The 72089-nt window shown below is 44.0% G+C and overlaps 1 long non-coding RNA gene across 1 annotated transcript; it reads right to left on the minus strand.

The window, feature by feature from the left end:
• Positions 1 to 5095: 5095 nt before the first annotated feature.
• On the minus strand, positions 5096 to 37625 carry LOC149865932 (uncharacterized). Its single transcript, XR_016441812.1, has 4 exons — positions 37318 to 37625; positions 30511 to 30554; positions 23691 to 23849; positions 5096 to 5180 (listed from the first exon to the last, which is right to left on the minus strand). It is a non-coding gene; the product is annotated as an uncharacterized LOC149865932 (long non-coding RNA).
• Between the last annotated feature and the right edge of the window lie 34464 nt (positions 37626 to 72089).

Genomic DNA, 72089 nt, shown 5'->3' on the forward strand with positions numbered 1-72089 from the left:
TTACCAGAGGAGATCTTCAGAAGAACTGCAGTTTGCTTCCACAGATGGAATGAAATAGGGAGGCTGCTCTCCTGAGCACCCAATCAGGGGGCCCTACCAGTGGCCAACTGGTTCATTAGCTGAGGTAGGGTTGCCACTCCCAGCCCCAACCAGGTGCATCCAACTAGGCAATTAAGCCTAGGCTGGCTGCTTGTTAGGGCCCCTGACATCTGTAGCATTGACAAAGCTGACCGGCATGTGCTCAGTTGTTGGTCTAGTAAGCCAGTGGGGGCCAATCTTCTTGGTAGGCATGCCACAAATTAGCCCTCTACCCTTCCCAAGTGCCACTCCAGTCCCCGCTTCTTGCACGATGTGCTGCTGTGCTTTCTGCTCCTTGACCCCGTGTTCTCTGCTGTATCTGCTATTATGCTATCCCTCCCCCTCACCGATCTGCTCCATGCCCAGAGCTGGACAGAGGCATGGGTAAACTGGGTGGCCACCCGGGCCCCAGACAGAAAGGGCACCCAAAATGGTTCTTTTTTTTTCCATTGTCCAATTGTTATTATAATTACCTCTGGCAAAGGGGGTCCCAATACTAAAAGTTCACCCAGGGCCACCAAGAGTCTAGGTATGGTGCTGCCCATGCCACACACAGCAGCTACTCATGCCACTTGCAACACCCATGCCTCATATTGGCCACTCCTGTAGTAACCAAATGGCATTGGACAAAATGTTTGCTCTGTTTGTAGTAGGTAAGGGTAAATATCACAAGGATCTTCCTACTCTCCCAGTGGCTGGATTACAGGTGTCTATGGGCATGTTTACATGTGCTCCAGGGTAGGGGAGGGAGACACTTTAATTAGAGGCATCTCTGAGAACCACTTTAATTAAAGCACCTGCAGTTTCATGTGTATTCAGCATCCCGCACTACAAAATGGTGGCAGGGGTGCTTTAACTAAAGCTTGTTCAACAGGATCTAAAGTGCACCACCACTATTTTGAAACACGGGGACACTGAATTCACATGATATGGAAGCTGCTGCAGCACATTAATTAGCATGCTCCAACAGACTCAATTAATTGAGTCTGCTCCAACATGTGCTAATTAGCACACGTCAGAGCAGATATCCAGCACGTGAATAGGTGCCATATGATTTGAGAGAGATGTCAAGCTTCAGCAGTCTGAATTAAGCATATTTTAAAGGAGCTACTCAAACACAACAAAAATCTCTCATTAGAGAAAGCTGTAAAAACTTCTTTAAAGTTAAATCAAGGAATTTCTGCATGCGTGAGATCTGGCAGATCTCAGGATCCAAAAAAAACCCCCAAAACCCAGCCAGTATGTAAATGTGCACAAGTCTATTCAAGGCAACAATGTTTGGCTGTTTATAGCAGGAATATACTTCACCTTTGACAAAGTGATAAAAGTCCATGTAGAGTCTAGTAAAGCCCATGAAGACACACTCCTGTGGCTGAAAGCTCATCAGCTGATGGAATTCACAGCCAGGGGAGCTGAGAGCTCTGATCACTGACAGAGCTCCTGGAGCCCCCAGCTGCGGGAGCCCCCTGAGACTGGGAGGTCCAATGTTTTACCATGTGGCCCCATAGCTGGCAGCTCTGTCAGTTGATTGGGGCTGCCAACCAGGGGAGCTCATTTGGCTCCCCCAGGTGGGAGCCCCGATCAGCTGACCAATGCCCTCAGCCTCTGGAGCACATAGGATTGTGCTTTGGAGGCTGGGAGTACTGGCTGCACATTCAGTCACAGGCATGATGGGAACCAGGGACTAAGTTATTACATGTATTTTGTGCAATAACTTTGCTGCTTACTCCTGGTTTTATCACACTATTAATTTCATAGGCATTGGGCTGGAAGGGACCTCACGAGATCATCTGGTCCAGCCCCCTGCCCAAGAGGCAGGAAGTCAGCTGGGATTGAATGAACATGTGGCCAGGTCACTACATGTAATTTGGGTCTGGTGCTTCAGTGCTGTGCTTCATATCCTGGAGCTTACGTGAGATATGAGAAAATTTGAAGGATGTGGCACCTTGCTAGAACGGCCACAGGGAAAATGTTGCTCTTGCCCTTGAGGAGTGGTCTCTCTCAAAGCACGAAATGAACAGTCACTCCCCTGCCTGTATGTAGAAACTGTTGGCAAATGGGGACCACTAAGTGATGGGGTATCCACAGGGCCAAAACATCTGGAAGTATTCTGCGCATATTCTTTACAGCGCATATAGGCAAACCTTGCCAGAAATGCTAAAATGGCTGCTCTGCCCAGAGAAGTTTTGCATCTATTGACTCCTCTGTGAAATCCTCTGAAATATGAACTTTCATTTCTACCCAGGAGAACTTTTGCAATCTTTTCTCTGATGCCTGATGAAAGGTGATTGTGCCTAAAGGCTTGCAATTAAATATTTTTTTTGCAAAAATCCTGTTGGCCTAATAAAAAATATCACCTCTACCATGAGCCCTGATTGCTCTACTAGCTGAATTCTAAGAATAAATAAAGGAACAGAAAAGAGGGAGAGGGTGAGACCATAATACGAGTACCACACAGGCTTGCATGCAGAATATTTCCACTGTACCATGAGATATCTTTCAAAATGTAAGCCCTCGAGGGCAAGGATTATAACCTGGTCTACATACATACAGCAGACAACATGAAAGGCCCTCAATCTTAGCTGAAGCACTGTTCTAATAAACAAACGACCACTTCAGTGTGTGAAGGCATTTCCATCACCATTACAAGAAATGTGCGCTCTCTGTAATGGTCTAAAAATCAATTGTTAGAAGATTAGAAATATGACATATCTTCCTAAGCAGCCAGCAAAGCAGTAGGTGGAGGAATGAAGGGAGGAACAGCTATTTCTCTCTTTCTGGTTACTTGGAGTGCATCTTCTAGGTGTTTTTAAAAGTTGTGTGTGAACACATGCAGATTTTCTGTAAGCCACCACCAAATACCTGGGTTCTCCATTATGCATTTGTTTTCTGGAGATGAAAGTGTCTGCTGAAACAACTTGTTACTATGGGAGGAAAGCTGTTATAGGGTAAGTAAAATCTGCCAAATACCCACAAGAGTCCAACCCCTCGAAATAGACTGATTTCTTCTCTCTTTTTAATAGCACTTGCTACTTGTGTGAATTCATGCTGTAAAGCCATGAATAATGTTGACATTAAGTACAGATTTCTCCTTTCAGAGACACTTCAGGCTGGGTCTTTCAATTACTCACTATCATACTTGACCAGTTCTTGCAGTCTAATATGTATAATATATGCACTAACATATTCTGGCCCCAATACCATACTCATTGCAGCCCCTGAGTTTAGTTTTAAGGAGAGTTTTTTGCACAGATCACTTTCAGGATGAGACCCAAAATACCGTAAAAAGAGTGCAGAGAGGGGCACAGAACTGGTTTAAATTTTTCTTTCAACTTGACTTGCTTCCCCCCCTCCCCTACCTTGGGATACACTGCTACATATATAACATTTTATGCAGTGCCAGAATCTAAGGGGTACTCTGAAGAGGAGGTGAAAAGTAGGAAGGGAATCTTTCTTGTACATCAAAGAAAATGTATTCGTGTTCAGATTATGGCAGCAGAGAGCATTGCTCAGTCCCAGTTGGCTGTAAAAGACCATTCTCAGAAGTCAGAGGTGCAAGGTCTGCTGTTTTCCCATGGGAATCTGTAGGTTAGGAGCTGTTTTCTGGAGGAACAGGACGGGGAGCAAAAGTAGCAACTGACCAAAAGAGTCCATCATCAGGACATAAACATGGATAGAAATAAGTGCTAGCTTGGGGTTCTGTAAATTCTCATTTTGCAGGGATGAGCAGCCTAGTGCACTGGGGGGCAAAACTGGACACAGTGCTCCCAATGTGGCCTCGCCAGTGTCAAATAGATGGGAGAGCTTCTTCAAGTGGCTTTGACAGTGGGCAGGTTTTGCCTGCTGTCATGGGGCCCCTACCCCATTACGGAAGACTAGTGAGCCAGGAAGCAACCAGCTGGCACCAGGGCCTGGGAGAAACTGGTAGGAGTAGAGAGCTCTTTAAGAAAAAATGGCTGTTTGCCCCAGGTACAGGGAAGCCCAATCAGGCCTGGTGAGGATGTGGTGGGTCAGATGACCCAGGGGAGCATGACTACAAGCCTCCTAAATCCAAGAGCATGACTGAGGTCTCAGATGGACTCTGATCTAGCAGGGCAGAGGAGTGCCAAACCACAGGGGCCTGAAAGGAAACCCAGTGGCAGCAGGCATTAAAGTCAAGTTATTCTGGTTATGTGTTTATTCATTACTATTGTGGTGACACAGACCCAGGCTGGAGAAGTATTTTAGTTTGAAAGCAGTTTTGCTTATACCAGCTGTGTTTAAGTTTAAAACTGGAGGACAGGGTTGTGGCTACGGGGCAGAGAGGAGACCGCTATGGGTGGGGTGCCCACTGGGCACAGAGCCTGGAGATAAGCCCCAGTGAAGAAGTCTGAGGTATCAGATGGTGGACCAAGGCTGAGGGCTCAGCAAGAGAAAAAGAGGGCTAGGGCTGGGATGGCTGAAACCCCAACAGGTGCTTGGAGGCCTGGGGGAGCACTCCCTTAAAGGGGAATCCCACAACTGAAACCCACACCCCAGGCATGAGTGTGGCAAAGAGAGCTGGGAGGTGAAGGAAACTGGGGTAATAATCCCACCCTCAGGAACTACATCATAAATAGACAAACCGTAACACAAAGGCATGGCAGGTGGGAGACTGGGGGTGAGGTGTGACCAGAGAGAGCCAGCTAGTGGGTTGAACCCCCAAGGACACCAGGTGCTGAGGTGGCAGACCCACAAGGCTTATTATACCTGCATGGCAGCCTGATGGTGGGAAGAAGCATAGCGGCAGCACTGAGAAGGGGAAGGGAAGGTGGGGCAGCACAGGCCAGGTCAGAAGCGAACTGACTTCATTAAACCAGTCCCCTGCTCCAAAATGTTGCCAATCTCTGCTCACATGTTCAACCTTTCTGTCATGCATCTTCATAAGTCATAGAAAGATAGGACAGCCAAGGAGTCAGCTGAGGCCAAGGATGACTCAACTCCTGTAGAATCAGAACAGGCTACCTACCCAACATATTGCTAACAAGTCATACTCTTACCTGCGTATCACTTGCCTCTGGGGCTCCAAACATGCTTTCTGTTCAGCAGAGCTGAATTTTGTTTCTTTCTACGCGTCTCTGTTGCTATTTTAAAAAAAAAAATGTTTGTTTAAACATTTATGCCCAACCTAGAGAGACAGGTTTGGATTTGTAGTGTCTAAAGTTCAAGTCAGCCTCATACTGGAGCCAGTGTCATTTGAGTGTTAGGGCTCTTTTTGCACTACAGTGCACACGCCAGCTTTATCAATTAAATTTTTACAAGGCACAAAGGATTGTACATGTGCTCCAAGCTCTGAGGAAACTGACCCACTGTGCAAAAATACAAGCATTAATATTACTCCTGTGGGCACTTTTATCCCATATCAGAGACCCAAAGTGCAAGATTATATTTTGTAACAAGACTACATTCCCTTATCTAGTATTAGGAATTTAAATTGCTTCTTATGAAAAAGAGAAAAAATATAAAGATAGTAACCAATAGAAACTTGAGCCCATGCTCATACTAAGAGTCATCATGCTGTCTGTGCTCCTCCTCACCTAGGCCTCCCCAAGTACTGTTCTCAACAGCCATTTACTTACAAATTCTTGGAGTCTCAGAAACACTTGTGTTTGTTCTGGTATCTATTCCAATAGCACAGATCAGCCCAGTACATTAAGAAGTATTTACAAATGCTACTGCAACTTCACACAATGCCATTCTGGTTGTGTGATCATTTCTTTCTACTATTACTGGTAGATATCGCTTATACCTGCAAGCCAAAGGGAGGTTTCTATAACCAAGCTTCCTTGAATTTGATTGCTGTAGCCAGGCTTCTATTGTGAAATACTAATTCATTCTTATGGCACCACCTTCCTGAGAATGCTTGTTAATATCTTTTTTATTGTAAAGAACAGCAAGTCTAAAGTTATTCATCACATTTGTTCTGTCCTAGGACTGAGAATGGGGCTGTGTGAAATCAACAAATGTTGAATGTTAAGACCCAAAGATTGGGCTTCAAAAGCTGACTTACACAACAGGAAATACAGCATCTATTGTAACAGTATCTATGGCATCCTTTTTAACAGCTGCAAAAAAAATATACACCATAACCTCCCTACCCCACCAAGAAAAAGAATCAATTTCTACCACATTCAACAAGCAGTACTGATTAAATGAAGCCACAGTGTGCTAAATGCATAGTGGGTACATCTATATGCAATGCTTTACTGCACATTAGACTAATTTAATACTCAGCAAAGCATCACCATCTACATGTGTGCAGCAATTATTGTGCATTACATTAGTCTAATGTACCATTTTCTAGTACCTATAGATACAGGAACTAGAAATTGGTGCATTAAACTAATGCGGATGCTGGCCAGGAGCAAATTGCTCCCAGTCAGCCCAGGCAGGGGGCCCCAGGGGGTAGAGAGAGTTGTCCTGGCTTGGTAGCATGCTGCCTCCCAGCCATGTCGAGATCAGGACCCATCCCAATCTCCATGGACAGGGAGAGCTCTCCACAGCAGCCAGGACAGCTCTCCTCTGCCCTGCAGAGATTGGGACAAGGCCTCATGCCCCTGCCATCTTAGGGCTGGCACCTGGAGCTCCCCCCAGCTGCTGCACAGGGGGAAGAGCCAGGCAAGAACAGCTCTAAACTGAACTGTTCCCAGCAGGAGCAAATTTGCTCTTGACAGGCACACATTCAGATGCATGCAGGAGCACAGTTTAATGCACTTGAATTTTCTGCATAAAAAATTCAGGCACATTAATTGCACGTGTAGATACACCCAGAGGGTTCTAGAAGATGCCTGCTCCAGGAATAGACACTTGCTGTTTACTAAGTGTTGCCTGTTAGGGGCAAGAATCTATAAACCAGTGAGTCAAACACCAGTAACCGGCATCATACCAATTTAGTACATGATCCTTAACTATAACCCTGTCAAATTATCTATGCAGAGCATTCTCTAATCAAAGAACCATAGCAGAATAGAAACAAGGCCTAATATCACTTTCTTTCAACACCCAGCTCAAGTGTCTACCAAGAGTTTTCAGTAAAGGTATACCTTATTTTTATTTCAACAGTCGACAGACCAATTTCCAGATGTTCACAATCCATGACCATAAAGATTGTCTTGATATAGATTCGGTTGGCAAGTATCTGAATTCACGGTTGATTTACAGTGCATAGTTAGTGCCCAATTATGTCATTGTGCCATTTGCCAGAGTATAAATAATTTATGAACCTTCATTAATATAACTAGGAACAAGTAGAGTCAAGATCTTGAGTTACAGCTAAATTCATTAAAAGAATGTGAATAGGTGGATCATTCAGGGCTGGAGAAGAAAGGAACAACAATATACTTAATTTAGGCACCTCAGTTATCTAAAACAATTCACAGGTACCCACAGTATAAAGAATAAAAAAGTGCTGAATTAAAGATGGGGTGAATACACAAAGTAGTACCTGCAAAAAGTTGCTGAAACCTGAGCATGTAAGCATGCCATCAGCCTAGTAACTTGATCTTAGCCTATCCATACAGTACCATTACTCAGGCATGAACTCAGGACTTGCATTGGCTGCTTGATCAGGAAGGTGACAGCACATGGAACCTGAATTTATTGCTCACATTGCACCCTCTACTGACCTACTCCTATAATAGCTCTGGGTAAGGTCTTCTGCAGCTGTCAGCCTGCCTTGCTGGCTGACATAAAGGATCATAACATGCACCTGGGAGGAAAGTGGTGCCAGAATAAAGGGAACAACTGATCATGCACTAAGCAACCTACACAAAGAGAAACTGAACTCTAAACATAAACAAGAAAATGATGGGAATGAGAAAGTGTGGCAAATTATTAAGCTATATATAACAGGGCTACCCAACACAGCTAGGAACTTTTTTTTAAAGTAATTTATTCCCAATTTATGTTAGGGGACAATCCTGCAGCAACAGGATTTGACAGCCAGCCTCTCATCCTTGATTTCTGTCATTCCACAAATGCAATCAGGTTATTTCACACCACTGTCCTTAACCAAAGCTGAAGCACAGCCAGCACTATGGATATCCCTGGTTATGACTGATATAAAGGAAAGCAAATGAGAATTCAAAGCCCAGATTGTGACAGCCTTGCTATGGAAGTATATGCTATGGAAGTCAATAACATGCACAGAAGTCAGTGTCAACCTTGGCATTCTTTTGAGAGCTTGAGTCTGGCAGATATTTCAACTAAAGGTGAAAGACCTGCTTAGTGAAGTTTCAGATATTGTTATTCTTCTCTTTCAGAAAGGATTATGCACCAACTTACACAGCAAGTATTATGAAGAATGATGGCTATGGTATTAACTAGTAGAGCTTGTACCCCATAGCATAATTCTTCACATGTAAGGCCAGGTTAGCCCCCAAATTTTGGTTTCAGGACAGAAGAAGCACTGACCTAATATTTAGCTCAATCATCTCATGATTAATGCACTTGCCATGGGCAACCAGGAAGCCCATGTTCTAGGCTCCCCTCCCCCAGATGGGATTTGACTCTGTTTCCTGCTGCCCAGTAAAGTGAACCTATGGGGTAGGGATTGCTTAAGCCCCTCCCCAACCTTCCTTTTCAAGTTGGCCTACTGCACATTATGTTTAATATTCACTATATAAAGCATTGGAAAAGAATCCAGACACCCTCTCATCCAGGGCAGCAACTGTCTTACTGTCACTTGCATACTATGGCTTGCTTCCTTCCTCCCAGGCCCCCAGCGTTTACTTTCTTAGCTGTGCAGTGGGCCAGCTTCAAGAAGAGGGCTAGAGAGGAGTCTAGGTAATGCCTAGCCTATGGCCTGATGTTTATACTTGCTGGGAAGCAGAAGATGAAGAGTCAAATATCATCTGAGTGAGGGAGACCTAGAACCTAATCCCAGGTAACATATCCTATATATAAGGTTGGCTTAAATGTAGAAGAGTCCACCTTGCTTCCAAGCAAAGTATGCACACAGGCCAGTTGTTTCACCACAGACTCCCAAACTGTACATAGGAGCCAAAAATTGCAGGACTGCAATATTGCATTAGACCTCAGCACCAGTATACAAAACCTTCAGTGACTAAGCCTGAGCCATTCACACCATGCCAGGAATGGCCTGGTGTCAGAGAATCAAGCTGGACTTCTATTTTCTGGGTCCTCACAAGGTACAAAAATTAATTACTTTCTCTCTCCAAAATTGCATCACTTAGGTTGTCAGTACAGTAGATCATGGAAGCACAAACTGAGTGTTGTTTCAATAAAGTTACTGGGCCAACAGCAGATGCATAAGTTGGCATCGAATGCAGCAAATTTTGTAAGCAGCAGGGATGAACCTGCTTCACCAAAGATTAAGTCTACACAAAGGAGTTGCATTCAGCATTGGTAAAGAGGCTCATCTATTGTCCCTGGCAAACAGTGCCAAAGATAGAGTACCCTGGAGACAAAATGTGAGAGTAGTTAAAAAATGCATTTGCCAAGCTCAAATGAAAGAGATGCAGCACAATGGTAACTACTGAAGAAACAGCTGGGCCTAGTGGCATCAGACTGTGTCTTTCAGTCCATGTTATCAACACTTGTTCATATAGCAAGTATGTTCTGAAGAAGCACTTGTCAGTTGCCATTTGTTTACAAAGAGATGAATCAGGTCCAATTTCAAATGAGGGTTTTTTTAATTTCTAAGCAAAATTGCAAAGTGAATAGCTAAACGATAACACTAACAGAATACAAGTTTTTACCATAATAAAGCCCTACTGCTGACAGCTGAGGAATACCTAGATGATACAACGGGGGTTTTGAAGTAATAGGCCAAGCTCAAAGTAAAAAAAATAAAATCAGCCTCCCCTCAGACTCTTCCAGCTCTGAATTTGGCATGTTCGAGTGTATCTATAGCACCTGAAGATACAGGTATGGACTAAACTCTTCCAGTTCAAAAAAGAAGGTCCTATGCAAGCTTCATGCCTGAACCTTTCCTTCCAATCTGCAGTGCTTTTCATGATGAGAACTAGCTTTTGCAGCACGTGCTGGATACTTAAAAACTCCTGATGTGCACAACTATATACAAGTTAGGTACAGACCTTGCATTTGAAGCATTTGGTCAAAATGTAGATGCCCATACCTGAAGATATGAGACAGGAATTCCCTTACCTCCCATATCAGGTATCTGAATTCCTCTTGGGCTCCCAAGAGTGTAGCCTTGAGAATCATTATGGAAGATTTAGTTTTGGTTTAAAATAGCTTCTGAAGCAAAATGTAAGAATTTTAAACCTTTTTCTTAACTTTATTTTCCTTACGAGGAAAGCAGGAAAGTGGTTTAAAATTTTAAAATAAAGCACTTTTCTCCACACTGAGGCATTTCACAAAGACAATTTGATTCTGGTGAAGTTTTCTTCTTCTTCTTTTTTTTTTTTAAATAGACAGATTTCCAACTGAAAATTTGTTCCTATTGTTTTAACCCAAACCATGATTTCTCATTGTAGATATGAATAAAAATAGTATCATTCTAAGCTTTACAAAAATAAAATTGCACCTTCCTGGCAGCTCTATCAGAAGAGTGAGCTGTGATGTACTGATTCTTCACTTGGGAAAGTTTGGGCAGTCAGAGACGCTCAGTCTGTGGAAAGCTCTATACTATGGTTTCTTAAGTCATCTCTTTGCAAGTGACCACATCTGCAGGACTGTAACCCATTTTTAGATAAAAATGGAGCAGTGCAATGGCAAAAGGACTGGACTAGTTCCAAAAGACCTAGGATTTAATCACACTTCTGTCACTGGCCCCTGATGTGATCACAGAGAAGTCACTTCATTGCCCTATACCAGTATCTGCTTTCACCTTTGCTCTGTATAGCTTGTAAGCTCTGTCTTATTGTGCATAATCACAGTGCCTAGTGGAACTGTCTCTCAATTGTCAGGTGAAGCCTGCAGGCTCTCCAATAATACAAATAGTGAGTAAACAATATCTGAGATACTAATAAAGAATTTCTGTCAAAAATTCTGGTCATTCTAAGAGAATATGTAAAATGTTGATATCCTTAAGGGATTATAGGGCAATGAGCTGTATACATTTGTGACATTAATGATATGGGTGGGTATTTAATACAGATTCTCCTTCCATATCTTTTAGGTCACTTAGTAATCATTGAAGTACTCACTGGACCCTCATTGGAGTTTTGACCTGTCTTTGAAAATACCCAGAAAACCTGAAGTTAATAGGAGGATTCAGGTGACTTAAGGATCTTAAGGACTTAAGGATCATGTCTTTGCATAAATTGCACGCGACCAGGAAGTTTTAAAACCAGCTAGGTGATTCCACTTTGAAAAGTATTTTGAAGTTCCAAAATTTGGCTGTGTTCTGGTTTGGAACAAAACCTAAAGCTTTCAAGTTTTCAGCCAAGGGAGAAGCCCTGTGATCCCTGACCCAGTCAGTATACCTGGTTCAGCCATGGACCCTGGAATCCCTGCTGGTACCAGCCAGGTGGCTGTCTGCTCGCCTGGCTGCTCTGGAGCCGCTTACTCTCGAAATCTGGGTTGCTGAGGAACTGCAAGCCAGGAAGTCAGTGCTCTTAGGGTACATCTCCACTGCATCCTGCTGTGCTGGAGGCATTCACCTCCCAAGCACCTGCCCACAAGACAAACCCAGAAAGGCAGCAGTAAAGCTGCTAGAGAGGCAGCTCTCACAACTTGTCACCAGGGCCAGACGTAGGCACAGGCGAACTGTGCAGCTGCCTAGAGCCAGACAGAAAGGGAGCCTGAAAATGGTAATTTTTATTATTATTATTATTATTATCATCTCTGGCAAAGTGGGGCCTGAAACTTAAAGTTTGCCCAGCGCTGCCAGGAGTGTAGGTACGGTGCTGGTTGTTGCATACATGTCTGAGACAGAAGTCTCAAGAGCAGCCAAGGCGAAACAGCTGTTTCACTGCTGCATGTCTGGGTTTGGCGCACACGAGCTAAAGCAAGTGGGTAGAGTGTGCTTAGGAGCTGACATCCCTGGTGATGCCAGAGACATGGTATGGACATGCCTTGAAAAGTTCCAGCTGCCTGTAAGCTTACTACCCACCACTAAGGGACAGAGCAAGTAAGTAAACCAAGCTCCTGTCTGCTTTCACCAGACCTTTGCTGTACACTGGGCTCACCTCTGTGGAACATTTTGATTTTGAAGAATTCATGCACTTGAGAGGAAAGGCATTTTTCAATGAATTGCCAGACACCTCTAGTTTTTCTGAGGCAGACCTTGTAACAATCACCCATTCCTACTACCTACGCAATGCACTCTACTTCTTTGAACCATGCAGAAATCTAGATGTAGTAGAAGCAGGTGACTGCTTCTTGAGCCAAAAATCTCAATGAGAATTCATAGTACCAATGTTCTGTGATATACTTGACTTCCTGTGGAGTTAGAGAAGTTTAGACCTGCTGATTTTGATGTTTAGAGCCCTAATAACCGAGGTAAGTCTAATAACCTGAGGCTAGAGACAGACATTACACATAAACCAGTTTAAGTGATAAGAAACTGGTTTAAACGTGTAACAGAACATAAGTTCAGTGCACATAAATCAGTTTCCAAATGGCTGAAACTAGTTTAAGATAAACCTGTTGCATGTATTATCATACGTAATTGATTTGGGTCAAACCAGTTTATAAAATGTCTGTCCCAGACATTTCTGGTTTAAGTTAAACCAGAGTCCCCCAGCATCCCAGTGGTTTTGTAACCCTACAAAGAACAGGCTGGCCCTGCCCCTCTCCTCTCTAGCCAGAGCTCTGGGGGAGACTGCAGGCACAGCAGGGTCTGCCTGGCTTCCCTTACTGCTCAAGCAGGGATTCCCCCTCCCTCCCACCTCCCACAGCAGGAACCCCAGCCCCACGGACCCTAGGCATGAGGTATGCTAGCTAATGCTGAGAGAGGTGTCTATGTGCATGTGTCTCCACTTTCACTAAGACAGGACAAAGGCAGACAGAATGGTATCAACTTAAGGCTTTTTGAAGCTAATCAACACATCAGCTGGTAATGTCCCTCCTTGGAAAAAGCTGTTTAAGAAGAGCTTGAGCTAATGAGATAGACTTTTGTTTTGCTGATGGGCTGTTAAACACTGTGGTTTTACCAGCCCCCCTGGTAGTTTGCAGCCCAGTCAGGTTTGCAGACAGAGAGAGGGAGACTGAAAAGCTCAATATCATCAACCAATGCATGCACTGCACACCTCCTCTCCCCCTCCTCCCCCTGTCCTTTGTCTCAGAGTGCTTCCCTGGGTCTGGGGGTCTGGCGACACTCCCACCCCTTGAGAAGCAAGTAGGGCAGAAGCCCCAAAAGATGCGGGTAAGGTGGAGGTTTACACCCCTACCCCCCAATCAGAGCATCCTGCCTGGGCCTGGCTACTTCCCCCTTGATCTCAGCACTAAACAAGGGAAGGCAGGGCTGCTCTAGTGCCCCCTGGCTTCTAGCTTGAGCCACCGCTGGAATGAAAAGGGAATGTCTATCCATATCCAAATCGGTTCAAACTATGCAGGTTAGACTTACCTGCAAAGATTGAATCAATTCAAGCTCAGGCTTTTTGAATGTCTGTCCCTAGCCTAAGAGAATATCATGCTATGCAACTATATGATGCTACATGGAGGCTTACTTTGGAAGGTGTTCCAGACTGGATCCTCTTTGCAGGGCTTATACTTTGGAATTTGCAAACCAATACTCTTCCATAATTCCATAGTCGGTAGAGTCAGAAGGGACCTGAACAGATCATCAAGTCCGACCCCCTGCCATGGCAGGAAAGAGTACTGGGGTCAAATGACCCCGGCTAGGTGTTCATCCAGCCTCCTCTTAAAGACCCCCAGGATAGGAGCCAACACCACTTCACTTGGAAGTTGGTTCCAGATCCTAGCTGCCCTGACAGTGAAGTAGTGGCTTCTGATATCTAGCCTGAATCTACCCTCTGCCAGCTTGTGACCGTTATTTCTAGTCATTCCTGGTAGTGCTCGGGGGAACAGGGACTCCCCCAGTGCTTGCTGGTCCCCTCTGACTAGTTTGTAAATGATCACCAGATCCCCCCTCAGCCTTCTCTTCTGGAGGCTGAACAGGTTCAGGTCCCTTAGCCTCTCCTTGTAGGGCCTGCCCTGCTGCCCCCTGATCATGCGGCTGGCCCTCCTCGGGACCCTCTCAATGTTGTCCACATCCCTCTTGAGGTGCAACGCCCAGAACTGGACATAGTACTCCAACTGTGGTCTGATCAGTGTCGCATAAAGGGGGAGTATCACCTCCTTGGACCTGCTTGAGATGCATCTGTAGATGCTTGACACGGTATGGTTGACCTTCCTGACTGTGTCCCCACACTGTCACCCCATGTTCATTTTAGCATCAATAATGACTCCAAGAGCCTTTTCTGCTTCTGCACTGACAAGAAGGCAGTTCCCCAGCCTGTAGGTATGCTGCTGGTTCTTCCCCCCCAGGTGCAGTACCTTGCACTTGCCAGTGTTGAAACCCATCCCATTCTCATCCACCCACCCCTGTAACCTGTCTAGGTATGATTGCAGCCTATTCCTCCCTTCTAGCATGCCCACATCCCCCCACATCTTAGTGTTGTCTCTTCGTCCAAGTGGCTGATGAAGATGTTGAACAATGCAGACCCAAGGACCGAACCCTGCAGAACCTGACTGCCCACATCCCTCCAGGTCGATCAGGACCCATCCACCACCACTCTTTGGGTGCAACGCTCCAGCCAGTTAGTGACCCAATTGACTGTGTAGGTGTCAACACCACAATCCCCTAGTTTTTTTTTATGAGAATGGGGTGAGAGACAGTGTTAAAGGCCTTCCTAAAGTCCAGAAATACTACATCCACTGCTATCCCTGCATCTAAGAATTTTGTGACCTGGTCATAGAAGGCCACCAGGTTGGTCTGACAGGACCTGCCTCTAATGAACCCGTGTTGGTTGCCCCTAAGCATAATCTCCCCTGCTGGCCCCTGACAGACATAAGCCATGATAATTCTTTCAAAAAGCTTGCCCAGGACCAAGGTAAGACCAACTGGCCTACAGTTTCCTGGGTCCTCCTTCCTCCTCCCTTTTTGAAAATGGGAACCACATTGGCCCTTTTCCAGTCCTTTGGCACCACACCAAAGCACCACGAGTGCTCGTAAAGCCAGGGGTCCTGCAATGACCTCTGCTAATTCCCTCAGCACTCTGGGGTGGAGATTGTCTGGATCAGCTGATTTAAATACGTCCAGTCTCTCCAGAAGTTCCCTAACTAGATCCTCACTGGATGCCTGGGTGCACCTCCCCTGGGACCTACAGGGGTCCTGGTGGGGGGCTGACCCGGGCCCTGCTTAGAAAAATGGAGGCAAAAAAAACTGTTAAATAGCTTAGCTTTGTCATCTGGTGCGACGACCAGATTTCCTAGCGTGCCTTGCAGAGGCCCCATGTTACCTGGTACCTTCTTTTTACCTCCTATATATTTAAAAAAGGACTTCTTGTTGTCCTTGGTCCGGATAGCTAGTCCCAGTTCCATCTTTGTCTTGGCCTTCCTGACTGCCCCCCTACACCACTGAGCAACCGAGGTATAGTCCTCCCTGGTAATGGCCCCCCGCTTCCATTGTGTGTACGCCTCCTTTTTAGCTAGAAGACATTCCCGGATGCTTTTGGTGAGTCATGGGGGCTTTTGTACCCTCCTGCCCCCTTTGATCCGTGTTGGGATTACCTCCCTTTGGGCTTGGAGGATTGTCTCCTTAAGGAACAACCACTCTCCTTGGACACCTGAATCCTCTCCCCTCCGGGACCTCAGTGCCTCCCCAACTATTCTCCTTACCTCATTGAAGCCCGCCCTCCTGAAGTTCAGGGCTGTTGCCTTGCTGCAGGCCTTTGCCACCTTGCGCTGGATGGTGAATTCCAGCAGGCGATGATCGCTGTCGTCCAGGTGGTTGAGCACCCACAGACCGCTCACCAGGTTGTCGCCCATGGCCAGGACCAGGTCCAACAAGGCGTCTCCCCTGGTGGCGCTGTGCACCTCCTGGGTTAGACGGAGGTCCTGTATCTCAGGTAGGAACCTGCATGAGCGGTCAGACCTGGCTGACTGCTCTTCCCAGCAGATGTCTGGAAAGTTCAGGTCACCCATGATGGCCACATCCTTTGACCTAACTACCTCCGTGAGCTGACCTAAGAATTCCCAGTCTAGCTCTTCCCCTTGGTTGGGTGGCCTGTAGTAGACCCCCACCATTAAGTCCTTTTCCCCTCAACTTCCTTGTACTCTAACCCAGAGCATTTCAGTGTGCCCCCCCAATACCTTTTGCTACTTGTTGAGGATGTGTATTTCTCCTTGACGTAGAGTGCCACACCCCCATCTTTCCTCCCTGTCCTATCCCTCCTGTACAGCCTATATCCCTTGATATTCACCGCCCAGTCATGTGTTAGGTCCCACCACATTTCTGTGAGCCCAAATAAAAGGATGATCTTCAGAGCAGGCTACAAGACTCATTTCTTCTCTTCACACTATTCCCAGATGTTAAAAAATAGAAAACAATTATTGGAAAGAAGATTTCTTTAGTTTTCAGTTTTTTTCTGGTGTGGTCATACTGGAAAGTATTGATCAAGTTCAAAGTATGTTACATTTTCTTCCCTTGGGTCTAGATAGTATAGATTTAAATCTTATAACGGGCACCAAAACTGAATAAGTACATATTCCCTTTCCAATTTCTTTCATATTGTATCATACATATTTGTAAATGTTCCAAGACTGGAAAGATAAATGAGTCTACTTCACTTTTCTGAAGAAACGGTCTTTCTTGTTTTTTCTTTTGGGGGTTTTTTTTTTATATAAAACTCACCCATCCATGACATGTTAATATTTTGATAACCCTGAAGATACATTAGAAAGTGGAGCCTAGGGAAAGTTTGCTTCTAAGAAAAGAAAAGAAAAGACAAACCCATTTTCTCCTTTCAGTAATGGTTAAAACCTTGAAATGTTGATTTTTTTCCTAGTCCCTTCCTGTGTGATTTGGGTATATTTGTCTGATCTGAAAGGGAGTTTTGTAAGTGCCTTTTAAGAGAAATGCCACTAATTACTTCTGCTATGTTGAAGGTCAGGCAGTGTTTTGGGGGGCGTTATTTGGTTTTGGTTTTACTTTTCCAGGGGAGGGATTTTTTGGTTTTGGGTTTTTTTGTTGAATTTTTTTTAAAGAAAAAACAAAAAAAAGGAGTTGCTTTATACCTTGACTTAAGCTATTTTGAGGTTAATAATGAGAGGACAATAGTTTCTACCCTTTAAAAACATTTCTTATAAGTTTTTTTTTAATTATAGAATTACGAAAAAAAAAGACCTTAGCATGTTTTGCATATACTGAAATTGAGTTTTTGGTTTCGAGTAGAGTTCAATGTATGGGTAGATCCCACTGTCCCCCGCCCTCTCCCATGTGGTTTTTCCCCCCAACAAAAATCTAGGGATTTCTGACAAAGAAGTCCCTTTGCAAGTCGAATCACCTCTCCACTACATTTTTAGTTACACAGCTGACTAGCACTTCCCCTTTTTTGATCCAAGTTCTATGACAGCGTAATCAATTTAAATATCCTTCACATGTCACAGTGGTCAAAATGTATTTTCAATACCTGATCTGATTACTGATCACTCACCCAGCACTGTGTGCATCATCAGAAACTTTGCTAACCATGCATCTGACAGAAATGTTGTCTGACATGATAAAAATACTCATAAGACTCATCTTTTTGATAAACCAAAGCATATGTGAGGAAATTGCCTCTAACTTATTGAGAAAAAGTGTAGGATCTTTCCTTCTTTGTTTTCATTTCCAAATACACACATGCTGTCACACCTAGGCCTGAGTGTGAACTTTAGGTACAGAAAAGAATCAAACCACCCTCTTCAATTACCAAAATAATTATGGAAAGGAGAGAAATTTTAAATTAGTAGTGGGATACCTGGGGACAGGAGCAGATCCAAGGGGAATGCAGCGATTGCACCTTGCTTCAGATTCTTGCTCCACACAAAGTTTAAAACCAATTGCCTGGGAAGTACCATGGTATTTCTATTCATACAGCACTGAGGACTTGATGATTCATTATAATTTACTTGGTTCCTGCTAATCTCTTTTCACTTCACACATGTTTTAATGGTCTTGATGTTCCACTTTTCAAACTACCTTTCTTCTGCAATTTAGATGTCTGTTGGCCATTCCTGGAAACATCTCTGATTTCATTGCCTCCCAGATTGCTTTTAGCTCTAACTAAAAACCATACCTCAGGTGTGGTCATATTAATTCAGGTGCAGAAATGACGGACACTGAAGTATTGGAGGCACTGTCAAGACATTCAAGAAGACCAGATATGTTTTACGAATCTGAATAAGAAATGTACATGTAACTACAATGACTACAGGACTCATGAAACCATATCTTTTGACTATTTTTTGCCTAATTTGTGGGATTTTTACTCTTAATATAATCTAGCAGGTTTGTGTACACTCCAGTATTTGTTTTTGTTTTGATCTTAATCTGGATAATGTAGTGCTAGTCCCCTAGCATATTAGAAAGCTTTTAGTTTCTCTTTAACTGGGGAAACTGTGTTGTGCTATATGCAACACTGCTATATGCCACACTGTCTGCAATTCCCCCACCACCACCTTTTCAAAATCCTAGATCCACCCATGCCTGAAGATACAACAGCCCTATCTGGTAGTACAGAACATAACTCCATGACTTCAATGTGAATATGCGACTAAAGAGAGCCAGAACTAGAGATTTCAGTTTGTATCATGCAATGGCTTGAAGCATAGGTCTTTCCTTCTATTTTTGTAAACCAAGGCTTATCGTAGAATCATAGAGAAGTATAGCTGAAAGGGACCTCCAGAGGTCATACAGTCTAACTCTCTACCTGAGGCAGGATTATCCTTATCCAAACCATGTATCCAAACCATAATCTCAATTCTGCATAAGACTACTGTCAACCCTGACATAGCACGTACCTAACGCCTTAACCTGCCACTGGTAAAGCAGGGGAACCACAGCAGCCAATATCTATCCCATGATAGATGAATGTAATGTATGTCAGAAACCTTATATCACAGGCTGGGTGTAAGGTAGTGTTTGAAATTTACTTGAACTATTTCCTTGCAAAGGTCAGGCTTTCTTTTTTCTTTAAGGATTTTCCACACAAATATGTGCATTTAATTTGAGATGCTTAAGTACTTGCAACAGCGGATGTTATTCCCATTGACAGAAAGTTTACTTTACTTCAGAGTATTGCTTTCCTCCCCCTCCCCCCCCCCGACCACTTTATTTTACATTCAAAAACGGCAGGGACAGCACCAAAAGAGAGAAGAGGTATTTTTGCAACATCTTAAAGCAGCTAAATTGAATTGCAAGATTTTACTGGGACTTAAGAATCCCCAGTTGCATGGTAGGAAACAAGATATTTTAGAAAATTCTATTAGACTAGCATATATTGTAAAAATTTGTCCCCACAGTTTGGCAAGATGTGTGTAAATTCAACTTTCTATTTCTAATCACTCCTCTTTTCCTTTTTCTGATCCAGAGACTGGAATTTAATAAACATCACTAAGAGATTTTGCAGTTCACAATGAAAAAGTCAGAAACCTTATCTTCATTTAAGAGACATGAAAATGGAAGCACAGAAGCGAGGTGACTTGCCCAAGGTCATCCATAATTAATCTGCAGCGTCAAGAATAGAACTCCCTTATCCTCGTGTTCAGTGAGCTTCTGCTCTGATATAATGATGCCTCTTTTTCTTCCCCCATGGAAAAAGAATCTGCTGTATTTAACTAGGCCTCATCAAATAAATCAGAGCTCATCTTGCCACCCATTCTGTTCACTGCAGGTCTTCCCTTACCCCTTCAAAGCTACCCTGTATGCAATTTCAAGTCAAATTAGACTGAAGGAAAAAGAAAGTCCCTCTTTGCATATGGCCAAAGTATTATACTTTGCTTCCCTGACAAGGGATGATAAGAAAGGTGGCAATGCAAGGCCAATTTGAAGCTTAGGCCTTATAATTATAGCATTCTATTATTAGAGAAAGGACAATGCTACTACTTCTGCACAAATTCATGGGCAATTGATTAGCAATGTTAAGAAAGGAAAAGAAACAGAAGTAATATGACTATTTAATGAGGTTTCCGGAAATGTATTACATGATTTAAAGTTTGTTCAAGTGCAACAAAGATTTGTTACGTTGCCATCATTTTCCCTGCATGTTACATTTTACAAGTATGACATCTTAGCTTTAGCACTGGATAGATTATACCCTAGATGGTGATTTAAACCTGCTGCCCTGGTAGGCAAGGGTGATGAGAGGCTGTGGACTAGCAGTATTTTCCATAGGAACTGTGCTCAGGACACCAGCAATACCTTCCTACACTAGAGAAAAGTGCAAAATAACATCATTTGCATGCCTTACTCCAGGTTTTTAATGGAACAGCATTTAATACAGCAAAAGAGTTGTTATGCTTTTAGAGAAGAGAACAGTGAAGAAATTCATAGATTCATAGATTCATAGATGCTAGGGTCGGAAGGGACCTCAATGGATCATCGAGTCCGACCCCCTGCATAAGCAGGAAAGAGTGCTGGGCCTACATTACCCCAGCTAGATACACATCCAACCTTCTCTTGAATACCCCCAGGGTAGGGGAGAGCACCACCTCCCTTGGGAGCCCGTTCCAGACCTTGGCCACTCGAACTGTGAAGAAGTTCCTCCTAATATCCAATCTAAATCTGCTCTCTTCTAGCTTGTGGCCATTATTTCTTGTAACCCCCGGGGGCGCCTTGGTGAATAAATACTCACCAATTCCCTTCTGTGCCCCCCTGACGAACTTATAGGCAGCCACCAGGTCGCCTCTCAACCTTCTCTTGCGGAGGCTGAAAAGGTCCAGTTTCTCTAATCTCTCCTCGTAGGGCTTGGCCTGCAGGCCCTTAACCATACGAGTGGCCCTTCTCTGGACCCTCTCCAGGTTATCCGCATCCTTCTTGAAGTGCGGCGCCCAGAATTGCACGCAGTACTCCAGCTGCGGTCTGACCAGCGCCCGATAGAGGGGAAGTATCACCTCCTTGGACCTATGTCATGCATCTGCTGATGCACGATAAAGTGCCATTGGCTTTTCTGATGGTTTCGTCACACTGCCGACTCATGTTCATCTTGGAGTCCGCTAGGACTCCAAGATCCCTTTCCACTTCCGTGCCACCCAGCAGGTCATTTCCTAGGCTGTAGGTGTGCTGGACATTTTTCCTCCCTAGATGCAGCACTTTGCATTTCTCCTTGTTGAACTGCATTCTGTTGTTTTCTGCCCACTTGTCTAACCTGTCCAGGTCTGCTTGCAGCTGTTCCCTGCCCCCCGGCGTGTCCACTTCGCCCCATAGTTTAGTGTCATCTGCAAACTTGGACAGAGTACATTTCACCCCCTCATCCAAGTCGCTGATGAAGACATTAAAGAGTATCGGTCCAAGCACCGAGCCCTGCGGGACCCCACTGCCCACACTCTTCCAGGTCGAAACCGACCCATCCACCACAACTCTCTGGGTGCGACCCTCCAGCCAATTCTCCACCCACCGGACTGTGCAGTAATCCAAGTCACAGCCCCTTAACTTGTTCACCAGTATGGGGTGGGATACCGTGTCAAAGGCCTTCCTGAAGTCCAAGTATACGACATCCACCCCTCCTCCTGCGTCGAGGCGTTTTGTGACCTGGTCATAAAAAGAGACTAGATTGGTCAGGCACGATCTACCTGCCACGAACCCGTGCTGGTTTCCCCTCAGCATAATTTGTCCTGCCGGGCTCTCACAAATGTGAGCCTTGATGATTTTCTCAAAGATTTTGCCAAGGATGGAGGTGAGACTGACTGGCCTATAGTTACCCGGGTCCTCCTTCCTCCCCTTCTTGAAAATGGGAACCACATTGGCCCTTTTCCAGTCCTCCGGGACTTGACCCGTGCGCCACGAGCGTTCAAATATTCCCGCCAGTGGCTCTGCAATGATGTCGGCCAGTGCCTTCAGTACCCTCAGATGGAGCTCATCCGGGCCTGCCGACTTAAAGGCATCCAGTTCCTCCAAGTGACCCTGCACCACCTCAGGGTCCACGCATGGAAGTCTGGTGCCTTGCTGCTGCCTCCCTACACTCCCAGTGAGAGACTTGTCATGCCTCTCGCTTAGGAACACTGAGGCGAAGAACTCGTTGAGGAGTTCAGCCTTGTCCCCTCTGTCCGTCACCAGTTGTTTCTGCCCATTTAGCAGGGGTCCTATTCCTCCCTGGGCCTTCCTTTTACTCCCTATATATCTAAAAAACAATTTCTTATTGTCTTTTACTTGGGTTGCCATCCTCAGCTCCATGGTAGCTTTGGCCTGTCTAACTGCCTCCCTACAAGCACGAGCAGAAGAGGTATATTCCTCTTTGGTGATCTCTCCCTGTTTCCACTTTTTATGTGCTCCCCTTTTGGCCCTTAGTCTGCCCTGGATTTCTCTGGTCAGCCAGGGAAGCCTCCTGGCCCCTTTCCCTCTTTTACCTCGCACGGGGATCGTCTCGCTTTGTGCTCGAAGGATAGCTTCCTTAAGGCACAGCCACCCTTCTTGGGCTCCCATCATTTCAAAACTACTACTCTCCAGTGCATCCTTCACTAATCGCCTGAGTTCACTGAAATCAGCTTTCCTAAAGTCCAGCACGTTCACCCTATTGGTTACCTTACCCACTCGACGCCTTATGTTGAATTGTACTTTTAGGTGATCACTGTCCCCCAGATGGCTACCGATCTGTAGGTCCCCTACTATGTCATCCCCCGTTGCCAATACCAGATCCAGTAAGGCATTCCCCCTAGTGGGACCATGTACCTCCTGCGTCAGGTGGAGGTCCTGTACACAGGTTAGAAACCTGCGTGAGCGGTGGGACTTTGCTGTCTGTGTCTCCCAGCAGATGTCCGGGTAGTTTAGGTCCCCCATGACCACCGCCTCTTTAGCTTTTATGGTCTCTGAGAGTTGCCTCAGGAGCCCCAAATCTATTTCTTCCCCTTGATGTGGGGGTCTGTAGCAGACCCCTACCACCAAATCCTTTTCTCCTTGCCCCCCATGTAGCCTAACCCACAGTCCTTCTACTTCCTCATCCTTTGATTCTGTCTTGATGAGGGTTGATGTATATTGCTCCTTAACATAGAGCGCAACCCCTCCCCCCCTTTTCCCCACTCTGTCCTTTCTGTACAATCTATAGCCCTCAATATGTACCGCCCAGTCGTGGGATGGATCCCACCAGGTTTCCGTCAGCCCCACTAAGTCGTAGTCGTTTAGTGCAACCAGGAGCGCTAGTTCATCCTGCTTGTTCCCCATGCTCCTAGCATTAGTACATAGACACTTGAGCCCTGTGACTGGTGCTTTTGCTACCCCCTCGCTCCAAGTCCTAAAGGGCTTTTTGTCTCTAACCTTCCCGTTCCTTACCTGTGCCGTATTGCTGTCCACCCCCTGTCTTTCACATTCCCAAAGCTCTCTTTCTTCAGGCTGGGCTGTCCTTGTGGGTGCCACCTGGTTTGGTGGTCCACAGCCTCCCCCACCCTCATCTTCCCCTCCCCCCGACGAGCCTAGTTTAAAGCCCGCCGGAGGAGATCCGCCAACCTGGAAGAAAACACACGCTTACCTTTGGGGGACAGGTGAAGCCCATCCCAGCTGAGCATGTCCCTCGTTGTAATGTGTGGGTCATTGTCCAGGAAGCCGAAGCCTGCCTCGAGACACCACTGCCGAAGCCGCCAGTTGGTCTCTTGGATGCAGTTCTCATGCCGTCTTCCGCGTCCGTTCACTGGTAGGATGGAAGAGAATACCACCTGTGCACCAAATTCCCTCAGCATGCCGCCCAGAGCCTGGTAGTCTGCCATCAGGTGATCGGGGGTTCTTCTGGCCGCATCATTAGTATCCACATGGACAAGGACCATGGGGTAGTAATCGGTGGGCTTGATCCTGGCCTGGATTACCTCCGTCACATCCTGAATCTTAGCTCCAGGCAGGCAGTAGACCTCTCGTGCTGAAGGGTCCTGGCGACAAATGGTCCCTTCCGTACCTCTCAGGATGGAATCGCCTATGACGATTCATTGTCCTTAAATTTTTGAATCCCCATAACAGTATCGGGCTACATTTTGAACAGTGAAATATTGCAGAACTAAGCTTAATTTTTGTATGGAAGTGCACACTGTTCCTCCTTTCCTCTCCCCCTCTACTCCCTTCTGTGAACACATTGCTCCCGGTGTTAGTAACTCTGCTTCTGGTGTCACATTGGGCACAATCTTTTCTTTCCTTTACACCCAAAGAGCACACAAAATTACAACATCTCTGAAAGTAACCAAGAATCCAGGCACCAGAGGGTATTTAAAAGGGAATCATTAGCTGGGGTGAGGGCTTACACATAGCAAAGATCTCCTGTCAATTTAGGATCTAGCTCTCTATATAAGGGTTCAGCAGGTATAACATCCACTGGCTGTCACAGATCCATTGCAATTTACACTAACTAATGATTTGTCCCAAAAAAATCATTTATCTAGAAGACGATACATGTTATTGCCCCTGTCACCCTTAGACATCAGCAATGCTGACTGCTTTGGAAACTTCCTTGTCTGGGTCTTAGATTTGATCACCCGTCTGGAAAAAAAGAACAATTTCCAGTTTATTTTTAGGAGGCCTTGTGATAGAGATATCAGAGACAAGACCAAAACCACCTTTTATTGAAAAGCATAAGCAGGGAGTGCTGACAGTGGAAACAAGTCAAGAGAAAAGACTGGGATTTGAATAAGGGGCTGGAGAGTGAATTTTAAACCCCTGTGTAGAAGAGATCCACATGTTTACATTAGGCTTAACACGCCGCAGAGATTTTTCAAGTAGCCTTGAACATATGGTACTATATGCTTTATTTAAAAATAATTTTATTTAAAAATCCTGCCAGAGACTCATTCTCTTTTGGCATACAAAACAGTGCTCGTGAGTGTTCAGCTGCTTGTGATAATATGCATTTAGAGGCCAATGTCAGATCAAAGTTTCGGGCTAATTTTTAGATAGCTTATGAATGATATGCCATGAAGGATTTTTAGAAGAAATAGTGCATTTGTTTAGTTTTAGGGTAGGGGTCAGTACAGAATTTTTGGGGTGGGGGTGGGGAAGATTGTGTACTTCCCTACTATTTGGTAGGGAAAGTACATTCAAACCCATGCCTGTGTACTATTTTGTCTTGTCTCTACCGAAGTATATGCCTTTGCAAAACTGATGCTTCAATGGGATTTCATATATTATGTATACTTTAATATCTCTTCATAGTGTGATCTTAAATATTTCAATACTGTCTCCAGGCTTAAACGATAGATCTCTTCTCCCTATCCCTGGTTCCCACACACTATTATGCCTAGAAGTCTTGTTTTTAACCTTTTCCATACTCCATTTTTCCTCATAATGTATATACAGGATTAATATTTTTGCTGCATATTTTTTCTTCTGTTCTAACGCAGCTGTAGAAGAATAGCAAGTCAAAATTAGAATTGTTATTGTTTGATAAAGAGAAAGTGACATGGAGATTCAAGCTGTTTCCATATAATCCACTTTATGGAGTGGCCCAGAACTAGCTGCGTAAAGGTATAGTTATCTATTGTATTTAAACCATTCTAAAAACACTTAACATGCAAACATTCATATATTAAAGCTCATTAATTCATGCTAAGTGCCTTCTAAACATCTCAAAGTTAGGCCACTTCAGTCAAAGTTTATCACTGAGACATTCTATTTAGCTCTTCTTAGGGTAACTTCAGTCAGCTCCACAGAGATAAAAAGATCGATTTGCAGTCCTTTAGTATCCCAGGATGCACTGCTTCCAGCCTCCCTATCCAGCACCATACCTAGAGTCCTGGGGGCCCCAGGCAAACTTTTAGTATTGGGCCTCACCTCTCCAGAGATAATAATAATAATAATTTTAAAATTACCATTACCCTTTCTATACATTGGGTGAGATATAGTACATTTCTAGAGGTGAAGCTGTAAGATCCAGGAATGCTTATGGCTCTGTTGTGGGGTGTAGTAACTGTGGGGGTGGTGGAAATGTTTTGGCAGGTTTTACATTTCTTGTCATGGCATGGTTTGGATCCATTCGGTGTGATTTTGGGAAGGTTGTTTCTGGTAGGAAGGTTGTTTCTGGTGATGAAGTAAGCGAGGTTTAGTGCTTGTTTGAAGGCTAGGATGGGCAGGTTCTGGGAAGATCTCTTTAAAAATTGGGTCTTCTTTTAGTATGAGTTGCAATTGCTTGAGGACTTTCTGTATAGGTTCCAGGGAGGAGTGATGTCATAACCAAAAGCATGCAATTTGTGGAGGGGTTTCTTCTGTAGTGTAGCAATTCTTCATGTGGTATCTGGGTGACTCTTTCTAAAGTGCAATCTATCTCTCTGGAGGAGTGTCCTTAGGAAACTAGAGGAGACTAGACAGTCACCTTGATGGGATCACCTGACCCCCAGTTATCTTCCCTGCTTGGTGCACGGGGCTGGACCCAATGATCTTCGGAGGTCCTTTCCAGCCTTACAATCTGTGAATCTATGAATTAGGGTCAGAAGAAATAGAATTCTCTTTTCTGGGGTTTACTTCAGGGTGTAACACGAAATATTTCAGACAGGTGAATTACAGAAAATTGAGTTTAACCATGGAGAGAAAAAAAATCTCCCTCCTCTCTGCCCCTAGAGGCCACTGCAAAAGGCCCTAAGCTCTAAGACAGAAGACTTATCATATTAACAATTCAGTGAACAGAAATAGTAAACCATCTTTGGTTTGACACAGTATTGCACCCAATTTTTACAAGTAAACTGAGTAACTGTGATGTGGATTTTTTCACAGTAAGGTGCATGAAAAACTGGCTTATGGGACACACCCAAGGAGTGGTGGTGGATGGGATGGTTTCTCCCTGGAAGGATGTAGGCAGTGGTGTCCCCCCAAGGCTCTGTCCTCCCACCAGTACGGTTTAATATCTTCATCGGCAATTTGGATGAAGGTGTTGAAAGCACTTTGTCCAAATTCACAGATGACACTAAACTATGGGGCATAGTAACACACTAGAGGACATGAGCAAATTCAGGCAGATTTGGACAGACTGGAGAAGTGGCTGGATCAGAATAGGATGCAATTCAACAAAGATAAATGCAAGGTGTTGCACTGCACTTGGGGAGAAAGAATCTCCAACACACCTATAGACTGGGGGATACCATTCTGAGCACCACAACAATAGAAAGAAATCTTGGAGTCCTGATTGACACAAAAATGAACATGAGTCGCCAGTGTGACAAGGTAGTAAGCAAGGCTAACCACACTCTTTCTTGCATCAACAGGAGCATCATGAGCAGGTCTAGGGAAGTGATAATTCTCCTCTATATGGCATTGGTGAGACTGCAGATGAAGTACTGCCTCCAGTTTTGGGTGTCACACTTCATAAGGGATGTAGATAACCTTGAGAGGGTTCAGAGAAGGGCTACTCATATGGTTGAGGGTTTGCAGGTAAGATACTATGAAGTCAGACTGAGGGATCTGAATCTCTGCAGCCTCCACAAGAGAAGGCTGAGGGGCAATCTTGTGGCTGCCTACAAACTCATCGGGGGGGGGGGGGCAGCAGGGAATAGGGGACACTATATGCCAGGGTGCCCCTCGGGTTTACCAGAAATAATGGCCACAAACTGAAGGAGAACAGATTTAGATTGGACATAAGGAAGAAATTCTTTATGGTGAAGGTTGCCAAAATATAGAATGGGCTCCCAAGGGAGGTGGTGCTTTCCCCTACCCTGGAGCCGTTCAAGAGGAAATTAGACAGGCATCTGGCTGGGGTTACCTAACCCTAGTGCTCTTTCTGCCTGAAGCAGGGGGTCAGACCTGATGATCTACCAGATCCCTTCCAATTCTAGAAATCTATTAAATCTATGAAATCTTTGATGCCTTCAGATGCAAAATGGAATCTGCATGAGTTCCTAATAGCAAATTCAGGGATTTGAAGTTGATTTTCTTATTTGAGAGCAGCTGAAAGATGCCTCAACCCCAATGAAACCAGAAATGGTCCTAAATGTTTTTCAGTCACAATGGGGCCCAAAAAGTCCAGATTCATTGCATCCAAAAGGGAAGTAGGTAATGGAAGGCTACCACAAAACAGTGAGTTTCAAGCTGTGCAATATAGATGTCTTGGAAATGGGAAAGAGGGTGACTTGTAGAGCCTTTTCACTTCCTTGCAGTCAGAAAAATCATCCCCCCCACCCACCTCCATCATTTTCCATATATTAACTACTGATGGATAGGCCAGAGATTCCAAGGTCTCCCTTTCAAGAAAATAACAGATCCAATTCCTTCTCTTCAGATTGGTATCTTATCATGTGGAAAATCTATGGCAGCCTTTGTTGGTGAAAAGAGCTGTCTCTAGAGATGTAGAAGCTGCCTCTATAGACTGAATATTTCCTCCACTGTTATGGATAATTTGAGGGTCTCAGGGTTTGTGGGCACCTCCATATCACCTCCCAAGACAAAAGACAAGGCCTAAAATGACGTCTACCTGAATTGACACTATGGTAGTTGAGCAAGCTGATGGAGGAGAAAACGGGCATCAGAACTACAGCTTCTGCCTGAAAGAGAAAAATATGCCCCGAACTCTCCCCCAGGGAGAAAACAAGTCATGACAAACAAGTCAAGTGTGCCATCACATGGATTGCTTATCATAATAGTTAGGTTCCCCCTCTAACAAAAAGGGCCTTAGGTCTTTACACACAAACACTGAATACTGCCACATCACAGTTTATTTATCCATACTGCCATGAGCAGTCATTTATAACAGAAGAGTCCCGGAACAAAAGATTATTTTCTTCATCTTAACATCAATGCAAAAAAAAAAAAAAAAAAAAAATTGGGCAAGTGATAATGAAATGTACATTTTTCAATTTAAATATTGACAGTAATACAAAAGAAAGTAAAAACTTAGAAAGTAGGTAGACAGGGATAAATATAGTTTTTAGAAGAAAAATTAAGAATTTGAGGGAGGAAGAGGGACAAAATACATAAGGCATCAGTTCTTTTGAATTCACAACCATCAGAAAGAGCTTGAACAGTTACAGGCCCCCCATCTGAAAAAATAAGTTTCATAGATTTCATAGGCATTTGGGCTGGAAGGGACCCTGGAGGATCATCGAGTCCAGCCCCCTCCTCCAGGGGCAGGAAGTCAGCAGGGATTATAGGATCCCAGCAAGATAAGCATCCAAATGTGTCTTGAAGGTGTTCAAAGTGGGTGCTTGAACTGCCTCCGGCGCCAGTCTAAGGTATAAGGTGTGCCCGTACGCAAGGGAGAAAGTTATTCATCTAAGGAACTTAACACAATTTCAGTTAAAAGCATATTTGAGGATGTCTATAACTTGATCAAACTGAGAAAATGTTGCCCTGGAATGCATGTCTCTGTACACAGACCCAAGGTAGCTTGGGTACCAGTAGCTGTCTAACTACAGCAGTCTGTGCTTCAAACTGCAGAACTTGGGTGGTACCCAAGGTAAAAAAGTCATTAGTGTGCCCTCTCTGCTTTTCTTCCCTGAGTTTCATAGAACCTGCTCTCTCCAGCCCACAAGCCTCACTGCCTTTGTCCAGTGCCTACCCATTTGTAAATACCTTCAACAAATCTTAGAAACTTTGTGAGAGAATTCACAACCTCCTGAAAGATTTTTAACTAAGCGTTAGCCTCTGAATCCTAATCAATTGCAACCTGACTATAAAAATTGCTCATGACTAAAATCTCCTCAAAGTACAGTCTCAGTTTCACGAGTTCAAGCATAAAGGCTATACAATGTTAGTTTTCACACTGTCACAATTTAGAAGTTTCTAAAGGGTTTTGTTAATTAATTATTAGCATTGTTATCTATATATGAAACCTTGTTTTGAATTCTGCCAACTGTTCAAGTGATTTACGCTGACTACTTCCATTCTTCAGTGTAGTATCCGAAGCATTTGGGGGAGGTAAACAGCCCTGCCTTCTGATATATCTCCTTACCTTCCATAATTTTTATTGCATCTGTAGCTGTGGGCTAATAATGGAGAATGGAAGTGGATTTTGCTTGTCATGGGGCATTTTGTTGGGCTGAAGAAAGATAGGAGGGAAAATCTGCTTTCCTCATTACTGGGATCTGGGAGGAAATCCAGTTTTCCCAAAACTCAGGTAGGTATAATCTCACAGAACTGTTAAGACCGAGTGAATGACTAGGGAAGTCTTGCTTGTAGCAGGGGTGGATGAGTGGAAATCTAGTATTTTTGCCTTATTACCACCTAAGACCATGGTACTTTCCAAGGACGTGTAAAGCTGGACAGTAGTTTAGGGAATGACAGTGCACATATTTTTGGTAGAAGAGAGGGAAAGGACTGTGACTGCCTCGATTCCTCTTCTTCTTAGGATTGGGGTGAATCTTAGAAGTTTGGGTTCAGTTTGGACTTACCATATCCAAAAAAAATGTGCCTTCCTTCAGATCAAGGATGGTTGCTGTGGACAGAGGAAGGGAGGTACATTTTAGATCCCTGTATACATTTTAGATCTCTGTGTAAAGCCCCCTCTGCCCCTGCCACCCTTACTTCATCTGCATGCATCTCGATAAAGACTGGTTCCCATGGTGTGGACAAGTGAGGCTGGGAGCTTCATGAGTGGACGTTTGGCTGGGGGTGGAGGGCAGTTACGGATTTCTCCCCTCACACCACAATTACAGAATCCGTGTACTAGTTCATTTTACTTGGGAAAGCAAAAATCACTAACCAAAACTGAAGGCAAAACAACTCTCCCCACTGCTGCCTGTACAGAATTTAGTCTGACCCCTGAGACTTCTGGGTGGGCTGGTTATTTACCACATCTAAACTTTTTCAAAGGATTTGATATTCAGATCCTAGTTTTCAAGCTGTAGACCCTAAATGTGTTTAAGAAAAATACACCTGAGCAGTCAGCCAAGCACTTCTACGAGTGGCTCATAGAACTAAATCTTCTGGATTGGGGTGTACAAGCTGTGGGTTTGTAGCTTCTACAAGCCACTGTACTTTAAAGCCAGGAAAAGTGGCTTAAAGTCTATACTGAAATGTCTCTGCCAGAATTATGAATATCATATCTATTTCAGAAAGCATGTTGCATATTCTTATGCACATTGTTTTGAAAAATGCACTGGACTAAGATTTGATTTGCCTTCAAGCTAGTATTATCAACCTCATGTCCAGTACTGACTGAGTCCTTTTACCTTTCTGTGCATTTGTTTTCTCTCTCTGTGAAAAACTTGAGACAAGGACTCTCTCTCTCTTACTGTGTGTGTCTGGGAACTAGCATCATGGGCATGGGTCTCAGGCCTTACAGTAAATAAAAGGTTTTAGTGCAAGTGTTTACAGCATCAACTTGAGAACTACCAAACAGGCACAGAATATACACTATAAGCTGTCTTGTAAAATGCCTCGGGACACTCTAGTATACAAAATCTATACAAGATTCACTACAAGACTCACCATTAGAATTCAGCTCTCTCTGGCCTGAGACTCATAAAATCAAACAAGAAAAAATAAGGCTGAAGGCAAGCTACTACTCAAGACAAGATTATCCTTATCTAAAACTTTTCTTCCAAGTATTTTTTAAACAGACTTTTAAAAAATTCTAAGGAGGAAAACTCCAAAACCTCTCCAAGCAACCAGTCCCAATGCATAACTACTCTCATAGTTAGGAAGTTCTTCCTAATATCCACCCTAAATCTCCCTTACTGCAATTGAAGACCATTACTCCTCATCCTGTCTCCTGTGGCCACAGGCAACAGTCGATCACCATCAGCATACTGGGCATGTCTACACAAAATGTTTACTGCACACTTGACTAATTAGCTGAACTGTAAATGTCTCAGGGTCCACACGTGTACCCCTATTAGGCTGGAGTAAGCTAATTTACTCCACAGCACAACAGTACTTGTGGGACGGGGGGAAGTCACAAGGCTGGCCACCACATCAGCCTGCCCACCTGTCTAGGGCAGTCTGACCTTTCTCTCCTGCCATGCCTTGATGTATAAAAGAGGATGTAATGTGGGAGGCTACCCATTTTCTGCCCTGATGTCAATGGTGTTAAAACACAGCTCCAAACCTCTCCTTATACCATGTCTCATGCCTCGCAGATAGCCTCTGCAGTACACAGTCTGCCTCAGGTTTCCTCAGCCATGCCTGGGCCTCCTGCCCTTCTCACTAGGGCCTCCAACTTATGTTATCATACTATTGTGGCCAGCCTGTCCGCAATACTTCAGGTCACACCAACCCTACTCTACGCACCCCTGCGCAACTCTTCAGGCCTGCCTTTGCAGACTCTACTCTGCACCATCATGTGCAGCCTTTCAGGCTGTCCCTGCAACCCTACTCTGTTCAGCCAGCCTACTATACACAGTATGCCCCCCTGACTCAGGCCACTATTCTGGTCCCTTACTGGGGGTCCATTCTGACCCCTCACTGGGGCCATGGTATCTTACACCCCATGAGACACAAGGGCCCATAGACATGCCCGGGTCCTTCCTGTCCCTACTACTGGGTTACCCACCAGGTTGTGGGGGCTGAGGCTATAAGGCACCCCATACTCACCTTTCACTAGGGAGGCAACTTGTGTGGCATTTCCTGGGAACCACCCTGCCACAGAAAGCCCCACCACACCATCCTACCCTAGCAGGAAGTAGTTTTAGGTCATGCTGCAGGACCAGGAAACTCTTCCATCCCCCTAGTTCCTGCCCTGTACCTCCAAGATGTTATGTAAGCAGCAGGTCCAGCCACACAATGCTCCCATTCTGGCTACTGGCAGGAACTACCTGGCTCCACTGCTCAGGGCCTGCTCTTATCTCTAGCAGCTGGACCCTCTTCCCAATCAGGTGGCCTCCTGCCACATGACTCCTGATTGGGAGTGCAGCCACCTGCAGGCTGCTCTGCTGCCTGTTCTAGCTCTTAAAGTGGTAGACACCAAAGCTGCCCTGCCACAACTGGTATTTACAAGTCAAAAAAAGATTTACTAAAAGACTCCATAGCAGCACACATGTCAACACTAAAGTGACTGGCTGGGGCAGGAGGGTGCTTGAGTGCATTAGCTGCCTTCCAGCTAGCCCCACACTGAAGCTCCCTTGTGCCCCATCCAGGCACTCTGCAGCATGTTGAGCTGGGGGGAGCAGCGCTGGGCTCACAGTCTGACCCCCTGACAGCTGACCCAGCTCCACATGTTGCACATGATTAAACTTGGAGCTAATTGCCACAAGTTGAAAACCAGTCCTAGAGTGTCCACACAGGGAATTACACAGATTTAAGTATATCATTTAACTTCCCACCCTTCCTTAACTTCTAAAGTTTTCCTGAATTTACAAGGCCCCCCAAAAACAGCAGTTCCACAGCACAGGAAACAATATCAATCTCAGAAGAAAATATGACAACTACTGAACTTAGCCAAAGTTCTCTTCGCAATGTCATCAGATACTAATGACATTCAACCCTGCTTATCTTTTTTAAGTCATTATAATCACAGAAGGTTACAGAAATAAGGAAAACAGCTAAACAAAAAAGTATGCAAGTCAGAAGATGTATTCAAATTTTTTTTAAGCCATAGCTTCAAAAAAAAAAAAAAAATAATAAAATAAAATAAAAAAATGCGTATATTAAATTATCCTGAATGTTAGAAGTGGAATTTTCCATAAACCCTTCAGTACCAAAAGAGCCAAAGAATATCAAGGCCATCAGCTACTTGTGAAACTTTCCAATGGAACTGAATATTTTGAAATTCAAAGTCCAGGAAATGCAACTCTAAGATGAAAGTTGCAAGTGGGTTATGCCTCTTTATCTATCCAATCACAATGAGGGGTAAGGGGAAAGTAAGCAGCAACACAGGAAAAAAAAAAAAAAAAAAAACACCAACCAAGCAGACATGGATGATATTGGGAATTGCTAAGGATTGCTGTGGAACTGGCATCAGTTATTTACTATGCTCCTTGCTGAGTTTGAAAGGCCCAATGCAGGCATTTCTATAGGGTAAGAATAAAAGCAAGACCAAAGGATAAACAGAGCAGAGTGGATGGCAGTGGATCAGTCACTGACATCAAGAAATCTATCCCTCAAGAAATCATGTCTTCATTATTCAAATAATCAAGCAATCGCAGTCAGAAATGTATACGCTTATGGATCTGCCCAATGTTTCCTTGGGGAAATCCATTATAAATGAGTTAATTTTTTCATGACAACCACAGATTTTTTGTTTTTGGAAAGCTAACAGAGAAATTTAGCACCCTAATCTTTTCTACTGCCTCCTGCCACATATCACCTATATAAAATTTAACAGAGGCCATACAACTGTATAATTTTTTATGAGGATCTCATTACACTTTTGGCAGATACAACTGCAACTGCTAATAAAGACTTGGTTTATTCTACTTGCTCCACTCCCTTGCTCAAAAAAACATCTGTAAATAGGATTTTCCAGGCTGATATACAAAGCATTCCCTGTAAAGACGGAGATAATTTTCAGTCACTTGAAGCAGCTGGGTGAAGAATTTCTCTTAAGCATTGGGTAAAGGCATTGTAAAACAGCCACCTAATCCAATGATTAATTCTGGAAAAAGCAGCTGTATATACTGCAGGAGTTTCCTGAATCGATAAAACCTGTGATAGATTCAGTGAAACCTAGCTTTCTAGTAAAACAGAGAAAGCAAAGCAAGTTCTCATCCCCCAAAATAAGGTGAGTTACTTCAATAAAACACACATTAAAAAGAAAATCATTGTAGATATAAAAGAGCAAAGTCCTCAGTCCCCTCCGATCCCTTTATGCAAGGTAAAAAGGCTAGAGTAGCATAAAGTGGCTCTAAAAATGTTGGCAGCATCCATGTCACCTGAGAGCCATATGGCTTTATAGCTCACTGCGTATGTTCTTAGCATCCCATTGGAAGGCCTGCAACAGGGATCAAGGTACTAAGGCTATGTCACAGCATACAGCACTGCTTAGATGCCAGTGAGTAATCTTACTATGTGAGTTTATGCAGAATCATTCCCCTCGGTGAGGTTTGGAGGAGACAATGAGTCCGCATGTGGGAAAAAAACAACTGTGGCAAGTGTCCAAAACTGCTGAGGACAGCAAAAGAAAGCTGTGTATTAACCTTGTGATAAGCAGTGTCTATGGTTTCCATGTTATTACATAGTATATACCCCATTTTACATTCTGTTTCGCCGATATTCTTTGCTGTTTGAGTTTATAGCACCAATTTCTGTGGCCCTTACATTTTGCAACCTGCCACTGATTTCTGTTGTCTATAAGCAACCCTGTGCTACATACATAGACAAAATTAGGCCCACAGACTCATTCTCAATAGATGGAGGAACGTGTGTTGATGTTCCACACTTGTTAGTACGAAGAGTGTCCAGAAAGAGTTGGCCAATATTTACTCTTGTTTTAATACCATCATTTAACAGCAGACATCATCAACTGGTGCTGATTTAAGCCTTGCTGATTTAATCCTCTCACCTTCATTTTCATAGAGTTCATAGATTTCTAGGGTCAGAAGGACCTATTAGATCATCAAGTCTGGCTCCCTGCTCTGGGCAGGAAAGAGTGCTGGTGTCGATTAACCCCAGCCAGGTGCTTGTCTAATCTCCTTTTGAATATCTCCAAGATAGAGGAAAGCACCACTTCCCTTGGAAGCCCATTCCATATTTTGGCAACCCTCACCATAAAGAATTTCATCCTGATGTCCAATCTAAATCTACTCTTCTTCAGAGTATGGCCATTGTTTCTAGTAACCCCAAGGGGTGCCCTGGTAAACGGTTTCCCCTATTCTCTGCTGCTGATGAGTTTGTAGACAGGCACAAGATTACCTCTCAGCCTTCTCCTGAGGCGACTGAAGAGATTCAGGTCCCTCAATCTGACTTCATAGGATCTTACCCACAGGCCCTTGACCATATGAATAGCCCTCCTCTAAATCCTTTTCAGGTTATCCACATCTAACTTGAAGTGTGGCACCTAAAACTAGATCCAGTATTCCAGCTGCGGCTTCACCAGTGCTGCATAGAGGGGAAGTATCACCTCCCTAGACCTGTTTGTGATGCACCTACCAGTGTAGGAAAGAGTGCAATTAGCGTTACTTATTACCTCATCAAATTGGCGACTCGTGTTCATTTTTGCATCATCTATGATTCCGAGATCCCTTTCCACTGCTGTGCTACTTAGAAGGGGACTTCCCAGTCTATAGGTGTACTGGTGATTTTTTCTTCCTAGGTGCAGCACTTTGCACTTATTTTTGTTAAATTGCATCCTGTTCTGATCTGCCCCCTTCCCCAGCCTGTCAAATCCACCAGAACTTGCTTCCTACCCTCTAGTGTGTTTACTGTAGCCCATAGTTTGGTGTCAGCTACAAATTTGGACAGAGTGATTTCTACACCCTCATCCAGATCACTAATGAAGCTATTGAACAGTACTGGTCCAAGGACCAAGCCTTGGGGGACACCACTGCCCACATCTCTCCAAGTAGAAACCGACCCATCTACCACCACTCTCTGGGTACATCCCATAAGCCAGTTTTCCACCCACCTGACTGTGAAAAAATCCACATCACAGTTATGTAGTTTACTTGTAAGAATTGAGTGTAACACTGTGTCAAAAAGCCTTTTAAAAATCCAAATAAATAACGTCTACCTCTACTCCTGCATCTAAGCACTTTGTGACCTGGTCAAAAAGAGACCAGGTTAGTTAGGCAGGATTGTGAGGGACGCAGTTTGTCAACCGACTGTCTCACAGGGGACCCCCGGTGGGAGGGGAATGTGTCGTCCTCACTGCACCCACGCCAGTCTCTCCTGCCACGACTTTGATGGTAACTTGGGGTTCACAATAGTGGCGCATGCAGTTCAGAAATGGCACTCCACCTCCGCTGAGTCCAGGGGTCCTGAGGGCTCCTCCTCCCCTACACCCAGTCCTCCAGGTAGCGGCTGCCCCTCAGCAGGCCACTCGTCAGGACACTGGTCCCAAAAAAAAAAAAATGCTCAAAAGGAAAACAAAGTACAGAGTCCAACACAAAGTTCCTCACAGGGATTCATGGGAGTCGGGGTTTGTTTGGCCCCTCAGCTATCCTCCCCAATATCCCTACCTGCAGCACAGCTGACCCCCTTCCTGACTTTGGTCTGGGATCTTCTGCCCTCTCCCAGGGCCTCCTTCCGCCCCTTAGTCCTCCCAAATTTCACAGGCGCGGTGACTTCCCTGCCTGTGGTTGCCCTTGTATTATAGTACTTACAGTACCCAGCTCCTGCCGGGTGCCTTTGCTTCCCGCGGCGCTAAGCTGCTCGAGTCTTCGCCGTCAGTTGGCCGGGCCTCCTCGCCGCACCGGGGCTTACCCCTGCCCCAGTAGGTCCTAGCACGTCTCCAGGCAGCTCGCACCCGCTCCAGGGTGCTTCTCCCGACGCCGGCTCTTCCCCAGCTCTCCTCCAGATCCGCTGCTCCCGACTCCGGACCCGCCGCTCCTGCCTCTGAATCCGCCGGGGCCCTCTCCAGACCCGCTGGTCTCTCTTTATCTATCTGTCCGGGTAGGCCTCGACCCGGGTGCTTCCGGGTTCCTGGAAGGGGGAAACTTAGGTGCTTGGCTTTCCGCCGGGACCCGGAAGTTGGGCCGGTCCCCGGCACTGCCAGCGTCGCCCTCGCCCCGAACCTTCTTCACCCCCTTACAAGGATCTGCCTGCTATAAACCCATGCTGGTTGCCCCTTAACATTGTATTATCTGCTGGCCCCCATAAATGTGATCCTTTATTATTTTTTCTAAGGTCTTGTCAAGAATAGAGGTGAGGCTAATAGGCCTATAATTACCTGGGTCCTCCTTCCTCCCCTTCCTGAAAATAGGGACCACGCTGGCCCTTTTCCAGTCTTCTGGGACCTGTCCTGAGTGTCGCAAGTGCTCGAACAGTTGCACCAGTGGTTTCACTATGACACTGACCAATTCCTCTGGTACGCTTGGGTAGAGATTATTGGGGCCTGCTGACTTAAATACATGCAAACCCTCCAAGTGCCCCTTCACTAGGTCACCACTAACCGCTGGTGGATTGGTATCTCTCATTAGGAGGTGTGTTTGTATCCATGTCCAGGAACACAGATGCAAATAAATTTAAAAGCTCAGTTTTGTCCATCCTATCTGTTATGAGTTGCCCTAGTCCATCCTGTAGTGGTCCTATGTTACCCTACAACTTCTTCTTGCTCCGTATGTACTTAAAGAAGGATGTTTTGTTACTCTTAATCTTCATTGCAAGCCTGAGTTCTGTTTCTGCTTTGGCCTTCCTCACCGCTTGCCTGCAAGTGCGAGCCAAGCAGGTATACTTCTCCTTGGTGGCTTGCCCCCTGCTTCCACCACCTGTAAGGCTCTCTTTTTCCCTGTAGTCTCTCCTGGATTTCCCTGCTCAGCCAAGAGGGTTTCTTGGCTCTTTTGTGTACTGGGATGGTACCCCTTTGTGCCTGCAGGATCAGTCCCTGAAGGAACTCCCACCCTTCCTGGACTCCCAATTCACCAATGTTTCTACCCTCAGTTGTACTCTAACTAGTCTCCTGAGCTCATTGAAGTTGGCCTTCTGGAAGTCTGACACTTCTGCTCTACTAGTTATCTTTCCTACCTTTCACCGGATAGTGAATACTATCAACAGGTAGTCACCATCTCCTGGTTACCTTGTACCTGCAGATCCCCCACCAAGTCCTCCCCTGTGGTCAGGAACAAGTCAAGTAAGGCATTTCCCCTAGTAGGACTGCATACCTTGTGTTAGGTGCAGGTCTTGGACATAGGTTAAGAACCTACATGAATGGGCAGACCTGGCCTATTGCTTCTCCCAGCAGATGTCCGGGTAATTAAGGCCTCCCTACTCTATGTTGTATCCTTCAATTATCTGATGAAGACCATCTTTGGGTGCCTTGCTCAATGGCTGCAGACAGAAGTGCAGCTCCCATCTGTAACTCAAAAAGATTTTTGCAAAGCATTCCAAGTAATGTTACTCCAGACCAAACAGAAGTTCACTGTTGGATCCAGGAGAGAGGGGAATCTAGCTGTCAGTTGCCATAGCAGTGGCCAAGGCTGTCTGCCAGTGCTCACTGTTTTCGGGGGGGGGGGGGGGGAAAGCAGCAGATGGAGCTCTTTTGGGGGCCTCCTCAGCTGGTGCTGAAGCCTGGAGTGGATGAATAGGAGCCTCATCCCCCACCTCGGGGGGCCTGCAATATGCCCACCCCACCCTCTAGGAGGGGCTGAAAAACCCCCAGACAGAACTCCCCCCCACTGCCCTTCCCTCCCCTCCCCTGATATGCCAGTGCCCTGCCCCTGTGTTTTCCCCTCAGTCTCAATCCACAGCCTGCCTTCCACCCCAGTCCCCTCACTCCTGACCCACAGGCCAGGTATGTGGGTGAGGAGGTTGTGGGGGTGGCTAGGAGGGGTGGAGTTTGTGGGTGGATTGTTGGGAAACTGTAGCAGTGGGGGACCGTATGGGGGTGATGCTCAAGAGGGGTGGGTCTCCTGCCCCCCCCCAGGGTGCATCCCCCCATAGCTCATGGAATGCCCCCCCACAGAGGCCACAGCTCCTCCCACAGGGGCCACACGCCCTCCCACAGGGGCTACAGCTCCCCTGCAGGGCCCAGAGCCCTGTCCCCCACAGTGCTCAGAGCCCCCCAGGGACTACAGCTCCCCCCCCCCCCGCAGGAGCCACAGCTTACCAGCAGCAGCAGCAGCCACTACCATCAGCATGCTTGGGACCTCATGGTAGAGCCCCCCCACCAAAGCAGTACAGGGCTGGAGGGGGCAACACAGCTCAGCATCAGCTGCCTGGTACCCAGCGCTGGCTCTGCTACATTGCGAGGGTGCGGCTCAGCTCAGTGCAGCACTGTGCACCTTCAGGCAGCTCTGGGTTTCTGGCATGGGGCCCCAGGTGACAGCCACACCACCAGCCCAAGTGGCCCAGAGCTGCCTGAAAGCAATGCCACACTGAGCTGGGCCACATGCATGCAATGTGACAGAGACGGCACGGGGTGTCAGGCAGCCAGCACCAAGCTGCGCTGCCCCACAATGCCCCGCACCACTTGGGAGGTGTCTGTGCCACGAGGCCCCACGTGCCCTAATGACCACTGCTGCTGCAAGTAAGCTGCAGGCCCTGTGTCGGGGTGGTCTGTAGCCCCTGTGGGGAGGATTTGGCCTCTGCAGTGGGCAGGTGGGAGACCCACCTCTCAACCTGCTCCCTCCCATGATCCCACACACCCTCACAGAGTCCCCCTTCTAGCCCCCTCCCACTTACCTGGGACAGAGCCCAGGTCCAGGTCCCTGCAGCCTACACCATTTTTTTGCCTTCCTCAGGCAGGTAGCATGCTTCAGCACCAGGGCATCTCTGTGGAAGACCTGAGCCTCCAGTTGCCTAGGGCATGCCCAACTTTTACCACCCCCACCCCCCCACCCCCCATGTTTTATTTTGGTACCTAAATTTCTAGGTAGCAAATTTTGAGTCCACACTGCCCACAATGGTTTTTTTGTCCTAGCATGTGTCTTGCTGTGCCTCAGACTGCTTTGACAAACGGCAAGAAGCATGTGTGGGCTTTTCTGGACACGCCCAGTGAGTCCCAGATCTTTGACTGGGGCCTCTAGGCACTACCACATGCAAATAATTAACAAGGTGATAATGGCCACCTATCATGCCTTTTTTCTTCCAGGCCCAGCCCAAAAAACAGGAATCAGGGCACAGGGTGGAGTCAGGTTCCTGGGAGAGTGCTGGAGGCAGTCTTCTCAGGAGAGTAAACTTCAGTTTTTAAGTAATAGGCTCTTTGCTTCAGCAAGGGAAAAAAAAAAGGAGCAAGAAGCAAGAAGAGTCTTGTCCTGGCCTATGTGACAAGGCAAGCAAAACTCCATGTCTGGCTTGTTTCTCTGAGAGGAGGAAAACAGGGAAGATATATGCAGGAGGCCTTTTCTTTACAGGCAGAAAAAAAAAGTGCATACATTTGTTGGGAAGAAAATTATAATATTAGAATGTAAAGGATGCAAATATAGGATGAACATAGTTTTGCTTCTTTATGTAAGCAGCCTAAGAACTGTGGTACATTATAAAACTGTCATATAGAGATAAAAATAAAATCATGGCTGTCCTGACAACTGTACTCATGGTAAACAACAACCTGCAGTTACTAAGTAAATCTGTATTTTCCACAACTTAAATCCCTATTAAGTTAACAAGATTGTTATTCAAAGGTCCACATTAGCTTTCTTAAGGAGATTTTATCTTCCTGAAAAAGCTCTCTTGTTTAAGAGTTAAAGTCCTGACATAAGAACTATTAACCTACTTTTCTTTTTTAAGAACTGGTTATAGTGGGGATTTAAAAAGAAAATCTACATCATTTTTATAGAAACATAGCACTTGGCAAACAAATGCATATGTTTTTATTGGACCAACTGCAAGGTTGGACTAGACTTAGGGTACATACCAGGGTTAGGTCAATCTACATACCCAATTGTGTAGGCATCCAGAGAACTTAGCTTGGGCATGCCACTTGTGGGGCAATTTAAAGTTGACCTGAGGAGGTGCCCTAACTTACATCAAGATGAAGTTAACCCAGACTAAGAGAGGGTTAACCAGATCTTATAAATGCCTGTACACATTTGCAGTTCACCCCATGGCTGAGAAAGCCCAGGTGCTCCCCAGTCCCCACCCTGACTGTACTACCCTCAACCCCACATCCTCCAATGGGACAATCCTCCCCCACACAGACTGACCAATTCCCTGCAGACCCACCAGCACCCCCATCCCAACAAACCCCACTGCAAACCTACAAGTTCCCTGTCCCTAATCCTGCGTGCCCTGAGTTATACCAATTTCTCTGTACAGGTCCCAGGAACAGCAAATGGCTACATGAGCTGCACCTAGTCTATGTTCACACAGCTTAAAGTAAGCCAGGTAGACAGGATGCAGAAAACAACTGTACACATCCAAGATATGCTTTATAATGCAATGTGTTCTTCTTTAGGCCCTGAAACAAATTCATGCTTTCAAAAGCATGTACAAGCCTATCCAAACCATGCAGCTGGCCCAATAAAGAAATATCACCCACAAAACACCTTGTTTCTTGCTTATTTCCTGGCTACATCACTCCAACACTTGTAAAAGGTTTGGTACCACTAGGGCTATGTCTTGATTTTTTTTTTAACTCAGACAATGCCAAGGACCCACAGCTCTCACCAACATTAGCACAGCTTTCAGAATCCAGCTTAATGAAAAGGAAACTAACAGGAACAGAAACATTGCATGGGTTTTTCCAAATTTTTTATGAAAGAGATCTTCAAGTTTCCATAACTGCTTAGCCTACCCAATTGGCATCATTCACAACTAAAACAGTTATTAGGTACATCAGACTTATTAATATATGTTGGATCAGGCCTAAGATCCTCATTTTTTTCAGTCCATCTTTGGGTAAAATCCATCCAGCATCACTGGGAATTTCCCACGTAAGGAATTTAGTCTTGCATTTCTAAAGTGCTGAGCACCCAGAAGTCTAACAAGAACTACTATCATACCTGAATTTATGCAAATCAGACCCTCAAGCTTTCCAACATTGTTTGTTCCCTTAATCTCACCCTCCTCATTTTAAATTTATGTCTATTGTAATGTTTTATTTGCTTGCCCAGTATTACACCTAATATCATTTCAATGTCAAGTTTTCCCATCATCCGGTAACAAGGTATTGCTAGGCACTGTAGGTGTATCAGCTAATCCAAAAACTGTGCGATTCCATTGTGCTTCCCCATCTCTGTTCTGTTTGTAAATTCTCCTCTATTCAAAGAAAAGTAAACTACCCACAAGAGAAGATGTTCTTGATCTTTATAAATATATGCTCATTATGGGATTTTTTGAGAGCGCACCTTGAGAGGCCGGACCCCCACAAATCAGCTGGTCCAGCTAGATTGTACCCAAGAGTACTAAAGGAACTGGCAGACACCATAGTGCAGCCACTGGCAAGCATATTCAAGAACTTCTGGCACTCGGGCAAAGTGAACATAGGCACCACATTGGCCCTCTTCCAATCTTCAAGAAAAGGAGGAAAGAAGAACTGGGAAACTACAGGTCAATCACTTTGACTTCAATCTCTGGGAAGATCTTGGAAAAAATTATCAAAGAAACCATTCTTGAAAAGCTAATAGAAGACATCATTCTGAGGGATAGCCAGCACAGGTTTGTTGCAAGTAGGTCTTGCCTGACCAATCTCATTTACTTCTGTGACCAGGTGACATATCACCTGGACAAAAGGGAAGAGGTTGATATCATATATTTGGACTTTAAAAAAAGCCTTTGACCTGGTGTCTCATGATGTTCTCATGGAAAAATTGGGCAACTGCAGCCTCAACTACACCACAGTCCAATGGCTGGGGAGCTGGCTCCAAGGTCGGACCCAGAGAGTGGTAGTTGATGTAACTGAATCAACATGGCGCTCCATGACCAGTGGTGTCCCCCAAGGCTCTGTTCTTGGACCTTTACTCTTTAATGTCTTTATAAATGATCTGGACTGGTGTCAGAAGCCGACTGGCTAAACTCACTGACGACACCAAACTTTGGGGAAGAGTATCCACACTTGAGGATAGGCTGGTTATCCAGGCCGACCTTGATAGGCTTGTAAGGTGGGCAGATGAAGACCTGATGGCATTCAATACAGAGAAACCCAAGGAGCTCCACCTGGGGGGGGGGGAGGGGAGGAAACCATATCACACTTAAAGGCTGGGCAATACTACTACATTCACTAGCACTACAACCAAAACAGACTTGGGGGTCATGACTGACCACATGATGAACATGAGCCACCAATGTGATACCTCAGGTGGCAAAATGAACAAAACTCTGGCTTGCACCTACTGATGCATCTTGAGCAAGACCCTGAATGTCATCCTCCCACTGTACTTGGCCTTGGTGAGGCCACAGCTGGAGTACTGCATCCAATTCTGGGCTCCACAATTTAGGAAGGATGTGTATAAGCTTGAAAGAGACCAGAGGAGAGCCACGCACATGATCAGAGGGCAAGAGAACAGGCCTTATGCAGACAGGCTGTGAGCTATGGGACTCTTCAGCCTGGAGAAGCACAGGCTCAGGGTTGACTTTGTGGCAGCCTATAAGTACATAAGGGGTGTGCATCAGGATCTGGAGGAACACCTGTTCACCAGAGTACCCCAAGAGATGACAAGGTTCAATGGTCACAAACTCATGCAAGACCGTCTTAGGCTGGACATAAAGAAAACCATCTTTACTGTCTGAGCCCCCAAGGCCTAGAATAGACTCCCCCACACAGGTGGTGCCAGCACCTACTCTGGACACTTCTAAGAAATATTTGGATGCTTATCTTGCTGGGATCCTTTGACCCTAGCTGACTTCCTGACCCTTGGGCAGGGGGCTGGGCCCAATGATCTTACGAAGTCCCTTGTAGCCTTAATGTCTATGAAAAATCTATGTTTAAGATCTAAGGTTACTCAAACTGTTTTAGTGTCTGGTCAGTATATTTACAGAGTCAATTGTCAACAACTGAAAGTATTATTATGCCCCTTTATAAATCTATGGTGCATCAACACCTTGAATACTGTGCCCAGTTCTGGTCCCCACTCCTCAGAAAGGATATAGAAGAACCAGAGAAGGATCAGAGAAGGGCAACAAGGATGATCCATGTATGGAGGGGCTTCCGTAGGAGACTAGGCCTATTCAGTTTAGAAAAGAGTTGCTTGAGGGGAGACATGATAATGGTTTAACAAAATGCTAAATGGCAAAGACAACATAAATCGGGATTTATTATTTCTCACAATACAAGAACTAAGTGTCATAAAGCGTGTGGAACTCATTGCCACCAGATGTTTTGGAAGCTGATAGTTTAGCCAGATTCAAAGAGGGGCTGAACAGATTCTTGGAGGAAAAAGAGGCATTAGTAGTTATTGAGCATGAGAGTTAGGAGTACAGACTTTCTTAGACCTTAAATGCTGAAAGATGAAAGTAAGAAAGGAACAGTAGAAAAAAACCCTGGTCATACCCAGTTCACTCAGCCTTTCAGCCTCAACCCCCTGCCACTGTGTGACACGGTTTAAGGCGAGATGGTCTGACCAGTAAATGACAGTTCTTATGATCATATATAAGCTCAAGTATACCATGGCAAAAATGTTATAAAAAAAAAGTACCATCGTAATGAAGAATTGTGCCTGGCTGTCATCTTTTTCATTTTGGTTACTTCACTTTCCTTGTAAAGATATTTGTACACACAACACATGAATTAAGTACTATACGGAGAAATTAAAGGGGCCAGAATTAAGCAGAACTTCATGTCAGTAATTTACAGGACAATACAGTTTCTCTTGTATCTTTAAGACAATGATAAAGCCCTTCACATGTAGAAGTCAAAACAGAATATACCCTGCCCAAATTATTGTACTAGTCATCAATTTAATAACTCTCTACTGGGGGTGGGGAGGGGAACCACTGTCAATAAAGACTGAACCCAGGACCTATGTATGTTTTAGTAGCAGTCTTTTGACCAACCATATAGGGGATATATCAAAATATCAAAGGTGGTTTCAATATCCCTAGAGGAACAGGGAGACACACTGAGAAGGAATGGGTTTACAGAATTCACAGAGAGCTTGAGGTGGGGCCCGGAGGGGAAAGCTGATTTTGAACTATTAAATATCAAGACCATCTCAAGTACCCTGTCACTAGTTAGAAGCAAGGGAAGATCAGAAGCATGTACAATCCAGAGGCATTAAAAGATAGGTGGCCTTCATTTTGAAACTCTACATAGAGATAGAAGAGCATACCATTTTTACTTTTACTATATCCATTGGCTGTTACAATGGATAAGTGTAAAGAGGGAGGGGAAGCTTTTGTCCCTTTAAAAGGAATGTGGATCAGCTGTTATGATGCAACTGTATTACTAGAGGAGCATGCACACCTAACCAGTCAACTAAATATTAGTTTTATTTTAACCCTGAGTGAAGCAGAGTTAAAGTTGGCATATTTTTGCTACCCTTGTATTGTCACTATAGGATCATGAAGATGTAACAGTTGCATTGTAATAGCTTCTATCTGTATAATTGACCAGTGGTTCTCAACCTAAGGGCCACATCCAACCCACATAGTCATGTCATCCAATCTGCAGGGCTCCCTACAGGTCTGAAAATGTAGCAGAGTCCCAAACCATGGCAATTAATGTTGCCTCCATTCCCTTGCCACCAAATTTCCAACTCACGGGGATCTGCAAAGACCAGATGGCATGGCACTGCTCCAGATCATGTCAGCATGCAAGGACAGACTGGCATGCTGGATCACATCTGTGGACTGACCCCTATACACCAATCCCATGTTGGATCAGGCCTGAAGAAAAAACCACATCACTCATCCATCCTGTTGGGCCAGATTTGTTGAGCACCACTGAAATAAACAATCTAAGCCCCAAGATGATAACAGCTCAGAGTCAGGGTGTGATTTTCTTTCTACCTCTGTTACACACACTATAAGTTTTAAATTAAAAAAAAAATTAGAGGTAAATCGACAAGGAAGTTGGAGACTAAAGAGGGGCAAGGAAAGTAAAATGATGGCAAAGACAAAGGCAAAGGGGAGAAATCAACCATAAATAACTGGATTTAGCACAAGCAGAGAATTAAGTAGACAAGTAGGAAGGTCCAGTCTGAAGATTTGGCACTTTAGACTAAACCAAACACTGAAAAGAATATGGCACTGAAAAGAAAGTGGCTGATTGAGAAGGCAAAAAAAAAAAAAATACTACCTACGCTTCAGCTTCTTAAGATTAAGAATAAAATTAGAGCATGAAACTCCTTTCTGACATGGGCAGCTATCCACTCTTATTGAAGCAATAGTGACTTGTGAGTCTTCCCAGTAACAAGCATGGCAAGTTGATTCAGCTCTGAGTAATGGGATGGGTCGGATGCTTCGTTGTTCAAAAGTATTAGGATGGTGGCTATTTACTGTTGTGAAGTGCTGCTGGTCCTTGACCCAAGCAACCTACATTCTTCTAGAAGAACAGAGAAAAGTTACTTTAAAGAAGTGAAAGGAAGAATGGGAAAAAATATGCAATTGGTTGGTGGTTACCAGTGGCATTTGGGTAACATTCTTACATCTAACATTTTCCTAAGCAATCTTGGTGGTTAAATTAAACATCCTCATCAACTTTTCAGGTGACATAGTATGGGGACATTGCCAATGCAAAAGAGGGCCAGATTACTAAAAGGGAAGATTTAGATTATTTTGTGGAATAGAGCTGAAAAATGCAATTAAGTTAGAGTGCTAGCATAGCCCAGTAGCATAGATGATATCTGGTAATCTCAGAGGGAGGATTTAAACTGGCAATGTGGGGGATTCCTTTATATCCTATGAATATAAGGTTCTGGACTGGATGGCCCAGGAGATGCTTTCCAGTCCTATGTTTCCACACTGCCAGAACAGAGGATTGCAAGAATTCAGCAAGACAAAGTCAAGATAAATAAGCTGCAGCAAAAATGAAAGTGTTCACAAATCCACTGCTTTACAGAAATTTAGTCCCAATGGTTGTTGTTTCAGGAGTTCCCAGACATGCCACAGAGTGTTAGATAATACAAGAACAGGTTTACAACAAGACTTTACTCATAGAAATAGCAGAGCCCAGAAGGAAACACCCATATGTTCATAGAACCAGAGGGAGTTATACAAGAAGTTTACAAAGAGGGCAGGTTGTGAGAGGAAGAAGCACCCTGAAAGTAGCTTCTCACTGCAACAGGGAGATGCTACTGCACATCATTAACTGAAAATAAAGGGCACCTATATACATGCTCAGGCGACCTTTTAATTAAAGTAGCTCTCAGGTGCCACTCTAATTAAAATACCCATAGTGTCTCATGTATTCAGCATCCCACATTTCAAAATGGCAGTAGGGGCATGTCACAGGGCGGGGACCCAGGAGTAGCCATGATCTCCCCTGGCGCCCCTACGGTGCCAAGTTGCCGGTCTAGCACCCTCTTCCTCGCCCACCACGACTTTGCTGTTTCTATAAAATTAATGGGAGGCTGCCTTACTTGGCCCCTTGGACCCAGTGCTCTTTCTCTTCTGGTCCCAGCTGTGTACCCGATGGATTTTGGTGCTCCAACCCCATGGGCATCGCATGCCTCCAACCTCCCCTGTAGCACTCCCCAAGCCTCGCAGATGTGCTGGACGTTCTCGTGTCTCTACTCGTCTTATTGACCCCTCCCGGGTCATCTCGTTCTTATGCTCACCCCCTCCGGGGCCTCTCCCTCTGTACACACCCTCTCCGGGGCCTCTGTAGAGCTAGCCCTCTCTTTGGGGTCCCGCGATAGGTTAACCCTTCTCTGGGACTCCTCTATATAGCTCACCCTCTTCAGGCTATTACTCGCGTGTCCGCCCTCACCGGGCTCTTCCCCGCACACTCACCTTCACTGGGGCCTGCCAATATGTAGCTCACCCCCTCCGGGGCTTCTCAATATGTAGAGGCAGCGCCCCCACTGGGCCTGTCTCCCCGCGCTTTCACCCACACTGGGGTTTCGTCACCTGTGCTTCCCGCGGTAGGTTCCCCCCACTGGGGTTTCGTCGCCCGCGCTCCCCACGGTTGAGGCTCAGGTAGCCTGTAGCCGTGCCTGGCCCCCTGACCCATCTTCTGGGTCATATGCCCTGCTTGGGCTCTACCCCCAGTACAGCCCCACTGGGCTGGGGTCGGGACACCCCACAACACAGCGCCACCCTACAGCGCACCACCTGCTGTGCCCTCCTTGGCACAAGATTGATGTGCCCTCCCAGGGTACCAGGAACCCCCACACTATCAGGGCGCTCCCCTGAGGCCTCCTCCTTCCCCTACAGTCTCACCCGGTCCTCCAGTATAACAATAACAAAACAGGGAACATAAAGCCATAAGCCAACCGGCTATAACTCAAAATAAGCCGCCCGGCTATAACATAAACTGCGCGCCACCCTGGCTGTTCTTCACACTTCCCCGTCAGGGTTATCTCCACCCCTTTCCCTCATACCAGCGCTCAAGTGGTAAGGCCGCTCTGCTCTGCTGCAGAGTTCTGGCTCGGCTCTGTAGCAGAGTTCCTATTTCCCAGGCAGTCAGATGGAACTGACCTCTGGTCTCAGCCTGGCTGCTTATGAAGGCCAGGCCCTGCCCCCTGGCCGTCAGCTGACCCAATCAGTTGCCCTAGCAACTTCCACCTGCGCTACCCTGCAGATTGGCAGCTGGGTCCTTGTTACCTTTGCTAGTAGCGAGCACCCTAGTGCTCTGCTACAGGGCACTTTAACTAAAGCTCATTTGATGAGCTTTAGTTAAAGCACTTCCGCCATCATTTTGAAACATGGGGGTCCTGAATACATACCACGCTAAAGCATGCTGGAGCGCTCTTATTAGAAGATTAATCGAGTCTGCTCTGACACGTTCTAAGCAGAACATGTCAGAGCACATGTAAAAGTGCCCAAGTTGTCCAATAGATGTTGCTTTTTCTTGTTTGTGGCAAATCAGCTAGCCTATCACAATTTGTTCTTTGCAATATTTGCTAAAATGGCCTATACAATGTTTCAGCCACCAGCATGAAAGTTATTTGTTTTAAGTTCTTTCTGATGATCTGTTACTTGTGGTATGTGCTTTGTCATTTAGTCATGGGCAGTGGTTCTGCTCCCAGACTGAAGATTTTTAAAGGGTATATTGTAGGCAGGATAGCAAATAATAAATGGTGCACTTTGGTACACTTTCTGACAAACAGTCTTTTCACTTGGAGGTGATTTTAAAAATCCAGTTCACGTTCCATAATCCTCATCAGGCTAGATAACTACAAGCAAAGAAGAAAAGCAAAGAAGAAGACAAAAGAGAAGAAAATGACTACAAAAGAGGTCATTTGGTGAACCTAAAGTATTTCCCAACCTACACAGAAAAAAAAGTGGAAAGAGAAGCTCTTGAACTAAAACTGGTTGCAGTGGGGAGGGAGAATGTTGTTGTCCTATTTAAGTTGAACAGATGTGTTTCGTAAGCTGAAAAAATGAAAGAACGTGTGCAACATTTTTAAATCCAAGAAGCTTGGTAGCTTCAGCTTCAACAGGCTTAGGAGCAGTCCACGCTACCATAAAAAGGTATTTTGAAATGTTAGATAAGACATGACTTAAAAAAGAAGTGACATCTAACCTACAGTGCTGAAGCTGAAGAGATAGCAAGAGGATTCAGCTAACCTGGCATGCTGTCTACTTGTTTCACTGTTTTACTAATGCAGTACTATTCTTTTACTTGTGGCCGTCTGCCATAAGCTCCTCTGCTTCAGCCATGCTCTTGCATCCTGAAACTCGCCTGAATATTTGTTCTGCTTTTGTAATGCCTTGGGGAATGTTACAAGAAAAAAACAAAAAAGTCTACAATTAGGAGTTTTACTAGATAGAGCAAAAAAAAAAAAAAAATCCCAAAGCTATATAATAAGAAAAGGAAGAACTTGCTGAAATGTTAATGACTGAAATAATAAGCAGTATGTTCTGCAAGAATTGTGTCTTTAACAAGCTTTTAAATGGAGCTATTTATCATTTTGTTGAAATTATATCATTTCAAGTTTCCAATATTGATGCCGTGGCAATGTATTGAAGGCCTTATAATATCTTTTGGATATATAATATTGTGGTTTTGGTATAGCATTTTTCATATTCAGACTTCCAATTTTTTTAAGTGTCTGATGGAACCGTGCTGAAAGAGGGGAGACAAGTTACTGAAAGATGTGCAGCAGGTCAGGAAGAAAGCCAGAAGGAGTTGGGCAGTCATTCTGCACTTCCCCTCATAAAAAGAACAGTGTGTTGGCTTTTAGATCTTTGTGCCACTAAATGAGTGTTATGCTGTTATTGCTGGGAAGCAATATTTTAGGGAATGGGTGGGCAATCTATAAAAGAGTAGACTCGGCAGGGTGGAATGTAGCTTCCATTGGGAATTTACTGACCAAAACCAAACCACAGAAGTGTCTCCTTTTTTAAACTAGTTTGTGTATTTGGCAAGTGTTTACCTGGCCTTTCTTTCCAGCTTAACATATGATACAATGATTAAAGTCACTTGTTTGATAGGTTTTCATGAGTTTTTACAGTTCCAGTTTTAATGCTCAACTGTGCTAGTCATACCTTAATATCTGCCTGTGCTAGCTAGTTTGGCAAGTGGTTGGAAGAAGAGACCCCAGGGTGTTTCAACTTGCTTTGAAGATCTGAATTTTGAACCTGGCTTGTACATAAATTGGGGGTGGGAAGCATCTCTGAAAAGTGGGAAAAAAGTCTATTGGCAGGTAAAACACAATACAATTTTTGTTATGGCTCATGATTTTGTGCAGGGAAAAGTGATCGATGCGACAGCTTCAGGTTGAGAACACATGGCATTTATAGATGTGCTCCAAGAGACGGTGGGGGGGCACTTTAATTAGAGTGGCTCTGAGAGCTGCTCTAATTAAAGCGCCCAGAGTATCACATGTATCAGCGTCTCCACGCTGAAAAATGGCAGCGGGGGTGCTTTAACTAAAGCTTATCCAATGAGCTTTAGTTAAAGTGCCCTCGCCACTGTTTTTCAGCATGGTAACACTAATACATGTGTTGCTGGAGTCTGCTGGAGCACGGTAATTACCTTGCACCAGCAGATTCAATTACTTGAGTCTGCTCCAACGCGTTGTAATTACAGCATGTTGGAGTAGCCTCGCTGCACTTCCGCAGGCACCCAGAGTACATAATCTACTTACCACTTATAATTCTGTGATACGTTTTCTTGAATTAACCGTTTTAGTCAACTCATGATTGAGAAGAGAATTTGGCAAGATATAGTTCTTTTAAAAGAGAAGAAGCTATTTCATTAGAGTTGAAGGTCCTGTTATTACTTGTTCTATGAGGACAGTATTAGGGTTTTCTTCAGACTGTAAACTTACAAACATTTCTGCAAATGTACGACAAGGCTGAATCAAAAGAACAAAATGAATGAACGGGGCAGCTCCCAGATGCTCTTAGTTAAGCTACAACTTCTATGACTGCAAAGAATCACACTTTTCACCACCCAAATCATGAACAGCATGTGACCCAAAGTCTTGTGTACCATTAATGTGTGGCATTTCAAAGGGTTCCAAAGAGAATGACAAGAATAATTTGCTCTCTAGAAAAAAAATCTGCTTTACAGTGTGACTGATAAGCACAATGGATTGAGCTGTTTAAATGAAAAGGGGTGACTTGATCATGGTACCTTCACTGGGGAAAGATTTCTGATAGAGGGCTCCTTAATCTAAGAAACAAAGACATAATCAGATTCAAAGGCTAGAAACTGAAGTTAGACAGATTTAGACTACATATAAAAGGCACCAGTTTTAAACAGTGGGTTTTATTTGACCATTGGAGTACTTGCACAGGATGTAGTGATTTCTACATCACTTATTAATCACTCTAATTAAAGCGCCCCCTCCACTTCTGGAACACACATAAAAGTATCTTTAAAATCTTTTAATTAAGCCTGGGTGGCTTAAAAAAAAAGACAAGATGTTTTGACCAGACTTTATAAATTTGATGCAAAAATTTCACCCGCTAATCCAACGGGTGGCATTACCCAAGAGATTCCCCTTGATTACTCTGTTGGCACTTCATCTGAGCTGATGGAAAAGGAAGGAAATATTTTGTGAACAGTTACATTTCAAGGTTCCCTCCCAAAACAAGCTTTAAAATTTGACAAGTTTAATCAAAATCATACATAGCCAGAATATTTCCATAAGCAATATGCATTTATTAATAAAAACTAATAACAAAGTGCCATCTCCTCAGTCCTGCAAGATTAGGACTTGAAAGACACAAAATACACATTTAAATTTTAGACTGGACTCTTTACATTTCAACTGTAAAGTCTAAAATCCAGAACTCTCCCTTTATTGTTGTATATTAGGCTTCTGACACCTGTTATATTCAAGATGTGATTAACCAGTTAATCATGCCTTAAATAGAAACCAACTACAAATGCAACTCAATTTAAGTTGTAACAACGCATTATATGCGCCACACATTGCACGTGGAATAACTTTGTGGTTTGTTTATATGACACCCTAAATTGAACTTGTGACCAGGCTCTGTCAAAACCCCGTTTGCCACCAAACTCAGCTGTACCCATGGTCTTCACAGGTCCCAGTGTACGGGAAGCCTAGCATCAGGCTACCGCAGCCCAGTGCTGAGTTCCCCATGCACAGGGGACCATATAAGACCTGAGGACACACACATAGTTTTGGCATGTCCTGGTGTACAGGGAACCTGGCACCAGGCTGTCACAGCCCAATGGAGGGCTCCCCTGATTGTCACCTAGGGCCGAGGACCCATTTTGGTTTCCAGCCTCAGCTGACAATCAGCTGATTGGTTTCATCTTGCTGGTGCAGAGAGCCCAGGCCCAGGTTCTCCCTGCACCAGCAAGTCAGGTACAGTTGGAATCTAATCCCAAACCCAAAATTGGGCATCATGACATGCATGCATGGTATAGCAGGATGTGTGAATGTTGGGACTGAAGATTAGATCCCATCATGTCTCAAGTTTAATGTCTATCCGGGGCCCTACTTCCCAGTTCTATCAAAAAAAAAAAATAGAAGGTACAGTAGAAGTAAACTGTAAGAGAAAGGCCTTGCAGAGATGGGTGGGGGAACAGAACATAGAAAGCAAGATCAGGTTTCTCATCAGTGTTTTGGACTGACTTTCAACAGTTTTGTCCCGGGGAGGAAATGGTTTCTATCCTCTTATGCTTAAATTGTAAGCTTTTAGGGCAATGAGCATTTTCTGTGATGTATCTTTACTGTACCTAGTATAATGGTGCTGTGACTGGGACTTTTAGATACTGCCACAATCCAAGTTGGATTGTTATGCACTAGGCCAGTGGTCTCCAAAGTGGGGTGCATGCATCCCAAGGGGTGCACAAGACGATCTATTGGGGTGCGGGAAGAAAATAGTAGAACTTGTATTTATATTTATTTTTATCTATATATATTGTACATAATATATTAGTACAGTAGTACATGTATATAATTTATAAATAAATAAATATACATATCTTGGGGGTATGTGCTCAAAATTTTTTTTACTGATAGGGGTGCACAATCAAAAAAGTTTGGAGACTACTGCACTAGGCTATTCTTCAAGCATTAATGTTGGATTACAGAATACATTTGCTCAGAATATCTGTTGACATGCTGAATGTCTGCTCATGATCTATGTGGATCTCTGACGCTGGAGTCGTAACCTAATTTCCATCAGCAGGGAAATGGGAGCTGTATTGTTTCAACTGTTATTCGGGTTACTTGGAGTATTAGTAATGATGTGCTTGTGAAGTAAAAGATCAAAAAATGTTTCTTTTCTAAAGTCACTGCAGAATTTTGTTTGGCCTTAAAAACAAAAGAGGGCTAACAATGACTTTCTGAATCAGAAAAAAAACCCATGAAACACAAAGGAAAGGATTCTCTACTACTTCTATATTATACCAATCTGTTTTATTGTCTGTGTTTCATTCAGTGCATCTCATGTCTCTCTTCCCAAGATGTCAGTTGTCAGGGGATCCTGGCATTCAGATTTGGAGGTCGGGGAGGGGGAGGGAAAGGAAGGGACAATGGATACTGGCATTTCTTAAGAAATAAGTATTCTAATGAAAATGTGTGACACACATTAGCACTAACTCTGTGTTCTCAAAATTATTTGTTTCGCTTGATAGCATAGCAGGCACTTTTCCAGAGGAAAAAAACTTTGGGTGCTTTAAGTTAAGTTTTCGCCACCTCAAATGTGAAGTGTCCATATTTTTTGGACTTATTGCCTAGTAGTATAATTTCTTTTAGGAAGGTTTGGCATTTCTTCTAGTGAAGTATTGAACCTTGAACAAGAGCAGCAATACATTCACTGCTGGTTGATACCAAAATTCTGCATTTACAATATTGGATGAGGCCCAGTACAAAAGCAGTGTTGTTCTAATCACCAACAGTGAATTATCATAGGACTCACATGATGATTCTGTGGTATCTTTAATAGCACCAGTAAAACCTGTAGAAATATTGGATGCAGACAGAAGTGCAGGTCCCCACTATAACTGAGAATATTTTGCAGGAAGTGTTCTGCAAAACTTACAAGGATCTCCTGGAACAAACAGAAGTTCACTCTTGGATCCAGGGGCAAAGGGAATCTAGCTGTTGGCTGTGAGCCTGAAGTCAGTTTCTCCTACCAAGAGCCCCTCCTCTCTCCCAGCCTGTCCCTGTTTCAGAATGGGAGGAGGAAAAGGGAGCAGAGGGATATATGCTACTTAAAGTACCTGGTGTATTTAAGAACTCCATAGGCTCCTAACAACATAGGAAAGTAGGGCTAGAAATGGCTTCACAAGGTCTTCTAATCCAGACTCCTGCTCAAGTCAAGTCAGAAGATTCTTCCTAATCGCCACCTTAAATTTCTCCTGCTGCCATTACTCCTAGTCCTGTCCCTCCACCATCCCCCCACACACACAGCAACAGAGAAAAGCCCATCTCTACCTTCTCTATAAACACCCTTCAGGTATTTGAAGGTTGTTATCAAATCCCCTTTCAGTCTTCTCTTCTCCACACTAAATAACTCTAGTTCTTTGAGCCTTTTTTGTAAGTCATGCTTCAAGGCCCTTAATCATTTTTACTGCTCTTCTGAACTCTTTCTAATCTGACCACATCCTTCTTGAAGTGTGGGCCCCAAAATTGGACATAGTACTCTATGTAAGGTCTCACCTCTGCCAAATAAAGCAAAAGGTTCATTTGTCCTTCATTTGAAGCGACACTCCCGTTAATACAACCCAGTATGCTGTTGGCTGTTTTTCCTACAAAAGCACAGTGTTTGCTTATCTTCAGCTTATGATCTATTGTAACCCCCAGGGCTTCTTAGCCGTACTGCAGTCTAGCCAATTATTCCCCAGTCTGTATTTGTGTATACAATTATTCTGTCTCAAGTGCAGGACTTTGCACTTGTTCTTGTTAAATCTCATTTGACTGAAAAAAATGGTTCAGCAGTCAATCCAGGTCATTCTGCAATGTACCTGCAACTCCACCCAACTTGGTGTCATCCTCAAATTTACTAAACATCAATTCAATCCCATTATCCAGATCATTAACAAAGTTTTTAAATAATACTACACCTAGGACAAACCCCCAGGAAACCCCACATCATACCACCTTCCAACTACACATTGAGGGCTACTCATGCAAGTAGATAAGCTGATTTAATAGGAAAAAACTGTCCTTATGGTTTTTTACCAAAGAGCTATAAATTGTGCACTTAGATTTCACAAAAAGCTAACAGAAGGCAAGAATTAAGTAACAATGTTGTTATACAACAGAACAAATCAATAATTATCTTCAAGTGATAATGCAGTTACCAGAGGGAACCAGAGGCCCTATAGCCACCCAGCCATATTTGAGCTAAGGAAATACAACTGAAAAATGAATAGTTTCAGAAACAATAATTCTATTCAAATCACACATTTCTGGAGGAGCAACTAAATAGAAGAAGATAGTTTACCTAAAAAGAGTATGGTGTGCTACTTAATGCATGACTATAACATAGACTGATTTGCTATTTAACAATAGTAGTATTAGGCGCTGCAAAAAGAGACGCATACAATGCCATTTAATTCCATCCTAAATCTAATCTCAAATTGGCTGTCAAAGCAAAAAAGCTTTGTTATCCCCTTTAATTTAGGATGAAACCAAATTGACTCTTTCAATGCCTTTGCCTATAGAGTCAAAACAAACAAAAGCCCCCAAATCATTTTCCACTCGGCCCAAACAAGTCTTCCACACCCACTTCTACACCAAAAAGAAATAAAATGCCCACACTCCTTTTCACCAGGACATAAGCTTACTCTCACTTGTGACAGGAAACTGCTTCCTAATCAGTAAGCAACTCTTCCTGCCATAACCTTGCATCTCTCCAACAATTTCTAAGTGTCTTCCTCCTCTTTTTATTATGTCATGGTGCTTTTCTTGGAAGCTAATGATTTCCTGGTATATCTGATCATGCTCATTACCCTTTGTGTCACATAAGAGAGTCAGCAGTAATGTGGGGTTTTTTGGTCCCCTTTCTCAGTGCTATCCCCAGATGAGTAATATGCTTCCTCCCTCTACCTGACTTTTATCACCATACATGTACTAGAAGTAGCAATTTTTTATTAAGCAAAATGGTAGCAAGACTTTAGATGATCAAACAACAGCTTAGTGTTGGATCTTCCATGAAGTGCTTCTAGAAGTTATCTTTTCTGAGTTTCCTAGCATTGATATCCTTTTTGGTTTGACTAACTTTTCTCAATCTTTTCCAAACTCACATATCTATTTTATCTCTATCACAGATTTTTTTTTTTAAATACTGAGGCATGAGGTACTTAACTGCTTTCTTTCAAATAATGTTCATGTGTTTTAATATAGCAAAGTTAATGTGAAAACCACAGATATTTTCTGGAGACTAAGTTCTGAAATTGCTGGACTGTACATCCAGAGCTGTAGAACAATTGCTTCAGATCTTCAAACAAGAAACTTAAAAGCACAGGAGCTTGGTTCTAAACTAAGTATCTGACAGACAGCCCAATTAAACTCTGGATCTGAAAAGGCTTTTATTCTGCAGTTTCACCTGTTCTCTGATCTCTACTCTCCTTTCTTTTTATTCATGCTCATGACTGCCCCATTCTCTTTCTAATTTAGTTACAACAGGAACAGTAGCTACAACTGATATCCTTCTTCTGCATCTGTCATTAACAGCTGTTGTGAAGTTTAAATTTGATGCACTAGCAATTTCAGGGACAATATAAATGGCATGCTGCTGACTTTTACTTCACTTTAGCAGTCAGTCAGTATCTGATGCTTCATCCATATCCACATTGAGTTTGACCTGAATTAGGGTCTGGTTATACCTTACACTGTAAGCTGCACAGATGCTGATCTGCATTATAGTACTACCTTGACTTTGGCAGACCAGGTTCTTTGGGTAAATGTGATCTCTTTTATTTGAACAACTAAATAGTGGGAAAAATTGTTCTTTGCAAGCTTTCAGGAACAAACACCCTTCTTCAGACATAGAGTCTGCTGGTGTTTTGCATTCTCCATGGTGGAATAGAAGCCAATATGCAAAATGCAGGTCTATAGAAATGCAAATACCTGTCAGTGAGGATCAAAGAAAATGGGAGAAAATAGGTGCGAGACAGGTTGTGAAGGGGAGGGAATTCTTGTTGTTATGTTTTATAGTGCTTGAAAACAAAAATAACTTTATTGTTCAATATAGGTTCTCTGGGCCTTAATTCAAGGGTATCAAATATACAACCTGTGGGTCAGATTTGGGTCATCCAACTTGCAGAGTTGAGTCATCCAACCCACAGTGCTTTTCTCTGGCCAGATGACTCTTTTCTGAATCCAGCCCACCATGCTTTTTCACTGTGGCTTACAAAAGCAGCGATGCTGGTTCAGCCAGCACCTAGAGGGTTACCACCCCTGCTCTTGCTTTCCTGCTGTTGAATTCCTGATCACTGTTTAGTATGCAAATCTGTGGCTAGGCAATGAGCAGCAATAGCATTAATCCCTGTGTGCTGGCTGTGCTAACACAGTGGCTATGGCAGCTGCAGCAAAAACCCCTGGAGCCTGACACCCCTGTCATTATACAAAAAAAATTGTCATCAGATTTAATTTTATTTAAAGAACTTAAACCATTCTTGCTAGACCCTTCATATCCTCATCTGTAGAGTGGGGCAAAAATAAAAGATTATATTACTGCATGGAACTGGAGTGCTCATCTCCACCATTATGGACTCTGGAAGATCTGAACCAGACTCCCTTTTCAGAGGCTGAGGGCAGTAGAGGCTATCACTCCCCCAAAAAAGAGGAAGCAGCAGGTTGGCTGCTCCTATCTGTTGGACAGTATTTCCTCTATGTCTGAGAATAAACTGAGTCAAAAGGCTACAAACAAAACTAGCCCATGGCTAACTGTCATGGTCTGGGCTGGTGAGTTAGTTTGGCTTACACCAGCTTCATCAAAGTGGTCGTACAGATCTCTTTCTCTCTGTCTCTCAACTTCAGCTATGTGCAATATAAAGTAGCGTTAAATGAGCACTTCCAAGGGTTGTCCACACCCACAAACAGATGCAGAAATAAAAAACTAATGTAGTAATTGGCCATCGTGACTCCCAAGAGACAATTTTTTTAACCCAAATTTGGCTGAAATAATCCTAAACATGCAATCTGTCCCACAAAAACTGTTTGCGCTCAGATCTCTTTCTTAGAATAACTGGATATTTCTTCTTGTCCCTCCCTAGAACAGCCAAGAGAATAGCTGTTTGCTGACAAGCTTTAAATATCTACACTACCATTGGTATGTAATTATAATAAAGCTAATACAAGAATTTCGAAAGAACTTGGCCAGATGCTGAAGCTCTTCCAGAAAGAATCCTCCCTAGCTATAAAATAATTTCAAAGATCATTCAAAAGAACCATCTTCAGTCTTTTTATGGCTGTGATGCCAAAGTTGGGAATTGTGTCAAATTTGTGGACAAATATTGCCCCGGAGTTCCCTTCTACAACCAATCTAGAGATTTCTCAAAGCTGAATCCCAGAAACTCCATGGATGAGAATAATGTATTTGCATGTATAGAGTAATTTTGTTCTTACATGTTATCTTTAATTTATATAAAAAGATGCCACATATGACCAAAGCTGGTGGAGAGCCAAGATCCGCAACAGTGACCCTTTCTAAACAGGGCAAGCAAGGCGGGGCAGGAGAAGGAAAAGACACCACATTTATTAGTTCAACTAGCCAATTTCCCCTCAAGAATGACAAGAGGGCGGGGATGGAGCACCACCACCCACTGCTGCCACTCTACCTCCAGCCCCATACTCCCCCCAGCTACATGTGCCCCTACGGCCCCCCACCATTCTACCCTGTGACACCACTACCTCCCAGGTGTGGGGGGGGGAGCCTGCATGCAGCTACTGCAGCCTCCACCCAGCGCTTTGTGCTGCCACCACTGTATGTTTAACTGCACGTACATACCTTCCTCCCACCCCCCGGCTCCCCTCCCTCCCTCCTGGCTGTTCTCAGGGCCCAGCAGTGGTAACAAACTGCTGCCACTTCCCTCCACCTCTCTTCCCCACCACCTCCCCCTCCCTGCTGGCTTTTGTCAGGGCCCACCAGAGGTGGAGAGGCTGGAGTGGGGGGGTGAGGCCAGAGCTGTGCCACCAGCACCCTGTGCTGCCACCTCCAAGGAGCAGGGCTGGGGGGGTAAGGACAGCGCTGCTCAGTCATGACTGATGGGGGGGCAGGCTGGGACAGGGTGTTGCCACCCAGTGCCACTGCTCCACCTCTGGCCCCATGCACTCCCCCACCCCCCACATCCCCCTCCCACCCCCTGCTCCTGTCTGTCCACCAGGGCAGGGGGACAAGGCCAAGCCTTGCTGTCCTATGCTGGACTCTCTCCAATTTATCCACATCCTTTCTGTAGTGGTGGGTCCAGAACTGAACACAGTGTGGCCTTACCAATGCTGAATAGAGGGGAATAATCACTTCCCTTGATCTGCTGGCAACACTCCTACTAATGAAGCCCAGTAGGCTGTTAGCCTCTTCACAACAAAGGCACACTGTTGGCTTATATTCAGCTTATTGTCCATTGTAATCAACATTTTCAAAGTCAATATTTTAGCCATGTTAGCAAGTATTTAGGGACAACCCACAATAGATAAGAAAAAAAGAGAAGAAGCATATCCTGTTCCACTACTATAATGTCTATTAGGCTTTTAATAAGGAGAGGACTGAGAAAGTTATTTGGGGATACTAGGGGCAGGTATTCCAAACCCTTTAAGTAATCCAAATTTACAGGAGTCATCAGTGTCTACATTGACATTTTGATTTCATAAGCTACAAGTAAATCATTGGAAGGAAAAATATATAATAAAAACTCTGCCAACCATTTCTTGGGAAACAAACCAAACATTTAACAAGTTAAACTCTAGCACATAGCTTTTAGTGCAACTGGTAAAACAAGGAAGCATAGTTTTCATTAAATCACCTTGGCTGAAACTTTTTTTCTTCAATTATTAACAAGACAAAAAGGCTTTAGATAATATTTAATGATGTAAGTGTGGGTATAGACAGAACCAGTGTTTGCTGGGAGAGACTGTAGCACAAATGTATTTTGCTTACTGGGACATTGGAGCTTAAAAAAACACGAAAGGGTCTTAAGGTAACAATATCTCACTTCAGAGTTGGGGGTCCCATCCTGGAGACCCCCTCTCCTCATAGAAGGGGATTATTAGGGTGCTGGTTATCTCATTACCAAAGTTTAAATTTTACAAAAAACTTGTCCATTTGTAACATAAACTGTAATGGTGGGGGGGAGGGCAGGATAGGTGCAGCATCTACACATGCACATTACTGGGGAGCTGACTAATTTGCTCCACAGTAAAGCATCACCGTCTACATGTGCGGTGCTATTAAGCCACAGTAAACTAATTAATTCCACTGTATGATAGTACTGCCTGACACAATTACTGTCCTATGGCAGAGTTATTTAGTGCACTGCATTGCACGTGTAGATGGTGACTGAAACTGGCAGGGGCGTAAGGATGCTACAGTGCAGGACTGCCTGCCAGCTAGTCCCTCACTGTAGCAACTTTGTGCCCCAGCCAACCACTCTGCAGCATGTGGGGCAGGGAGTAAACCCCAGCTGGCAGGTTGACCCCCTGGACCCTTTGCCAGCTGGGGCTGTACTGCCTCTGCTCAAGGTGCTGTGGTCCCAGGCACACATGTAAACATTTCACCTGGGAAAAATTAACTCCAGCAAAACTGTACCAGGGTTTATTCAGACACACTAATTGCACATGTATATGTGCCCTGTGTGTCTGTGTGTACATCTGTGTGTGCATGTACCTTTGTGTGTTATTCATAGTCCACTAGTGAGTAACTGTGTATAATATTCAATACTGTTGTACCACTACTTGAGTAGAAATAAAATAATAAGAACAGTAACATCAGCACCAAGAGCTTCATTCATGAATTTCTGGCCTAAAGACATAAGATTGTTACCAAATGAGCCATACTAACACCCTCAAATGGTAATGTTTTAAAAATTAGCCTATGTTTAAATTGCCATTAGAGGTCTGTATAGAATCTTTCTCTATATATTTCAGAATGCATTCATCACTGTAGTAGCAAGACACTGCAGTGCTATCTTCTAGGTATCTCACAGATAAAAAGATCTGATGCAGTTTTATCCTTCCAAAATCCAGATTCTTAACAAATCAGAAACATTGGTTGTATGCATTTCAAACATGCAATGTAATTCTTTACTGGTCTTTATATAAACACTATTTTATAGCAAAAGTACTAAGCACTGTAAATTTGGACTGTAAATAGTTTCACAGTGGCATTTGGGGGCTTAACAGCAATAATTTTAGCCATGCAACATTTTATATTTCTTGACTACCCCTACTATAGGGATTTTTGCTTTCCATGCTCCTTGATGCCTATGTTTTTGTTATCCCAAAAGGTCTGCCTATCTGAAGGCTAAATAAACAGGATAAACAGAAAGGAGAAGATCAAGCTGCTATTTTTATAAGCCACTTGGTAATGTCTTACTGCCACCTTGTGATCAGTAAAAATTATGGACCTTCTTTTATAGTTCAGTCAAGTTCAATAATTAAGAAAACTTAAAAACAGAAGAGAGCTTCATACAAGCTCAGAGAATAGAACAGAACAGAGCAATGCAATGCTTTTCTTATAGAAAATAAGAAAAAGGCCACCATTCATAAGCATATGTATGCATAAACATGCAATGATCTAGAAATGGTGAAAAAAAACAGGTCTATAAGTTCACAGAAAGAAGAAAAAGTCCATCATTCCAACTTCAGATTGCCTACAGAAATAAAAGGCAATTTCTTTGCAGATGGCTACTTGTCATTTTGTCATGAAAAGCTGTTTAGCTGGAAAAAAAAACAATAGACAGATTTTCTACCTGGAAAAAAGTGAACATTTATGATTTTGCTCGCTAGGTGACATTAACATCCTGAAGAATGGTGCTTGCTGTTGAATCTTGAGAACTTTCACCTTGCTTTCAAGAAAATTTACAAACATTATGAACAACTGTTTTCACACATGGATACACACAGCTAATGAAAATTTACCACTTCATTGCAGCTTCTCATACAGCTTGTCTCCAGCATATGGACTCTTGCCAAGTGACACAAAGACTAGATAAATGACAAGAGTAGTATGGCTGGTGCTTAAGCCCTAACTACATACACTTTCATCACTTCAGGAAAATCTGCCTTAACTGGTAGCAATAGAAAATCTAACCCTTTTGTGATCCAAAGACTACACAGCAAGGTGATCACACACACAAAGCCAATAGACAGCAAGCTCTTCTGCAGCAAACACGTGACTTTATGGACTTTGTAGCATTCAGATGAAGAAACACATTTAATCAGAGTTTGTTAAAGATGCTGTGTTTCCACTTCCATTTTGCTTCTTCCCTCTGCCATGAGCATCACCAGATAACGTTAACCACACAGTCATGTTTTGGCAAGCTCTCATTGATGCTATACATAGTCAACACCTCCAGAAGAACAGCCCAATGTCAACCTGAAAAGACAGTCATCATTCAAATAATGAAGTGGAGAGGGGAATTTGGTTCTTTTTTCGTTACTGAACAACCCATTAAAAAACAAAACTATTAGTTGTGGGAAGTATCATCACATGTTGAAGAACTTCAGGCTTTCTAATTCTAATCCAAATTCCAGTAGCTTCCAGGCACTTGTGGAGAAACATGGAAAATCTGATAACATCTCAGAGTTAGCAGGTAGGTTAAATTAAGAGTTAGAGGTCTGATGCAAAGATAAATCTGTTAGGAAGATTACATATAATGAGGTATATCAGATGTGGAAAACACTACACTCTCACCAAAAATATTCACTAACCAACTGGCGAACTAGAAAAAAAAAATAGTTCAGACATATCTATAGACCCAAGAAGCTGCTCAGATGTGTTTTGCCAGATATCTTTAGCATCCCTAAAGAAAACAATATCCGTCACAGAGCACTGAAAGAGAATTTAGCCTACAGTGTGAGAAAGAAAAAGCTCAGCTTGCATAAGCTCAACCTTGTTCTGCTGCTTTCCTTGGAGCAGATCATCTATTCCACTCTACTTTTATGCCACCCAGGTGCTGCAAAAGGAGGAGAAATCCCTACACTTCCTCTTCTACTGCCTTTTGTCAAGTGGAGAGAGACGTAGCAGGAAAGTAAAGTGGCCAGAGCATGATGCATTCTGGCTGTCCGCAGATGTCACATATGGTCCTTAGCGGACCAGAGCTAAGTGGCATATCTCAAAAAACGTCCTTTACTAGATGAACAGTGCCAGGCTTGGATACAAAGAATCTAGCACCTTATTGTTTCTATTTTGCTTTCCTCTGTGACCCTCCAAACGTCACTCATATCCTTCATGCTATGAGGACAGAATAATGAACTTATTTGAGCCAGACTTGCTACTGAACAGCACTTGGAAAGTTACACGTAGGTTGGACCATCGTCTTACTAATGATTTGGATCTTGTTTACATAATTTTAAAAAACTCAATATCCTCAGTTTGTATCAACACTAGCAGACAATATCACCTGTTCAGTCCTCCAAAGAAGCAAAATCCTTTGGCACTGTGGATAAAGTGATCATTGTAGCAACCTATAGTAAACCAGAGGGTATCTTGGGAGCCCTGACATGCCAGTGTAGCTTGGTGAGAGAGTTTTACTATCCCCATCATGGCTGAGCAGCTGGTCTGAGCAGTACACAACAGACAGCAATGGAATAAAACAGCACCTGGTATTATTTCATACAAAAGCTAAGTTTATGGTCTCTGATGCCATTAAGCCCTTGTGCAAAAGATCAGAAGCTTTTTGGCTTCATGTAGCATGATAAATTAATGAGCTAGTCACTTAATTTTGTGAGTGTAATGAAGACTCTTTTCTGACATTTATTGCCCTTGCTAACCCCAAGTCATAAAAATAGATGTATTTAATGTACTTTAGGGAAGTAAAAGTGAGCGGCACAAGACTGATACTTTGAGCCACTGTGGAGCTCCTCCCCAGAGCTTTGGATCCGAGTGGAAATGTATCTTTTATCCAGCTGTAAAGAAAAATTATAGTGAGAAATACCACTTGGGATCTGATTAACCTTCCCCCTCCTATTTTTAACTGCTTATGCTTTATTATAACAAAGTACTGCATACGGTCATTATGGGTACCTACAGACGTGCTCCAAGGCATCTGTGTCTGCTGGAGCATTCTAATTAGAGCACACCAGTGTGCCTCTCACCATCAAGTGTATTAAGCATCCCACATTTCAAAATGGCCATGGGGGTGATTTAACTAAACCTTGTCGAATAAGCTTTAGTTAAAGTGCCCCTGCAGCCATTTTGAAACATGGGACATTTAATACACATGTTGGTATTAAACATCTCTCCCCAAGCACATCTCTAGGCACTGAATGAGCCCCTCTACAAGTTATAGCTATTACACAACTACCTCGTTGGCAGTACAATAAATTAAAACTGGCTACATGTGCAAATTCACTATAATGCCTTAAAAAAGTCCAACCAGCTATAAAGTCATGGCTTAAAAACATGTAATAACTTTATAGTGGGCTTCTATCCAGCTTTAATTTGCATGTGTAGGCAGTCTGCAGCTGGGAGGCTGCAGCTGCTGCAATTTCTGAGCACTGAGAAGCACAACACACCCCTGAGACTGGGAGATAATAGCCAGTGTGATCTCCCAGCTGATGGGAGCTCCACGCTGCCGCTGGGAGAACACAACTGCTGCAATCTCCCTGCCATTGCGATCTCCAAGCTGTGGGTATTTCAGGCAGTTGTGGCAGGGCAGGAGGCACGATTGTGTGGTCGACACATTAGATCCCATTGTGCCTTTACCTGTGTGTGTAGAGGGGCCTATTTCTAACTATGGAACAGCTGTGCATGAAGTTAATGATGGAAACATGTGAGCTAGGTCTTCATTAGGTATAATCACATTTAGACACTTTTGATAAAGAAGTTAATTAATCCTTAACTTGAGAGGCCTTAAGTAAAGGATCACTTCATATTTGAGTGGACAATGCAGATCATACCACATGGACACTGAACAGTCAACGCTAAAAAGATTTTTGCTTGAAGGTAGGTTCGTGATAAGCATTGAGGGTAACCAGCAGAATGGGTACTGAACAGATATTATCTATATTTTAAATATCTTTATATTGTTGGGAATTCTTTTGAGAGCATGCTGGAAAAGTTGTGCTAGAGAAGCATAATAGCTCCTCATTTCAGACTTTTTTACCTGGCTTCATCCAGACCCAGATAGACAAAATAGGAAACAAAACCTTCCCAGGGTGGTTAGTCTTGACCTCTTGTCAGTGCTGAAAATCACTTCATCATCTAGAGATCATGCCACAATATATCATTCTTAAGTCACTGAAAGGTAGCAGAAGATTCAGGCAATCCAATATCATCATGGTTAATTGAAATAGACTGAAAAGAGGTTTTCTCCTGAAATTTTGAAGTTAGAGTATCTGTTAGTGTCCTTTCATCAAATCTAATGTAATTTAATAACAACCTTTTCCTAACTGACCTTACAGATCATCTGGTTGAGACACAGTATATGCATCTAGGCATGAAATTGCATTTACCCTTTGAAAATCCAAGCAGGAACATGCTGTTAAAATGAGTTGGTTACCAAGACAACAGGGCTGCAGCAAACACTCTGCAATTCCTTTATAGCTCCCAGATTGACCATAGAAATAATTTCTCACTTCTTCTCAGGTATCCAATAGGACTTTCACATCGCTTGCTTCTCTGGGCCTGCCCTGGTTAAGTGACACATTACAGGAGTTTTCCCTAGTAGTGATGAAAACACATGTTAAAATGTCTTTGTTAGCTCACAGGCTGGCTGCCTTCTACTAGGGGGAACTTTGGCTTGAAGGGCCTTGAAACACAAGACCTCCACGCTAATGGCCGTTCTTCTGGGTTTCATAATTTCACAGTTTCTAGGGTCGGAAGGGACCTGAACAGATCATCTAGTCCGACCCCCTGCCATGGCAGGAAAGAGTACTGGGGTCAAATGACCCCAGCAAGATATTCATCTAGCCTCCTCTTAAACACCCCCAGGGTAGGAGCCTGCACCACTTCTCTTGGAAGTTGGTTCCAGACCCTAGCCGCCCTGACCATGAAGTAGCGCCTCCTGATATCTAACCTAAACCTACCCTCTGCCAGCTTGTGACCGTTATTCCTGGTCACTCCTGGCGGTGCTCGGGGGAACAGTGACTTCCCCAATGCCTGCTGATCCCCCCTGACTAGTTTATAACAGGCCACAATTTCCCCCCTCAGCCTTCTCTTTTGGAGGCTGAACAGGTTCAGGTCCCGTAGCCTCTCCTCATAAGGCCTGCCCTGCTGTCCCCTGATCATGCGAGTGGCCCTCCTCTGGACCCTCTCCATGTTGTCCACATCCCTCTTGAAGTGTGGCGCCCAGAACTGGACACAGTACTCCAACTGCGGCCTGACCAGTGCCGCACAGAGGGGGAGGATCACCTCTTTGGACCTGCTCGAGATGCATCTGTGGATGCATGACAAGGTGCGGTTGGCCTTCGTGACTGCCTCCCCACGCTGCCGGCCCACGTTCATCTTGTCATCAATGATGACTCCAAGATCCTTTTCCGCCTCTGTGCTGACAAGAGGGGAGTTCCCCAATCTGTAGGTATGGTGCCGGTTGTTCCTCCCGAGGTGCATCACCTTGCACTTGTCTGTGTTGAAACCCATCCTATTCTCATCCGCCCACCCTTGTAACCTGTCCAGGTCTGATTGTAGCCTGTTGCTTCCTTCTAGTGTGCCCACATCCTCCCACATCTTAGTGTCATCAGCAAATCTGAACAGGGTGCTTTTCACCCCCTCGTCCAAATCACTGATAAAGATGTTGAACAGTGCGGGCCCGAGGACCGAGCCCTGCAGAACCCCACTGCCCACGTCCCTCCAGGTTGAGAAGGACCCATCCACTACCACCCTCTGGCTGCGGCCCACCAGCCAGTTGGCGACACATTTGACTGTGTGGGTGTCTATGCCACAGCCCTCCAGTTTCTTAATGAGAACGGGGTGAGAGAGAGTGTCAAAAGCCTTCCAGAAGTCCAGGAAGACTATGTCCACTGCTACCCCTGCATTTAATGATCTGGTGATCTGCTCGTAAAAGGCTACCAGGTTTGTGGGCAGCCTGCCTGTACCTGCCAAGGTTTCAATAAGCCTACAGGCTAGAGGTGCTTTCTCACTTTCTCTTATCTAGGTATTAGGGGCCAGACACTACTCCTCCTCCTTTGTGGCTGTTAGGTATGAGAGGGGTATTTCCCCTTGCAAGAGAATATTTTTTCCTACTTTTTTCCATCCATTTTCTCTAACATCTCAATCAATGACTTCAGTGTAGTTAAATGGCTTCACCAAATCATCTGTCTGAGGGTGACAGATTGAGATTATATATATGATACGGGTTTTACCTTCAGAAACTGCCATATGGCTCCCCCCAGTCAGTAAATGAGACATCCATCTTAGCATAAGGTTAAGGAAATCACATTTCCAGACCACTCAGCTCCTAAGGAGACCTTTGCAAGCACCATTGTTGTTACCAAATTAATCAGATTATGCTCTAGATCCAGACCTGTACTTTCAGGTGGAAAATAAGCACAAACTCAGCTACCATTAGGGCCCTAATATTAATGATACTATAACTATAGTACCAGTTTTTGCTCTCAGCTGCCAAGGAGTGAAGCGCCTCACTTTCTCACCACACTAACCCCTTGATTCCTTGCTCATTATTCTGTCACTCTTACTAATATGTAGAGACTGTTTGATTAATTTATCCATCATGTCACCCTGCAAGAACCTAATTTCTCACATTCAGACTGAGGCTTCCCTTATGTAGTAGTTCTTTTCTGACAACTGTGCTCCCTTACCCAAGTAGGATACCAGACACTGTGCCTTAAGAATTATTTAACCAGCACTGACATGAAGCAAGTAATAGTTAGACCTTCTCAGCAACACATCTGCTACCCATTAATACATCCTTTTAACTTAAGTATTTTATTTTTTGCAGTATTTTAGAAATTGCATGGATCCATTCTGGCTTAGAAACATCCAATATAAAAATAAATCTATGTGGTTTGTATTAACTGCAAAGTGTGAGAAGAGTTTATGTTAACTGCAAAGTTCAAGAAGAGTAAGGTAAAAAAATGTCAAAGAATATAAGATACACAAGTTAAGAAAGATTTGTGGTTGTAGGTAGATTATTAGAATGTAGATCTGGAAGCAATTACCTGGGTCATCAAATCCAGCACCAGCAGTCATAGGCAAGCATGTCATAAATGTCCAAAGATCATTAATCTGGCTTCTCCCATATATCATGGTCCAAAACCAACAAACTTGGGATCATTTGAAGGAAAAAAAAAAAAACATACATCATCCCACAGGAAGAGAATAAGAGAGAAGGGCCACTTCAAAGTCTTGGACCTTTGCAGTATAATGAAATTAATTAGCTAAAATTTCCCTAAGTGGACTGGGGGAAAATTATTTTCTGACTCCAAATCCAGCAATTGATTTTAACCCTGAGTGTATGAGAAAGCACTACTAGCCAGGCATCTAAGAGGTTCTTCCGTACCGGCTAGTGCAGCAGCACATCCCAGGCAAATTCTATAGATATCCCAGGATATTTGTATATTCCTGGTATTATTCATCACAATGAGTAGGCCAGCTACACTGTAATGTGACTAAAAGCTACTAACTCTCTCAGATCTTTGTACAGATTAGTAGGAAGATACAAATGAAATCATCATCAAATCCCGTTCTGTGTGTTTTGGCTTGCAGTAGTGCTGTGGTAGTGATTAAAAAGAATGTGCAGAGATGATAAATTGTACTACCTACTAATTATTATGTGATGGTTTTTGAAACATGTAACAACATACTCATCTCAAATGAAAGATTTGTACTCTGCTATTTACAGGGGTACATTCTTTAGTTAGCAATATCTACTCCGTGGAGAACTGACTCACAGTCTTACTATATCTGTGTCTATTGTCAGAATAGGATAGACTCATTTCTTCCTTTATTTTATTGAAATTATTTTCCTGCAATGCTGCATGATTTTTAAATTTATGTTTACCTTAGGGTTTGGTTTAAAAAACCAAACCCTGGTTCCCACTTAAAAACCACCTTTGACAAGATATGTTAAGAGAGAATCCATTGAACAACTTGTAGCTTCATAAATATTATCTAGAAACTCATGCTAACCTTGTCTGAATTGCAGCCATGAAAAATAAACTGAAAAGTGTTATTGTTAACAGCACGGTAAAATCTGAAATCACCAAGTCATAAGAATGAATATTAGAGAGTCATATCTTCCCTACCTTTAGTTCAGATGCCTGGGGAAGGGAAAGGGGAAGGGAAAAGGAATGTTTTCCTTCTCCTCTTATGTTTTATATGTCAAAGCTAGAGGTATTCACAATCCCTATTTTCAGCCTTTGTAGAAACTCCTCCACCATGTGGGAAATGAACACCTGATTAGCAAAGAACTGGGGGTTGTGGGAATTAGGATAGGCAAGAAGTAGGGATTTCCCTCCTAATACCACCGTTGTCCATGGCTGTAGCAGGTCAAGGGGGAACCCTAGGGCCACTTCTGGCCCAATTCAGCCACAGGCTGCAGGGAGCAGCTGTGTGGGAAGCTGGACTCAGCCAGGAACAGAAGTGGCAGCCTATAGGTGCCTCCTTCCAGCACCTGTTCCTGACCAGCGGGGGACACCTTGGGGAGAGAGTGGACAAGGAGCAGGTGCTGGAAGGAAGAACCTGCATGATCGCCACTGTTCCTGGTTATGCTCAGCACTTCACCTAGTCACTCCCCACACCACGTGGCTGGAGTGGGGCAGGAGAATTTCTGGTGCTCTCCTCATCCCTGAGCTAGCTGCGCATAACAGCAACAGCAGCAGGTGGGTTCCCGACTCTTTGTGCATCTTCTCTCTACCTGGTTCCTTGGTGTTCCCTGCTGGCCTGGGGTCTCCAACCATCCCCCCCCATCTTCTTGTGGTCTAACAGGCAGTGTGCCACGCTTTCCTTCAGTAAATCCTGAATCCATCCAAGGTAATACTACTTTTGAGCCACTTCCTAAAATCTTGCAATTTTTTTCATTAGGAGTGAATATATTAATTCAATTTATAAGCTGTCCTTCTCAACAAAGGCTCAAGGCCACTTACAGTAAGAGATTTAAACAGAGGCCCAACAAGAAATATCTTGGCCTAGCTTTGTTTGCTAAATGCCTGAAAGCTTGCAATTAAATAATTTTTTTTGCAAAAATTTTGTTGATATCATCTTTACAACAAGTCCTGATTGAATTTCCTCTAGACCAACATGGCTACAACTTGGATACCTGACACATGGAAGATATCAAATTTTAGCTGATTTTTTAAAATGAAATCTTCATATTTTCATAGTTTCATAGTTTGTAGGGTTGGAAGGGATCTGAGCAGATCATCAAGTCTGACTCCCTGCCTTGGCGGGAAAAAGTTCTGAGGTCAAACAAAGCAGGAAGCAACTGTGACCACCTAAAGCCTCGATCCTGCTCCTGCCTTCATTTCAAGATAATTTGCATCATCACAAATCCTCAGAGGAGGTGAGAGGCTTCATGCCAGCTATGAACCAACTGCCCAGAGGAGTTTTCCATCTATTGACTTTTCTGTGAAATCCTATGAAATATGAACTTTCATTTGTACCCAGAACTTTTACAGTTTTTCCTCCAGTTCCTGATGGAGGGGGTTTGTGCCTGAAAGTTTGCAATTAAAGAATTTTTTTTTGCAAAAACTTTTATTAGTCTAATAAAAGATATCATCTCTACCACGAGTCCTGATTGCCTTTTCCTCTAGACCAATATGGCTACAACCTGGATACCTGCCCAAATAGGAAGGTCTTACAGCATTTCCAAATACTTGCCCAGGTACAGGATCTGGAAGGC

The sequence above is a fragment of the Crocodylus siamensis genome, chromosome 4, assembly GCF_052110815.1.
Source record: "Crocodylus siamensis isolate JL-2025a chromosome 4, ASM5211081v1, whole genome shotgun sequence".
NCBI classification, from domain to species: Eukaryota; Metazoa; Chordata; order Crocodylia; family Crocodylidae; genus Crocodylus; species Crocodylus siamensis.